This window comes from Perognathus longimembris, chromosome 4, assembly GCF_023159225.1.
Source record: "Perognathus longimembris pacificus isolate PPM17 chromosome 4, ASM2315922v1, whole genome shotgun sequence".
Classification (NCBI taxonomy): Eukaryota; Metazoa; Chordata; class Mammalia; order Rodentia; family Heteromyidae; genus Perognathus; species Perognathus longimembris.
Genome location: NC_063164.1, coordinates 40,337,518 through 40,409,606, shown reverse-complemented (window position 1 = coordinate 40,409,606; position 72,089 = coordinate 40,337,518). Strand labels below are relative to the sequence as shown.

The 72,089-nt window shown below is 37.4% G+C and overlaps 1 protein-coding gene and 1 non-coding gene across 2 annotated transcripts; one reads left to right on the top strand and one right to left on the bottom strand.

Moving 5' to 3' along the window:
* Nucleotides 1-26,789: 26,789 nt before the first annotated feature.
* LOC125350997 lies at nt 26,790-26,896 on the bottom strand. The gene has a single exon (XR_007210895.1). It is a non-coding gene; the product is annotated as a U6 spliceosomal RNA (small nuclear RNA).
* Nucleotides 26,897-47,129: 20,233 nt separating this feature from the next.
* Nucleotides 47,130-71,435, top strand: Zc3h15 (zinc finger CCCH-type containing 15). The gene is made up of 10 exons (XM_048345130.1): nt 47,130-47,357; nt 55,418-55,519; nt 58,902-59,013; nt 59,481-59,633; nt 60,042-60,133; nt 63,269-63,451; nt 67,591-67,737; nt 67,872-67,973; nt 68,478-68,601; nt 70,624-71,435. Exons 1-10 carry the CDS (start codon nt 47,283-47,285, stop codon nt 70,812-70,814), a joined length of 1,281 nt encoding a protein of 426 aa, XP_048201087.1. The 5' UTR covers nt 47,130-47,282; the 3' UTR covers nt 70,815-71,435.
* The last annotated feature ends 654 nt before the right edge of the window (nt 71,436-72,089 follow it).

Below are 72,089 nucleotides of genomic sequence, written 5' to 3'. Positions count from 1 at the left end.
ACCAGAGGTAGAGTGTTAAAGTATAATGTATTACATTGTGTTATAGTTAATTGAATGTGTTTTTACCTCCTCTATCAGACTGTGACCTTCCTATGGAAAGGAATCTGGTCTTAGTCATCTTTTATTCTGAAAGTGTTGGCAAGCTAAATGAGATATAGTGGGAACTCAATGTTTTCTAAACCAATTGATTAAAATTTTAATAGCCCATCTCTTCTCTTTCTTATTCCTTTTCTCAACACCAAATAGAGGGAATTTATAGGTCTCAAGGTCCTGTTTATTTTGGTACCAAGGACCTATTTATTTTACTGTCAAGTTGCCTCTTAAAACCATTCTTCCTCTCACCCTCAACTTTTGTTTTTTTGCTTAAGTGCTGGGTACAAAGAACACAAAACAGAACACGAATGCATTGTGAACAGGACCTTCAAGATTGCTTAATATTACATGAGAGGAAAATTCTTGATGCCTTAACACTGCTACTCAGGTAGATTTTTCTGATTTGTCAAGACTATATGAAGATCATAAAATAACCATTAGAATCTAAGTATATTTTCCATATAATAATCACACATATACATGTGGTATAGTATGATAATTCAACAAATGTACACAAGGTATAAATATCAAATCAGGGTGGATTGTTTCTTTTGTTGGGAAACTTTGAACTCCTCTAGCTCTTCATAAAATGCACAGTAATGAATTACATGCAACATGCTACTGGGTCACAGGATTTATTCCTCTCCATAACTCTATGTTAGTACTTTTTATCCAGTTTCCTCATTTCTCTATACTTCCTAACCTTTCCTAACCATAATTCTGCTATGTAGTTCTACGAAATCAACTATCTTGTCTTAGCCCTCTACCTATGACCAAAGGGAGTAATTTATGGCCCAAGAAAAGTTCCAGATTATCTAAGAACTTGAAAAACAAGTATAGCTTATGTTTCTTTATCATTCTAGTACATTGAAACTTTATCACTTACTTTAAAAACTTAGGATCTTTGAAGTGCTTAACCTTCAAATCAATCTGTTGTCTATTTTAGCAAACACATACTTGCACATGTTTATATATCTATATTCCTAAAATCATCAAATGCATTATGCACTGATAAAAAATGAAGTCATAAATAAGTAGGAGTAAATCCCAATGTACTCTAGATACTATTGTTTAAAATTACAAAAATTTAATTGATACATAGGAATGTCTAGTTTCATGCCTTCAAGTGATTGGATTATTCCTGTTCTAAGTAAGGGTTTTCCCAAGTACAAATTGTCTTATAAATATCGAAATTGATAAATTTCTTAAGTAATGGCTTAAATTCATCAATGATAAACACAAGACAAAGAAAAACATCTATGAAAAACAGATTTATAATAGACTTTTAGTCAAAATATTGTGCTCATATCCAACAATATCAAAACAAGAAATTACCTGATGTTAGTTAATCAGCTATGAATATTAACAAGAAATTATTCAATTGACTTAGCTTATCCAAATTATCAGCAAAATAAAACAAATCCCTCACTGTGCAAAACAGTATTCATTTACCTTACCAAAAATTCTTTTTTTGTGTGCCAGTCCTGGGGCTTGAACTGAGGGCCCAGGAGTTGTCTCTGAGGTCTTTTATATCTTTACTACTTGACCCACAGCTCCACTTCTGATTTGTTAGTAGTTTACTGGAGATAAAAGTTTCACATTCCGGGCTGGGGATATAGCCTAGTGGCAAGAGTGCCTGCCTCGGATACACGAGGCCCTAGGTTCGATAACCCAGCACCACATATACAGAAAACGGCCAGAAGCGGCGCTGTGGCTCAAGTGGCAGAGTGCTAGCCTTGAGCGGGAAGAAGCCAGGGACAGTGCTCAGGCCCTGAGTCCAAGGCCCAGGACTGGCCAAAAAAAAAAAAAGTTTCACATTCCTTGCTTGTTTTTCTCTGTCTCTCTTGTTTTAGGAGAAACTATAGTAAGCCTTGACTACTTAAAATATTCATATTTTCCACAGGAATATAACATTATGGACAGATTTTAAAGGATAAATTATTTTTCCATTTATTTGAATCTACTTTAATGACAAAAACAATGCTTTAACTTTTTCATATGGTTTATATAGTTTATTCCTAGATACTTATTGTTTTATTTTTTAGGTATTTATGTTGCCGTTGTAATTGTAAATGTGATGTCTTTGCTCATGGAATTTAAAAATATGCATATATACAAGATACATATGCTTTCTATATTTTAAATTTTCCTTAGTTGGTATTACTTATTCTACTATTTTCAATTAAAGTTTATATAGTCTTGCATAAATAAACTATAATTTTCAATACATTTTGGAGATTATCAATCTAAAAAAAAAAAAGTTTCACAGACTTTCCTGCCCAGGCTAGCTTCAGACTATGACCCACAGATCTCAGCGCCCTGAGTAGCTAGGAGTATTACCAGCACTCAGTTCATTTAATTTTTTAAAAATATAAATTCTGTTCTGTTCTGTCTAGAATAACATCTCCTGTTTATGCAACGTTATATTCTCATTATTCTAAACTCCATTTCTATACATCATAAACTATGAGGGCATTCACAGTTCCCATATTATATTCTAAATTTGGAGTATAAGTCTAAGTTAAATTTTTATGTAGGATTTCATTGCACTGATTTTTTTATGGCATTGGATGAACAAAACTGCTCTAAACAACTTTTAAACTAGACAAAATACAACCTGGCACAGCAGGCTCACACCTGTAATCCTAGCTACTGAGGAGCCTTAAATTCAAGCATCATGGTTCTAAGCCAGCCTAGGCAAGAAAGCCCCAAAGACTCTCCAATTAACCAACCAAAAGCTAGAAGTAGAACTGTGACTCACCTGATAAAGCATGAGCCTGAGCTAAAAAGTTCAGAGACAGTGCCCAGGCCCTCAGTTCAAGCCCCAGGACTGGCACACACACACACGCACACACACACACGCGCACACACACAAATAGATGAAGTATCAAATGTTACATATTTGAAAAGTAATAGAGAACTGAAATCGATAAAGGAATGGAAGCCCATGAGTGAGTGTCATATCACATGTATGCTAATATAGAGACACCTGTCAAACCACTGCAGAAAGATATGAGGCCCAAGCAGAGCACAGATGTCTCCTTTTTATAGAAGTGATAAAGCACTTTGTAAAGTCTACAAGAGAATGACAAGGACTCAGAACATTAAAAATCATGTAAAATAAGGACAAAATTGGAGCACACATTATTTAATTTCAAAATTTACTATAAACGTTACAATAATATGTGCACACCAGTGGCTTATGCCTATAGCTAGTTACTCAGGAGGCTGAGATCTGAGGATTGCAGTTTGAAGCCAACCCAGGCAGAAAAGTCACTGAGAGTCTTATCTCCAACTAACCACCAGAAAAATCAGAAGTGGCACTATGGCTTAAAGTAGTGTACTAGCCTTGAGCGAAAAAAGCTCAGGGACAATGCCCAGGCCCAGAGTTCAAATCCCACTACTGACAAAAAAAAAGTTTACAAGACACTGCAGTTCTCTTAAAGAGAGTGAGACAGCTCAATGGAATAGAATCGAAAATATAGAAATAGATACAGTTGTGTGGCCAATTTTGACAGACACTTAAGTAATTTAATAGAGAAAAAAAAGCAATTCAACAAAGTTATTGGAACAGCTGGACTTCCATGTGGGAACAAAGCCCAACTTGAAATGTGTCCATAACAATACTCAAAAATCAATTTGAAAAGTATTATACTCCTATGCAGAAAATTGCTATTATCGTTTTAGTTTTCTTTCTTTCTTCTTCCTCCTTCTTTAGTCTTTTCCCTTCTTCTTCCTTCCTGCTTCTTCCTTCTTCAACCTCCTTCCTTCTTTTCCTCCTTCTGTGTTAGCACCAGCAAATATACTGAATGCAGGGCCCATCATTGTGATTTCACTTGGCTATCTTGCTCGTGCTGGTGCTCGAAGATGTAGTCCACTTAAGTCCAGAATTTTGGTGTTAACAAGCTTGTCCTGACTTTGAACCTCAGTCATTAGATTTCAACCTCCTGTGTAGACAAAATTACTCAAATCTAGAAATTCGCATGTAAGTTGTCTTTTGCAGTAAGTCATTTTTACAGTAAGAATTTATCACAGGCTACTAAGAATATTCAGTCCATTTTAGGCCACAGTATACAATGGAGGAGAACAAATGGTCACTATAAAAATTTAAATATTTAAATTTACAAACAATGTCCATTTTTGTGTTTTAAATACTAACCCTTAAGATTGATCCAGAGGGCAAAATAATCCATGCTATATCTTGTTCTGTTTTCTTACATATCATGAAAATAAGCAATACAGAATAAAATAGCCTCTTTCATACCTTCATTTTTGTACTTTTAGTTACCCATGATCAACACTGGTTCAAAAGTACTAAGTTCACAATTTTTTTAATTCATAAATTTTAAATTATACACCATTCTGAGTAACATGATGAAATTTCACACCATCCTGCAAGGAACATGAATCACCATTTTCTTCTTGCTAAATACACTACCCACCCATTAGTCAGTCACCACATTGACCATCCTGATATAACGGGCTTTATGGCTAAGTTACTTTCATTTAATAATGGCCCCAAAGTGTAAAAGTGGTGATGTTAACAGTTCAGCTATATCAGAGAAAAGATGTAAAGAGCTTTCTTTAAGTTGGTTTTATTTAATTTAGTTTTATTGTCAAGGAAATATACAGAGGTGTCAGAGTTACATACATAAGGTAGTGAGTACATTTCTTGTCAAACTTGTTGCCCTCTCCCTCATTTTTTCCTCCCACTTTCCCTCCCCCATCCCTCCCCTCCAAGTTGTACAGTTCATTTCCAACATATTGTTTTGTGACCATCACTGGTGCATTGGTTAGCTCTTTATCCTTTGTCTCACCATTTTGTTGTTCCCCAACTCAGATAAATGTATATACAATACACAGGGTAACAAAATGAAATACAGTGACAACAGAGGATAAACCACAGGAGGAAAAAAGGTATAGCTTCATATAGCACATTAAAAACAACTTATTTTTTTAAGAAGAAACTATCAACTTAAGGAAAACACCATCAAGGTTGCTAAGATCTAGAATAAGATATTTTGAGAGACCACAATCACCTAACTTTTATTACAACGCATTGTTGTGTTCTATTTTTATTAATATTTTTATTATTAATTTTTATTTTAATTGTCTAGTTTTTATTAATTGCTATTGTTGCTAATCTTTTATTGTGCCTACTTTATGATTTTGATTTTATCGTACATCAGAAAAAATACAGTATATATATGTGTATATATATATATACATTCAAATATTTAGAATTGTATGGGATTCTAGGAACACATAGACATTCATTATTATACTTAGGAAGCAGTTATTTAGGCAAATGACAGAGGTTTAAAAGTGATCTGAGTTGGAGTAATAGTTAAAACAGTTGAGATTGCTCTGGAAAACTATTTAAATGGAAGTAATTATGAAATTGAAAGTGCAAAAAGAAAGAACCTATTGAAAAATATGAGAAATTGCCAGTAAAGTATAGAAATTAAACTAAGAAAGAATAGTATTGAAGAAGCTATGAAACTTACCACAACATTTTCAAATAAAACAGATTTGTCAAGAAATAGGAAGCCTGAATCGTTGTTGGAGATAAACAATACTAAAGTTTTCTCAGTGGTATAATTTGTATGAAGCATGGCTGAAGCAGATTGGAATTTAGAAATTTAGCCATCAAAGTGAAAAGAAAGCAAAGAAAGTGATAGGAAAATACTTACATAAATGTAAATATCTGTGGTATGAATTCCATGACAAATTGTCATACCATTCATTAACCTATCTGTATACTTAAATTCTTAGAGTCACTGTAAATGCTAATATTAATTATCCTATTTTTATTCAACACTTTTAAGACTTATTTATTAAAAAGAACTGTTTTTTCTTGATTTATTATTTTCTATCTGGCTGCTCATTCCAAACAAATTACTTTTCCCCATAGGAAATATCAAATAGAAGTTTGTGCTTCCTTAAATACTTTAGTCATTTAGTCTCTATGCTACTCCCATGCTGAAAATGAGAAAGCTTTTAATACAACAAGATCTTCCTTCTGGAAGCTGAGAAATACTTTTATTAATTGAGAATTTGTCAGGGTGTTACTGGTGGCTGCATGTGGATAAGTCACACTGGTATTAGTAGGATTACAATAATACAACAAAATACGGTTTTATAGCCTTTTATTTTTAACCTAGTTCATAGCTCAAAGCACACACTACTGAAAATGGGAATTTGGAGAACCGTGTGCTAAAAGCAGCAGAAACAGCACTTTCCCCACCCTGTATTAGCATTTACATCATCAGGGCTAAGCATTCCAGAGCTCTATCCTCAACTACCATGCGTGGTCCTATGCTAAACTTCACAGACCCAACCATCAGAAAAAAATGTTCTGGTATGATTTTTTTCACACCACACATTGAGAACTACAAAATTTTGGGGTTTTTTAAGTCAATATCTTCTAGAAACAACAATGTCTCTAAAGAAATGGAGTAGGAAAAGAGTGGGCAGAAGGAGAGTATTCAAGGGAAGACACAGATCAAGATGTGTTATATAAATAAATTGCTTTATTAAATGGCAAAAAAAATCAATGCATACCCTAAATTAAGAAAAGTGAGGGGCTGGGGATATGGCCTAGTGGCAAGAGTGCCTGCCTCATATACATGAGGCCCTGGATTCGATTCCCCAGCACCACATATACAGAAAATGGCCAGAAGTGGTGCTGTGGCTCAAGTGGCAGAGTGCTAGCCTTGAGCAAAAAGAAGCCAGGGACAGTGCTCAGGCCCTGAGTCCAAGGCCCAGGACTGGCAAAAAAAAAAAAAAAAAGAAAAGAAAAGTGAGCAAAGGGGTGGGTGGCATAGGAGGGGTGGATGAGGATGTTAAAAGGAGTGATATTGATCAAGAGGCACTGTATTCATAAACTGTTCTGTTGAATGGTCACTCCTTTGTACAACTACCTAAAGAAAACAAAATTTAAAATAATAATAATCATAAAGAGAAAGCAAGAAAAAAGAAAAAAGGAATGACATGAAGTAAAATAGAATATAATACATAACCTATAATAAATAAAATATTGCTTGGTGAAATTTATTTTTTATGTATAACTCAAATGGAATTATGTAGCACATGTTATACTCTATGCTGAGTTTAAAAATTTTAAAGTTATATACCACAATATTTCAGTCTGAAGTGGAAGTTGGTGAAGGTCAAGTGGAAGTGTTCAGTGATGCATGGAGAACATTTCAAACTAATATCTCAACTAACGTGGAAAAAAAGGATCTGAGTTGCATAAAAGCTAAAGAAAAACCATTTAACCAAGCATGAAGAGATATAGGAAACTTGAAAAAAATGCAGCTATTGATCTGTTATATCATATCATGTTACACAATAAATAAATTTCAAAAGTACTATGTAGAAATAATTTGAAGTAGTGTTCTTGGGAATATTTTTCCGCTTTTTGTTATTTAATTTTATTATCAAGATGATGTACAGAGGGGCTGGGGATATAGCCTAGTGGCAAGAGTGCCTGCCTCGGATACACGAGGCCCTAGGCTCGATTCCCCAGCACCACATACACAGAAAACGGCCAGAAGCGGCGCTGTGGCTCAAGTGGCAGAGTGCTAGCCTTGAGCGGGAAGAAGCCAGGGACAGTGCTCAGGCCCTGAGTCCAAGGCCCAGGACTGGCCAAAAAAAAAAAAAAAGATGATGTACAGAGGGGTTACAGTTACATACATAGGTAGTGAGTACATTTCTTGTCAAATTTGTTACTTCTTCCCTCATTTTTCTCCCATCTTGCCTCCTCTCCAACTCTCCCCCACCCCAAGGTGTACAGTTAGCTTACAACATATTTCTTGTAAGTATCACTTTTACATTGGTTTGCTTTTATCCTTTGTCTCACCATTTTGATGTTCCCTTCCCTTCCCTAATTCAAATAAACCTATATATGATACCCAGCATAAAAAAATCAAATATAATGACAACAGTGCCTAAACCATAGGGAAGAAAAACACAAGAAAAAGAAATAATTTCACAGAGTACATTAAAAATAACAACAATAAAAAAAACACTTAATTCCATACCTTGAAGTTAATTTAGCTTAGCATCATCTCATATGATCAGATATACATAGCCTTTAAGCTACTGTGATCCTTTGCTAAGACTATCCTAGGCATATACTAATTATTACCAATGAGGGAAACCATAGAGTCTATGTTTCTTTGGGTCTGGCTCACTTCACTTAGTATGATTTTTTTCCAAATCCTTCCATGGGCCAAATGGAGCAAATGTAATTTTTTCTGATGGAAGCATAAAATTCCATTGTATTTATGTAGATATATATATACATATATATGTATATATATATATCACATTTTCTTGACCCTTTCATCACTGAGGGGCTCTTGGTTGGTTCCATATTTTAGGTATGGTAAATAATGATAAGATAGCTTTAGCCTTGTTTGTAATCCTTTGGGTAAATGCTCAGAAGTGGGGTTGCTGAGTCATAGGGGAGGTCTATGTTTAGCCTTTTGAGGGACCTCCATATTGCTTTCCAAAGTGGTTGAACAAGTTTACACTCCCACCAACAGTGTAGTAGGGTTCCCTTTTGGCCATATCCCCTCCAGCATCTGTTGTTATGTTTTATCGATAACGGTCATTCTTACTGGCGTGAGAAGGACTCTCAATGTTATTTTGATTTACATTTCTTTTATGACCAGAGATGTTGAGCACTTCTTCATGTGTCTATTGGTCATTCTCATTTCCTCTCCAGAGAAGTCTCTTTTTAAGTATTTTACGCCATTTGTTAATGGGGCAGTTGTTTCTTTGAGGATTTGTTTAGGAGGAACTTAATTTTCTGAGTTCTAAGTATATTTTAGATATGAGGCCCTTGTCCATTGTATAACTAGTGAAGATCTTCTCCCAATCTGTGGGCTTTTATTTATCTTGCAAGCTATGTCATTTGCCATGCAGAAGCTCTACAGTTTGATTTAGTCCCATTTGTCCAATCTTTCTTTGATTTCTTGTACTTCTGCATCTCTATTGAGAAAGTTTCAAACTATGCTAAGGAGTCCCAGTGTTTCTCCTATTTCTCCCTGTTAGGTTTTCAAGGTATCTACTTTTACCTCATTGTCTTTCATCTGTTTGGGATTGATTCTGGTGCGGGGTGATATATAAGTATTTTACTTTAGGTTTCTACAGGTGTGTAACCAATTTTTCCAGCATTCTTTGTTGAAGAAGCTGTCTTTCTTCCATCTTATTTTTTTGGCTCCCTTATCAAAGATTAGGTGGCCATAGGTGTGTGGATTCCATTCTGGGTCTTCAGTTCTATTCCATTGATCTTCAGGCCTGTTCTTTTGCCAGTAAGTACCAAGCTGTTTTTATTACTATAGCATTGTAATAGAGTTTGAAGTTTGGTATTGTTATTCCTCCAGCACTGTTCTTCCTGCTAAGGATTGTTTTTGCTATTCAGGGTCGTTTATTGTTTCATATGAATTTTTGGATTGTTTCTTCTATTTCATTAAAGAATGGTGTTGGGATATTGATGGGTACTGCATTGCATTTGTAGATAGCCCTTGGTAGTATTGCCATTTTCGCGATGTTAGTCCTCCCTATCCAGGAGCATGGGAGGTTTTTTCCTCTTCCTTAGTTCTTCTTTAATTACCATTTTCAGTTTTTTTCAAGTTTTCATCACAGAGGGCTTTTACTTCCTTGGTTAAGTTTATACCTAGGTATTTTTTGAAGCTATTGCAAAAGGAGTTGATTTCAGCCTCAGTCTCCTCATTGTTGGCATAAAGAAAAGCCACTGATTTTTGAGGATTAATTTTATACCCTGCTACTTTGCCAAAGTTTTGCATCAGCTCAAGTAACTTGGTTGTAGAGTCTATGGGGTTTTTTAAATACAGGATCATCTTATCTGCAAAGAGAGAGTTTTACTTCATCTTTCCCTACTTGGATCCCCTTTATATTTGCCTCTTGCTTTATTGCTCTGCCTAGGAATTCTAGTACTTTGTTCAAGAAGAGTGAAGAGAGTGGACATCCTTGCCTCTCTCCTGATTTTAAAGAAAATGGCTTTAACTTTTCACCATTAAGTATAATGGTAGCTGTAGGTTTGTCATACATAGCCTTTAGTATATTCAAGAATGTTCCATGGATTCCTAGTTTCTCCAGAGCTTTCATCATAAAGGGGTGTTGGATCTTGCCAAATGCTTTTTCTGTATCTATGGAAATGATCATGTGGTTCTTGTCCTTGATCCTATTGATGTGATATATTACATTAATTGACTTGCATATATGGAACCAGTTTTGCATCCCTGGTTTGAATCCTGTTTGATTTTATTGTATATTTTTGGAAGTGTTGTTGAAGTCAATTGGCCAGAATTTAGTTAAGAAGTTTTGTATCAATGTTCATCAAAGAAATGGGTCTATAATTCTTTCTTTGATGAGTCCCTGTTTGGTTTTGGGATGAGGGTTATGCTAGCTTCATATAATGAGTTTAGTAGTGAACTTTTGCTTTCAATTTCATTGAAGAGTTTAAGAAGTATTGCTTTGAGTTGAAGAGTTTAAGGAGTACTGATGTGAATTCTGCTTTGAAGGCCTTATAGAATTCAGCTGTGAATACATCTGGTCCTGGGCTTTTCTTGGATAGGAGGTCTCATTGCCATTTCTATTTCACTACTTGATATGAATCTATTTATTTGGTTTGAATCATCCTGGTTTAGCTTGGGCATATGAATATTTGCAAGAAATTCGGCCATTTCTTCCAGATTCTCAAATTTGTTAGCATAAAGGTTTGAGAAGTATTATCTTATAATATTCTGAATCTTGGCTGTTTCAATCAGGTTGTTTCCATTCCCACCTCTAATTTTGTTAACTTGGGTGTGCTCTCTTCTTTTTTGGTAGGATTTGCTAAGGATCTGTCAATTTTGTTAATTTTTTGAAGAACCAACTCTGTTTTATTAATTCTTTCTATGGTTTTGGGGGGGGAACTCTAATTTATTTCATTCTGATTGGATTTTAATTATTTGTTTCCACCTACTGGCTTGGGATTTGGTTTGCTGCTCTTTTTCAAGGAGCTTAAGGTGCATCATTGAGTTGTTGAATTGAGATTTCTCAAATTTGTTGATGTAGGCACTCAGAGCTATAAATTTTCCTCTGACACTGCCTTTGCTGTGTCCCAAAGGAGCTGGTATTTTGTGTGTTCATTTTGGTTAAATGCTATAAACGTTTGAATTTCCGTTCTCATTTCTTCAATGACGCACTGCTGATTTAACAATATGTTGTTCAGTCTCGTTGAGTTATGGGCTTCTCTATGCTGGCTTTTGGTGTTGAGCTCTATTGTAAATATTTATAAACCTTATAAAATTCTATGAAATAGTACTTACATATTAAGACTACATTGGCTACAGTGACATGCCATTAAATCTCATAAAGGAAAAACTTACATAAATTTACCCACAAGTATTTTGTTCAAGAAGTCAGTTTGGGTTACAAAATACAACTTGAAGAGGAAGATATATTACTCACACTTGGATGTTTTCTAATTGGCTACTCTACTATTTGAAATAGGCAGATTCCCCACTAACAAAGGAGAGGTGTAAATTCAAACTGCAACATACAGATTTGAAACATTTTGATTAAGCTTTAGAAGATTGTAACCAAACACATGAACACACCTCAATTCTTTGATCTTTTCATAGCATTCCACAAGCCTTTAGGACATAGAGTATTTCAGGCTTTACTAATCACTTACATAATGATGATTTCCAAGCCCATATTCAACTACAGACTGGTATTTTCCAATTTTGAGTAGCTCATTTGGGACCTAGCACAATATTTTACATTCAATATTTTCTAAATAAATTTATTTTTTATTTTTATTTTTTGCCAGTCCTGGGGCTTGTACTCAGGGCCTGAGCACTTTCCCTGGCTTCTTTTTTTGCTCAAGACTAGCTAGCACTCTACTACTTGAGCCACAGCCCCACTTCTGGCTTTTTTCTACATATGTGGTGCTGAGGAATCAAACCCAGGGCTTCATGTATACAGGGAAAGCACTCTACCACTAATATTTCTAGCCCATAAATTTATAATTTTATTTAAAATAAGATTCTCAACTGGAAGCTGGTGACTCCCATTGGTAATTCTATCTACTCAGAAGACTAAGATCTGAGGATCTCAGTTTAAAACAGCCTGGATAGAAAAGACTTCAATAATCTATCTCTACTTTATCAGCAAAGAGAAGAACTAGAGGCATGGCTCAAATGGTAGAGTGTCAGATATAAGGGAAAATCTGAGCAAGAGTGAGCAACAGTGAGTTCAATCCCTCCTACCAGCACACACACACACACAAAAATAATGTTCTCACTTTGTGTGTAATAAAATTCATAACCATGTATGTGCTTAGTGACATCATTAACTAATTGCTGAGCATGAAACCAAGAATTTATCATAGATTTCCTTCCTCTGTATCAGAAATCATTTCCAGTTAGTTAATAAGACCAGTGGATTTCCAAATTCATTGTCCCCTCCCTCTTCTTTATTATTATTTTTCACTACTTTAGTCCAGCTCATCTGTGAAAGTGTAAGAAGTGGAGGTGTGGCTCAAGTGGTAGAGTGCCAGCCTTGAGCAAAAAAAGCCAAGTGAGAATGAGAGGCCCAGAATTGAAGCCCCAGTTTCAGCATTCAAATAAAGTTTAGTGGCCTGCCTACTTCCTATCTTGGCCTCTTCTAATCCAAGTTTTGTTCGGCTGTCAAAAGGATGCATTTTTTCCCTTACATGTAGAAGCTAGATTTAGCTTATAAACTCATAAGTACATACATTGGGTGATATGCAAGTATCTACAAATGTATTAACTAAAATACGGTTCATTCAAGAGAGAACTCAAATCATGTAATTCCTTAGAAAGGCAAAATTCAGCAAAACAAAACGCTAGGAAACAAGTACTTGAAAGGCTTGGGGTTGGATCAAGAGGAAAGGGATGGACAAACAAAAAGGAAAAAGTGAAGAGAATGCAGTCAAGAATCCAATATATACTCTACAAAATTCTGATAAGTGAGGAAATTGTTGGGTAGGGGAAGGATGGGTGAGAATGTTGAAAGGTGTGACATTGATCACAATATAACTCCTTTTTAATGTTTTATTTTGTTGTAAAGGTGATATCCAGGGTTGTTACAGTTACATAAATAAGATAATTAGTACATTTCTTGTCAAACAGTGTTACCTTCCCCCCTCATTTTCTCCCACTTTCACTCTTCCTCTGCTTCCCTCCCCAACAAGTTATAAAGTTCATTTCCAACATAGTATCTTATGAGTATCGCTGTTGCATTGGTTCACCCTTTGTCTTTTGTCTCACCATTTTGTTATTCCCCTTTCCTTCCCCTAATCAGACAAACATACATACAAGACACAGGGTACCAAAATCAGAAACAGTGACAACATGAGATAAACTAAGGAGGGAAAATGGGGGAAAAAAGAAATAACTTCACATAGTACATTAAAAAAAATAAAACCTCGTTTCGATATCTTGGATGCCATTTTGATTAGCATCATTTCATATGGTCATATATACATAGCTATTGAGCTATTGTTATCTTTGCTAGGACTATACTAGACATATACTAAATATTTCAAATGAAGGAAACTATGGAGCATGTGTTTCTTTGTGTCAGACTTAGCCCTTTATTACAAAACTGAAAAGATTCTTTGTGTCAGACTTACCCCTTCATACAAAGTTTGAATAAAAATGGTGTTCCTGCCCAAAAAAATTAAATATTTCATCTCACCTCTACTTAGAATTATTCATCAGCTCTTTGACTCCAAGACAATAAGATCTTTACTGTATAAAGCCCCTCAATTAGCTTTTGTGCCAGAAAACACAAATCCTATCCTATCATTATTTCTCTAGACAAGTATCACTTTGGCTTTCATATTGTCAGATATATGTGGAGGTTTATATCTCCTTTCTAGCCATAGCCCTCAACACTTTCCGTCTCACATGTGCATCACTCTCTAGCAATACTGACAACACAGTCCTGAAGAACACAGTTCCATCTCAAGCTATCACTTTTCAATGCCTAGTCTTTCTCCTGCAGTTACAGTTGCCTTTTTACTATTTATGCTTTAACACTCAGTGGCTTTGTACTTGTATTTTTTTGAATGTTTTGAAATTTTCTTTCTTAAATCCCCAACTTGTCAAGGAAAAATTAGTGGCTGCTTCTTCTAAATTTCCACTGCCCTCAACAGACCTACTATAATACCTATTATTGTATTTTATTATAATACAATATCATTGTGTTTATCACTATCACTGCAAGATTTTGGCCTCCATTCTTCCTTATATCTGAAATCTACAACAATCTGGCACCTAGAAAATGGATTTAATAGAAACCTGTAGAAGAAATGTGAGACAAAAACAAAAATATCATTAAGTTTCTACTTTAAATGGTGGTTATCCTTTATAAAGACACACAACTAGGATGTGTAATCATTAGGTTACATCCAAATTAAACTTGAAGGTAACTATGTGTTGCCATGTGCTTATATACAATCAAAACCTTACAATTGTTATCGCTATTTTGCTTTAAGAATTTGAGACCAGTTCAATAATGTCAAGATCCATTTGTACATCAGACCATGTACTTCAATCACTGAATGTGTTGTTTCAATATGGAAAAGTAAGGGCTTGAGAGTAGACAAAACAAAGGCTAATTTAACATGAACTCTTTTGACCCAGTTAAGCTGATCTCTCTTTTCATGCCTTAGCTAACAGGACACTCAACATTCTGCTCAAATTTGCCAAACTGTAATTTCTAGTATTTTCTTTGTCTCCTCTGACAACTAGCTGCTTATGTCAGGTGCATCTCCTAAAAGCAAAAGTTTTTTAAGTTGTTAGTACCAGTAGTCTTTGCTAATCCCAGTACTTGGAGCCTGAGAAGGCAGATCTTGGATTTGAAGCCAACCTGGGCTGCACAACACGTTCAAGGTAAGTCCTGAATATAAGCATTCATAGAAAGATTTTATCTCAAAAAATAAAAAGCCAGACACCAGTGGCTAATGGATATAATCCCGCCTGCTCAGAAGCTGAGATCTGAGAATCTTGACTTGAAGCCAGCCTGGGCAAACAAATCCTCAAGAATCTTATCTCCAGTGAAGGTATGGCTCACATGGTAGAGCACCAGCTGTGAGCCAAACAGCTTGAGCTAGAGTCCTGAGTTCAAACCCCATTAATGGCACACAAACACACACACACACACACACACACACACACACACACACACACACACACACACGCAAATATATAAATTAATCAAATGAGAAATGTAAATAAATATAAAATGTGCTCCCCATTAGTTAGGTGCTGTTACTTCTCATTTTTCTTTTCTTTTTTTTTTAACTTAAGGCCTGGGTGCTGTCCCTGAGCTTCTTTTGCTCAAGCCACAATTCCACTTCCAACTTTCTGGTGGTTAAATGGAGAAAATAGTCTCACAGGCTTTCCTTCTCAGGCTGGCTTCAAACTACAATCCTCAGATCTCAGCCTCCTGAGTATCAAGGATTACAGACATAAACCACTGGTTCCTGGCAGTTCTCATTTTTCAATGGTTCTCAAAAGTTTCCTCCAGCTCTTTAATCACTTATTCAAAGAACATTTTACATTTTAAATATGATTCAGCCAGCCCAACGAGATGAATTCTTTTTTTTACAGGTGATATACAGCAGGGTTATCTATTATATATATATATATCAGATGATATGTACATTTCTTTCCTTTGTTTAGTATCAGCTGTTCCCTCTTTCTCTCTCATTCCATCCCTTCCATCACTGCCCTTGTGTTGCTTAGTTCACTTTCATCAATGTTCACTGCAGTTGATAGGTCCCTCTGCTGTATTTTTTCACCCTATTCCCACTGATTCTGTGCCCTCCTCCCACCTTCCCTCAGATGTGCATGTGCATGCACCATCTATGAGGTAAAGAATATAGAGTCATCTAAAAATAAGACAAATTAAGAAGAGGTCTTTTGTTTCCATAGCTTTGGGGTTCTTTTCAGTATGTATATTTTTTGTATACTGAAAGTCAATTCTCTGTTATGTTAGCTTCATAAAATGAAGAACAGTGTCTTTTATTTGGTAAAATAGAAACAAATACACATTAGATACTTGGGTTTTTTTTCCCCTAATGCATATTAACACACTATACCTCCTGCTCTGAACAATAAAACTGTTTTGTTTTGTTTTTCATTTTTCCCTGTTCTTCTTACATTTACAGGCCTATACTACTGTTTTTCTCTGTTTTCTCCTATGTCTCTGTGCTAGTGTGTGTGTGTGTGTGTTCGTGTGTGTGTTCATGTGTGTGTGTCTGTCTGTTTCTGTATCTGAGTCTGTGTAAGACTGTGTGTGTGCACATGCTCCAATTCTGAAGTGTGGACTAAGCACTTGAACGCTGTCCCTGAGCTTCTTTTTGCTCAAGACTAGCACTCTATCCGTTAATCCACAGCTTCACCTCTGGCTTTTTTGTTGTTTAATTGGAGATAAGAGTGCCACGGATTTTCCTACCTAAGCTGGCTTTGAACCACAATCCTCAGATCTCAGCCTCCTGAAGAGCTAGGATTATAGGCAAGAGCCACAAGTGCCAAGACACATTTTTTTTCTGCCAGTCCTGGGGCTTGAACTCAGGGCCGGCCTAGGCATTGTCTCTGAGCCTTTCTATACTCAAGGCTAGCACTCTACTTGAGCCACAGCCCCACTTCCAGCTTTTTCTGTTTATGTGGTACTGAAGAACCCAGGGCTTCATGCATGCTAAGCAACCACTCTACCACTAAGCCACATTCCCAGCCCTATATCTTATTTTCTTATACATAGACTTAGATGGCCCCATTCAGTGTTTTATTCACACTGGTTTCTTTCTTCACAGCTCTCTCTATTCATTAACAGTATCACACATTGTCCTCTGCATTTAGTTTCAAACTTCCTAGCCTTCCTGCGCCACATTACTATGCACATCTGCAGCCACTGTTTCTTGTCTCTTTTGTGCTGGAGTTTTTACATTTTTCTAAAGTCTACAGTATAAATCTGACTATGCTCAACATCCAATTGACGTTTCAAGCTTCACATTATTTCTACATCATCAATCAATTCTTTCTTTCTTACCTAGAATTAAACACAAAATAGCAATCCTCCTTAAGTCTTTCAAGAAGTTTGGAAAAATGAAGTTGTGAGCAAAATGTGGTAAGAATTGATCAGAAATCTGATAAATCAAAAATTTTATTTCTTCTAACTGTACAATTGGCTGTGAGTAGTAGATCAAAAATAATTGTGAGGGCTGGGAATATGGCTTAGTGCTAGAGTGCTTGCCTAGCATGTATGAAGCAATGGGTTCGAGTCTCAGTACCACATAAACAGAAAAAGCTGGAAGTGGCACTGTGAATCAAGTGGTAGAGTGCTAGCCTTGTGCAAAAGTAGCTCAGGGACAGTGCCCAGGCCCTGAGATCAAACCCCAGGACTGGCAAAAACAACAACAAAAACAAAACAATTGTGGGATTTGATTCAGGGTCTTTAGCTAGTGCTATAACGTACTAATTGCATGATTTTAAGAAGTTCATTTAGCACACTGATCTTGTTTCCTCTGCTTTAACATTAAGCTAAAATATTTCCAAGAATTTTCATAAGGATCAAATGAAATTATTATATTAATTTAATTGATATATTCTAGGTAACACAATAGTGATAATACAGGAGGCTGAGATCTGGGGATCATGCCTCAAAGACAGCCTAAGATAGTCCTTAGACTAATCTTCAATTAAGCATCCATAAACCCACAAGTGGAGCTGTAGCTCAAGTAATAGAACAGAGAACAGTAGCTCAGGAATAGTCCTTAGACCTTGAGTTCAAGCCCCAGGATTGGCACAGAAACACACACAAACAAAACAAACAAACAGAAAACTAGGGTTGATAAATGGAGAAATAATAAGATTAACATTATTTAGAGATGAAACAAAAACTATTTTAAAAACAAGAAATATAGGGGGCTGAGGATATAGCCTAGTGGCAAGAGCGCTTGCCTCGTATACATGAAGCCCTGGGTTCGATTCCCCAGCACCACATATACAGAAAATGGCCAGAAGTGGCGCTGTGGCTCAAGTGGCAGAGTGCTAGCCTTGAGCAAAAAGAAGCCAGGGACAGACAGTGCTCAGGCCCTGAGTCCAAGGCCCAGGACTGGCAAAAAAAAAAAAAAAAGAAAAGAAAGAAATATAAAGTACTAAAATTTAATTGCTTCAAGTAAACAAAACTGACAATAGGAAAGATAAATACTCTTTGTTTAGTCATTCTTTTTTTTCTTTTCTTCTTTTTTATTATATATGTATAACTAATTTTTAGGTGTAAATTTAAATTTTTAGTTTTTAAACACTACATTCAATGTTTATGTTTACCAAAAGTTAACAAATAAAGCAGAAATGAAAACTATGACCATTTTGCAGAAAGTCAACCATCAAAAAGGCAGTCAGAATAGGTTATGACATTTGTGGTAGGTATAACATGCACATCCACATGCACACATGCACAGACACACACACACACACACACACACACACACACACACATACACACAAATGACTTAAATTGCCCAAATCTCCCTGGATCCTATATCCTTTCGTTTTGCAATATAACGTAACAGCAGTTCCCACCAAGTCAGTTTCCCTTCAACCTGCAAAGCTTTGGCATATGGCAGAGATGGGCAATGTTAATGTACCAGTTCCAAGCCTGCAATTCTGGAGTTCTTTTGTACTCCCATTCTCCTTTGGAAGCCTGTCAGATATGAAAACAAGTCAGGACTAGGCTGCTACAAGCAAACGGATCATGAGAAAGAAAACTTGAGTCATCCCAGATGAGGTCAAACAAGATGAACTAAACCCTAGAATATCCACCACAGATCCATGTGTGAACACAACTGATCTTAAATAGACCACCATATACTTATAAGCAAAAAGAAATGCATTTTTTTATGTCACAGAGGCTTTGTGGCTGCTTTTTCACAACTACTATGGTGACAGGTAATAGAGAATAGTAGTTCAAAAACAAAGAAAGAAAGAAGAAACCTCTGATTAGAGCCAGGTATTCTGTCTCATGACTGTTATTCCAGCCCTTTGGAGGATTATGAGTTCATGACCAGCCTGGGCTACATAGCCAAGTTGAAAGTCAGCTTAAGCTACATAGTGAGACCCTGACTCTCAAAATCAGGGAACTGGAATGTAACTCAGTTTTAGAGTGTTTGCCTGGCATGCAAATCCCTAGCTTCGATCCCCAGCACTAATTAAGTAAGTAAATAAATAGATGTCTCCAAGAAAAATGCATTCATGACTGAGGTCTTTGTCAATTTATCAGCCATCTGTACTGATACACAGCAATCTTTGGAAAGATGTAGATTGGCATTTTCCTTATCCTGCTTTATTTATTGGAGAGAAGACACAGAAAAGCAAGTGAAAAGAATTAGATATGAATGTCTAGAAAGAAAAATTTTGGCTGTGCATTGGTCTCCAAGAGACTGGAGTCTGGGAAAAAGTTACTTTTCTTGGTCAGGTTTCCTCAGATCTAGCTATTCCATAAAGGTCCTAGAGAAGTTTTCTGCTCTTCCTGCTTTTGTTTTTGAGACAGATCCCAGAACTGTGAATACAGGTGATTTCAAGCCATGAAGTTTGCTTTCCTTTGTTGTATAGCATCATAAAACTAACCTTTTGATGTAATAAGTCATGTGTTTAACTTTTAGAATTCAATGTAGCCAAGTTTCCTAGGTCCATTAAATTTGTAAGATAGATTGTTAGTCAGATGTTTGTCCTTGTAGGGAAGTATTTGAGATTAATAACTTCAGTTAGATTTGTTTGGCCCATCCTTTCATAGGGTTCAGTATATAGTTACTTGGCCCCATTGCTTTGGGCCTGTGGTAATGAAGTAAGCAGAGATGGAACAAAGAAGCTCAGTTCATGATGGCCAACAAAGAGAGAGATGACAGGGTGGGGAGGGGAGGGGAGAAGGAAGAGATGAAGGAGGAAGAAAAGGGAAAGAAGGAGAAAGGAAAAGAGGGGAAAGAAGGGGAAAGGGGAGAGGAAGCAGTCAGGAACCTTAGATCCCTGTTAAATATATTCCTAATGAACTAACTTTCTCCCATAGGACCAATCCATTCATGGTTCTGCCTCTTTCCAGCATTCTTTCTATTCAAACTATAGCAACAGCTTAAAATAAGAAAGTAGTTCCTCTTAATGACTTTCATTACCCTGAAACATTCCATATAATGCAAATAAATATTATACAAAGTAATATATTCAGAGGTTGATCATTCTCACCCTAGAGATGATCTGCTTTCTGTCTATTGAAAGTGTATTCCTTTCTTAATAAACTTCCTTGTCACCATTTATTACTGCAAAAATAATATACTCAGAGGTTAAGATGTACCCTTAAGACAAACTCATTAATAAGATCTTTACTCTGCTTAATGTTCTTTACTTCCACTGTGAAGAATCTCTTCCTGTCACAAAAGTGATTAATTTTGATTGAGTCTAACAAACAATAACGATGAGTATTTAAAAATTCTCACCTTTCAGTGTTTGCATACATTCTTAGTGATATGTTCAATTTTTAATTCCTCTAAAATATTCATTAATGCACAATTTATTCTTTAGCCCTACTGCTTCATAGGTAACTCTATGTTAATATTCTAGCAGAAGCCACTGCTCCCAAGGTGAGAACAAAAAAGCAGAGAAACTTACTCAGTTTACTTGTAAAATACTCTGAACAACATCTTTAAGATACTTATACAAAAACAGCCACATTTAGAATTTCACCAAGTTTCATTCTTTTAATGATTGCTTCTGTCCTGATGTTATTGAAATAAAGAAAGCATGCACAAGCATTATCAGAATATGGTAGTGATGAAAGTTATGTGTTTTACCAAAGGTATTGGCTGCCATCTCTTGGACTGTTTGAGCATTGTGATTTTTAAGAAGAACAAACAAATCAGACCTTCAAGCTATTCATTACTAAACCTTCTTCACAAGAAATAATAAGAAGGGGCTGGGGATATGGCCTAGTGGCTAAAGTGCTTGCCTCCTGTACATGAAGCCCTGGGTTCAATTCCCCAGCACCACATATACAGATAAACGGCCAGAAGTGGCACTGTGGCTCAAGTGGCAGAGTACTAGCCTTGAGCAAAAAGAAGCCAGGGACAGTGCTCAGGCCCTGAGTCCAAGCACCAGGACTGGCCAAAAAAAAAAAAAAAAAAAAAAAAAAGAAATAATAAGAAAAGCAGGAAACATTTGAGAATTAAGAGATACTATTTGTCTGCATTTCATTGCTTCATTAGATACTTAGCTTATAAAAAATTATATATTGTGTCTACATTTTTTTGAATGCATTGGGGGAAAAAGGTTTAGGAAAGTGGAAGACAAAGAAAGTGCATGTTACCCTAATTTGAAACATCATACTTTTACTTAAAATATTTGCATGACTCTGCATAGTGAATCTTCTATCTTCCTGTGTAATTATAACTATGACTCTGATCATTTCTTGCCTTAACATACATTAGGATATTAACAATGTTTCAGCACTACTGAAATTGATTTATCAACTCATATGAATTTTTGAGAAATATTTATGATTTCTATTAAAATCAAGTTTGGTTTTATCTTATGGACATCATGTATTAAAACTAGTAGAACGAGCTAGGAGCTGCGAGCTTGAACCTGCAGCCCTAGCTACTCAGGAGGCTGAGGATCATTGTTCAAAATCTGTCGAGGCAGGAAAGTCTGAGTGAGACTCTTATCTCCAATTAACCAGCAGAGTGGGAGTGGAACTGTGGCTCAAAGTAGCAGAGCACTACTAACCTTGAGAAGAAAAGCTCAGGGACAGTACCCAGGTCCTGAGTTCAAGCCCTACAACTGACAAAAATAAAACAAAAAGAAGGCTTACCTCAAAGGACTACACATAGAACTCCCCTATAATCCAGCAATCCCACTCCTGGGCATTTACCCAAATGACCACAAACAAGGCCATAATAAAGCTACCAGCACAATCATGTTCATTACAGCATTATTTACCACAGCTAAGATAAGAGCCAACCCACATATCCCTCAGTAGATGAATGGATCAAGAAGATGTGGTATATATATATATACCCAATGGAGTTCTATGCTTCCATTAGAAATAATGGCATTGCCCTACTCGTAAGGAAATGGAAAGACTTGGAAAAAAAATTATATTAAGTGAAGTAAGCCAGACCCAAAGAAAAGCAGGTTGCATGATTTCCCGCGTTTGTAAGAACTAGAATATGTCTATGATATTCTCAACAGGGAATTTAAATAACCAATTGCTTAGTGCATAGGACTATATATAATAACACCTATCAATCTGAATGCCAATATATGAAAATAAGAGGTTCTGATTATGTCCTATATGTAGCATTTTTTATAATTTCCCTTAGTTTTCTATACCTAGTGTCTTGTATATAAGATTATTCAATCTTTGAAAGGGAAAGGGAATCACAGAAACAGCAAGACAAAAAGTGAACCAATGCAACATTGATATTCACTTGAGACTATGTTGGATATGAAACTTACAACTTAGAGGGAGGAGAATAGGAAGGGATAAATGGGAGATAATGAGGGATGAGGTAGCAATGATTAAAAACAAATGTACTCATTACCTTACTTATGTAACTGTAAACCCCCTGCTCATCATCTTTTCAATAAAAATTAAATTTAAAAAAGGAATTTATTGTATATATCACAAAACTAAGAAATAAGGACAAGAGTGGGTCAAAGTGGGTGAGAATGTTGAAGGAGGACAGTCATCACAATGCATTGTATTCATAAATTGCTTTGTTATACCTCATCTCCCCTGTACAACTACATAAAGATAATTTGAAAATTAAAAATAAATAAAAATATGGGGCTGGGGATATAGCCTCGCGGCAAGAGTGCCTGCCTCGGATACACGAGGCCCTAGGTTCGATAACCCAGCACCACATATACAAAAAATGGCAAGAAGCGGCGCTGTGGCTCAAGTGGCAGAGTGCTAGCCTTGAGCGGGAAGAAGCCAGGGACAGTGCTCAGGCCCTGAGTCCAAGGCCCAGGACTGGCAAAAAGTAAAAAAATAAAATAAAAAATAAATAAATAAATAAAAATAAGTCAAAAAAAGAAGGCTTACTTGCTGGTGTGAAACTATGCTCATACAAAATACATTCATTTATTGAAGTTAATGAAAACATTTCTATCTTCTCATTCATAATTGTTTTTACATGTCATCTGTACATATTTTCTTAAGATTTAGAAATTAATGAAAGAATGTGAGAAAACCCAATCTAAATATGAACATTTAGTTTTACTAGGAGATATTTAAGGCAAAAGTTAAATATATACAAAAGCAGTTCCTTTCTTGTTTAAAAAAGGAATCTTATAACAACCTGCAAATATCATAATGAACATTCTTACATAATTCTGCTTTTCAAAGTAACAATAAGTGTGAACAAGCTCAAACATCATAATCCCATTGGGACTCACTGTGTATGTAAGTAGAAAGCTCTCTATTGCCAATTAGTAACTACAGTAATGTTATGCAATCCTAGAAAAAAAACATTTTGTCACTTTGAAGAACTTTGGCTTCTATTTTTAATGTGTTCCATTGAACTATTTGAGAAAGTAAAAAGAACACCATTTAATTGCTTCTGGTTGTGAATATCCCTTGGGTATTTAAAATGGAAACTTTAAAATAATTGTCATGTTGTTAAGTGTTGAGTATGCCAGTAATTTACAATTATTTGGTGTCTCACCAGGCAGATCATCTAGGATGAAATTAAAGAAAATGTAAGGAATGGTAGGTGAGACACACAAGTAATTTTGCATTTTAACTTAGTTAAGCGGTAAAAACCCACATTGCTGTGTTAAGTAGGCAGGCTGCAAGTCAAATTCCAAATTCATGAAAAGTAAAAATTATGTAATTTGCAAAGTAAGTCATTCTTGTTGCCAAGAGAAAATTTTGCTGGTACTGCGGGCTTAGAGCTGTAACCCCATTGTGACACCTGGTGGGGAGTATGGGAAAATACATACTGGCATTGTACTGTCAAAAACCTGTGGCTAAGGAGCAGAAGTGAAAATGTAGTATCCAAAAACCAGGCTTGAAAAACATGCATAATACCTCACCAGTTATATTCTATACTGTATTACCTACTGACATAATGATACTGTAGATTGGGCAAATAAAATAAGTTAATTTTGCCTGTTTCTGTTTTTCCTACCCATCAGAAGTTTCATCTGTGGTCCATATTCATGGTTTGAGTTATATTTCGATAGGATAATTCTTTAATAGCATCCAAAGCTTAAATATTACAAAAGTGTTACAAAAGCTCTCAGCTCATTTGTGAACATAAGGAACATAGGCCATTGAAGACTAACACATAATGGAAAGATTTTCCTAAATGATCCTTGTGTGGATCCTTATAAGTGTGGCAGGACCTGTGAATGTAGTAGGATGGGATATCATTTCCCTCCTTAAGGTTAAATTCTATGGTAAAAAGAATTTACAGATGTGGTATGGGAATGTGGCCTAGTGGCAAAGTGCTTGCCTAGCATGCATGAAGCCCTGGGTTCAAATCCTCAGTACCACATAAACAGAAATAGCCAGAAGTGGTGCTGTGGCTCAAGAGATAGAGTGCTAGCCTTGAACAAAAAGAAAACAGGGACAGTGCTCAGGCCCTGAGTCCAAGCCCCAGGACTGGCAAAATAAAAAACAAAATAAACAAACAAAAAAAGGAAAACAAAAATTTACAGATGTAATTAAGCTCTCTGATTAGTTGAATTTGATTTCATGAAGAAGAATAACCTGGATGGAACTGAGCTGAGACCCCAAGAAATAACATAAACTCTTCTGTTGGCCTAGATCAAGCAAACTACCATGTTTTAGAGAGAAAGAGAGAGAGAGCGCGCTATGTGACAAGGAATGGCAGACTGTCCCCAGAAACTGAGGACCTCAATCATTGAGCTATGAAACTAAAATTTGGCCAATAAGCACATTGCAGCTTTATTCAACAGCTTCTCTAATGCCTATGTGACCTTGAGCAGGGATTCAGGTTAGCTGTGCCTATACCTGAGGAAAGGTAATTTGTAATAATTTGCTATATGTCAAAAGAAAGCTAATATATAGTATGCATTTCAGCAAATTTTAACTTTCCCTTTCTATGTTATAATATCATTCATGTTCACTGGGTCTTTTGTCTTTGTTCATTAAAGATATATACATTCTAAGAAGTCAAAATCAGCAATGAAAACTGTAATATGGAGGTCAGATCTGGCCAGTGCCAACATGGGCTGTTGAGGGCTGTCAGATTAACTCCATCTCAAATTAGTTAAAGAGAGCAGAAGCCAACTCCAACTTCACTAAGCTCTCCCCTGCCCTATCCAGGGAAGTTCCCCTTCTCTGTGATAAGACTGTGTAAACTGCGTGACCACTTGAGTAGTGGAATGCTCAAGGTTAAACCTGTGCCCTCCCATAGAGCAGGCTTATCCGACTGCATCATGTGAGCCCCGCCAAATCTGTGCACTAAGTCTAACTAAAATGATAGGTTGGTTCAAACAGTTGCTATGATGCAGATTGCCACTCCATTGGCCACCTGCGTGTGACCTGGCATGCTCTGTAAGTGTTGTGACCTCATTGGCCACCTGTGTGTGGCAGGCTTGACTATGTAGTGCTTGCCTTTATAACCTGACCCTGAGTCCCGGGCACATGGTCCCAGCTCCTTCAAGTCTGGGCTGCAGTCCTGGCCTGCCAGTATACTTTTTACTTCCACAATAAATCCATCTTTTTACTTGAGACTGTCTTTGAGTGGTGGACTCTTGGAGGCACGGGGAATCCCCCCCTCGGACCCTATTACATTGTGGTCCCCTTCCTTAGGGGGACCCCATTACAAAAACCATTTATGATAGCTATACATTCATATCCTTTTATTGTAGAATGCACTTTATCCTAAGATCCGCAACATAAATAGATTAAGTTAAAGTTTAACATCAACTTATCAATATAGCTACTGTATTTAATAATGAGCTTCAACCCATAGCTTTTTTGTAGTTGTTCTTTTTAAAAATTGTTTCTTTTATTGTCAAGGTATTGTACAGAGAGGGGTTACAGTTACATACGAAAGATAGTGAGTACATCATGTCAAACTTTTTACCTCCTCCCTCATTTATCTCCTACCTTCCCTCCTCCCCAATTCCGCTCCCCCTCAGTTGTGCAGCTAGTTTATAACATATTGTTTTACAATTATTGCTGTTGCATTGTTTTGCCTTTTATCCTTTGTCTCACCATTTTGATGTTCCCCTTCCCTTCCCTATATCAGACAAATATATATACAACACTGAGGGTACCAAAATCAAATACAGTGACAATAGGAGCTAAACCATAGAGAAGATAAACAAAAGAATAAATAATTTCACACAGTATGGTAAGAATAATAACAACAATGATAATCTACTTATTTCCATAACTTGGAGTTCATTTCATTTAGTATCATCTTATGTGATCATATGTGCATAGCTATTGTGATCATCTGCTAGGACTATCCTAGACATATACTAATTATTAACAATGAGGGAAACCAAAGAGTCTACATTTCCTTGGGTCTGGCTCACTTCACTTAGTATGAATTTTTTTCCAAGTCTTTCCATTTCCTTATGAATGGGTCAATGTCATTCTTTCTGATAAAAAAAAATATGGAACCCTTCACATATTTGGGTATCATCCTTGCACAGAGTCCATGCTAATCTTCTCTTTATTGTTCCAATTTTAGTATATGTGCTGACAAAGCAAGCACCCCATAGATCTTTTAAATGTAAACAGTGCTGTACCTTTATTTTAAATTCTACCTTAAAATATTGACCTTAGATGCAAAAATAGCACTGAATTAGAAGTGAATACAATCCCTATTACACACACAAATATAAGTACACATCTATGTATATATTTATGTTTATGTGTATGTCAAGGGGATTGAACCTAGGGCCTCATGCACTATGACTCCCAGCTATAAGCTCAGCAGACTTTTGATGGTGAAGACATGGTGTTATGCCTAGATTTCGGGTCCCCAAAGACGACCAAGGAGCCAATTCCGATGCAAACGCACAGAGTCTTTATTGCAAGCTCAAGCCTGGACTCTCAACCATCACCAACGTAGCGGATCTGGATTGAGAGCCCTGACCCTCAGATAGGCAGGGTTTTTATTGTGATTACAACAGGGGCAGGGTATTTCCAACTTGGCAGATACTTGATTGGATGGCATTTAGCAAGCAAGTCTTGCCCTATTTCTATTAGCTATCTACCCTTTCAGTTATCTATTTTGGCTTTGATAACAGGAACTGGCCTCGATACCAGGAACTGACAACAGGTGTTCATGTAGCACTGATGCAGGGGGTTAATGCAGGGGATGGAGCAAGTCACAAATGGGTTAAGCAAGCCATTTACAGAAGCAGAATTTTGTAGTCAGACTGACCTAGCACCAAATTTATTTTAACAATTGCTACCATGTTTGCCCATTACCACTAAGCAAGCTTGAGTGGGCTAAGACAATCCAGTACTCAATCATAAGTAAACCAACCCAACAGTTACCATGGCATTTCTACTACTATTATGGTTATTTATTTATTTATTTATTTATGCCAGTCCTGAGGCTTGGACTCAGGGCCTGAGCACTGTCCCTGGCTTCTTTTTGCTCAAGGCTAGTACTCTGCCACTTGAGCCACAGTGCTACTTCTGGCCTTTTCTATATATGTGGTGCTGAGGAATCAAACCCAGGCCTTCATGTATACAAGGCAAGCACTTTTTCCCACTAGGCCATATTCCCAGCCCACTATTATGGTTATTTCTATAGTCTTATGACTATGATCATTTTTTTTTGCTGTCCATTACCATGTTTGCTACCCAGGTACACAGGAGTACAATGGCTCCCTATATTTTTAAATGTCAAACTACAAGAAACTAGTCTCATGGGTTGGGGTGCAGCCCTATAGCATGGAGTTATCACCAGGGTATAGAAGCTGTTATAATTTTAACACTAAAACTTATATTTAGTTACTCAGGTTCTCAGGTCAGCCCTTACAATGGGATATATTTGTGTGAGGAAAACAGGGCAAGAACATAGGTGAAATAAATCACTATTGCCTTGTAAAGTGAATCTTAGCCCTACAAATAAAACTGCTAATGAATTCATTTAGTATCAGAAATTTTTTAATCAGGTCTCCTGAATTTCCAAAGTTATGAAGTCTTGATCTGTTGTTCCTCAAGTTGAAGATTACTTCAAAGAATAATGGTATACAATGTGCTTTGCCAATGATTCTGAAAGTTGCTGCTCTATGTCTCTTCTAATGGACTTTTGATCAAATTCCTGATAATCTTGCTATGTTGTTGAGCCCTTATAGACTGTTCCTTTGGAAATTTCCCTTTACCAAAGTTTAACTTCTGTGCATTTATTCTCCTCTGTTGACTTCTGGTGTTATCTGTTGAGTTTTCCAGTGAAAGAATTTTATTCAGTGGTGCTGACTAGAAGAAAAAGTATGGTGATGTGGTTCAGCAATTTCATCATTTATCTATGTTGGTTTCCCCTGAGTCATTAGAAGAAGCTGTGATATTGTGGTGACCAAAATTCTCTCAAGTACACAGGATTAGATACACGCTTTATACAACAAGAAACAAAAACAAAACTCCTCATTTCTTCTTTTGACCACTTGTCCTGGGATTGCATTTGACTTACTCCTAGGTTCCTCTCATCTGCCTATAATTATAGCCAAGGGAATTGTGGTCTCTTATTATACCTCTCTGCTTGTGTTAGGCTAGTGGGAATGATTTTTCACAATACTTGCATTTTGGTTCTGATTTTTAAGGCCTCTTTTTCTTAATTTCCTATTATTAAGTCTATATTCAAACTACAGTAAGGCCTATATCATATTCTCTTACAACTTGTCAAAGGCATTTTTACTTGTTCCTGAACTCCATTTTGAACACTTGGCAGACTTGTATTTCAAGATTTAGAGTAATTGTTTCATGTTTATCTGCCATTAAACTGAGAAGAGCAATCACACCTTATTCACTTTGCATCCTTAATCTCTAGATGATAATAAAAATAAAAACAAACTGTACTATTTAACTTGCCTTTTTTAAAACCACACTGGGGTTTATCAAAACTTTTAAATAATGTTTACACTACCACCAAGAGTAAACTTCCTTCCCTTTCCAATAAGCTTGTTGTTGAGTAGCTGAACTATTGTATGTCTGGAGGTAAGTGGATAAGAGAGGAAGGAGAGGAAAGAAGAGTAGACATGTTTTCCTAAACACTCAGATAAGTGCTTAAGAAATGTAGAAGCTTCTGAAAATAGGAGCTTCATATGGGTAAATTTGATGTTGTAGATTGTTAAAGTAAAAGGAAGAATAGATAAAAATAACAATACAACTCCTGGGGCAGAAAGAAAGAAAACCATGCTTCTATTTTCTACACTGAAGGTCATGATTGTCCTTGAGGTGTTTTGAATAGCTTTACCTCTTACTGTTGATATTTATTTTGATAATTAAGTATAAGAAGTTTTCATAAGTGAATGTTTTGTGACTGCTATATTTATTTGAGTCATTATCTCTGTATGAGCTAAGATGTGCTCTGAGGCTATCTAAGCCAAGTTCTTTGGGCTTCAAGTCTATTTGTCAACAACTTAAGAAGCACTCATTTTAAACTAAAGTACACCCTGGGCCTCAAACACAATCTGGCCTCTGGATCATAAAACCAAATCAAATCCAAGGTTAACACTTATCTTGGAACCAAGCTCATTCTTAAAGATTGAACTATATTTTTGCCTTATTATGAAGAACAAAAGGACCTTGGGAGTGCTGTAGGAAGAGAGGCACCATAAATCATCCATTTATGTGTCTTGGAAATGTCAATTAATTCAGATCATTTTTATTTCCCATTTTCTTCCAAGTGTAATACAGTATCCGTTTGTACATAAAAATTATCTTTACTAATGATAGAAGGCCTGCCAAATATCAGTAATTGTGTATATTCAAAATATTGGGAAAAGAAGAGAAATGGAAATGAATTAGGTATATTGCACATGAAGTTATAGCAGATTTCTGTAAGATCAGAAACAAAATAAAATGTATTTGGGTATTGATGGCTCATGCCTGTAGTATTATCTACTTAGGATACTGATATTTGAGGATCTGTTGAAAGTCAACCCAAGCGAAAAACTCTATGAAACTCTTATCTCCATTTTTAGCTGGCTAAAAGCTAAAAATAAAAATGTGGCTCTGGGCGGGGAATATGGCCTAGTGGTAAAGAACTTACCTCGCATACATGAAGCCCTTGGTTCAATTCCTCAGCACCACATATATAGAAAAAGCCAGAAATGGTGCTGTGGCTCAAGTGGTAGAGTGCTAGCCTTGAGCAAAAAGAAGCCAGGGACAGTGCTCAGGTCCTGAGTTCAAGTCCCAGGACTGGCAAAAAAAATGTGACTCACCTGTTAAGAATGCCAGCTATGAGTGAAAAAGCCAAGAACATAAGGCCCAGAGTTCAGGCCCCGGAACCTGTACACAAATAAATAAGTAAATAAATAAATAAATAATAAAAGTTGTGTGAGTGCTTATTTCTTAGAACTAATCTGTTTTAAGTGTAATGGGGTCCCCCCAAGGGAGGGGACCACAATGTAATGGGGTCTGAAGGGGGGATCTCCCATCCCCCCAAGAGTCTACCACTCAGAGATAGTCTCAAGTAAAAAGATGGATTTATTGGGGAAGTAAAAAGTATACTGACCAGCCAGGGTCACAGCCCAGACTCAGGAGCTGGGACTGCAAAAAGCAAGCTGGCCTGCCAGGGCCGCAGCCCACACTTGCGGGAGCTGGGACCACGTGCCCCAGGCCATGCTCAGGGTCAAGCTGTAAAGGCAAATACCACATGGTCAAGCCTGCCAGACAGGTGGCCAATGAGGTTACAACACTTACAGAGCATGCCAGGTCACATACAGGTGGCCAAAGGAGTTACAGGCTGCCTCATAGCAACGGATCATTCCAGTTAGAATTGGCACACAGATTTGGCAGGGCTCACATGATGCAGGTGGATATGCCTATTCATGGGAGGTCACAGGTTTAACCTTGAATGTTTCTTGAACCTTCCACAACTCAGGTGGTCAACCAGTTTACACAACCTTATCATATTGAAGGGGAACTTCCCTGGATTCTGAGCAGACAGGGCACACTCCCAACCCTGAGGCTCAGGGGCAGGGGAGAATTTAGTGAAGATGGAGTCGGCTTCTGTACTCTTTAACTAATCTGAGATGGAGTCAATCTGACACCACTCAACAGCCAATGATGGCGCTGGCCAGATCTGACCGCCATATTGCATTTAGAAATTTTAATTTATAAAAATTACTAGAAACTAGTCAATATTTTATTCTTAAAATATTTATATCCTTCATATTTTATGATCACAAAAGCAGATATCTCCCTGCAATCTTGACATTTTAGTTCACATTATTGGTGCTGGAACTCAGGTCTTGCACTCACAGGGAAAGCATTTTACTACTTGGGCCTTGCCACCAATCTTGATAATTTTATTTTTTTTATTTCTTTATTGTCAGAGTGATGTACAGAGGGGTTACAGTTTCATACGTAGGGCAGTGCATACATTTCTTATCCAACTTGTTACCTCCTTTATTTTGCCCCACCTTCCACCCTCTCCATTTCCCTACCCCACTGGAATTGTGCAGTTGGTTTACACCACGTAGTTTTGTACGTATTGTTTTTGCCTTGCTTTGTCTTTTTATCCTTTGTCTCTCGATTTTGGTATTCCCTTTCCCTTCCCTAGTTCCAATACAGATATATACAATATCCAGGGTACCAAAATCAGTAACAGTGACAGCAGAGGTAAAACCACGGGAAAGAAAGACAAAAGAAAAAAGGGCACAATTTCACATGGTATGTTGAAAATAACAATAGTGATAACTACTTGTTTCTGTTGTAGGGAGTACAGCTGACGCCATCTTGATTAGGGAAACATGGTAGCAACCTGACCGCAAACTTCTGTAAATGGTTTGCTTAACTTGTTTGTTGTTTGCTCTACCCCTTGCATCAACCCCCTACATCAGTGCTATGCTTTTACCTATATAAACCCCAGTGTGAAGACTGTTAGGGGTCACAGTTTCAGCTCCTGAGTCTGCACTGTGTCCCTGGCCGGTCAGCTGGATTTTTACTTCCCCAATAAATCCATATTTGCTTGAGACTGTCTCTGCATGGTGGATTCTGGAGAGACCTGGGTTTGAGTCCCACTTGGGATACCTCCCCCGGACCCCGTAGCAGTTTCCATAATTCAGAGTTCATTTCATTTAGTCATCTTATGTATTCATATGTGAATAGCTATTGAGCTATTGTGATCTGCTAGGATAACCCTAGACGTGTACTAATTCTTCCCGATGAGGGAAACCATAGACAATTTTAAGAATAAAAGGTTACAGAGGAAAAATAACCATTTTTCTTGTCACTATTCTCTAAAGAAGGATGTGCATTGGTTGTATATAAATGCTGTGCTATTTTACATAAAAGACAACTTCTGCAGATTTTGGTATTCAAGCCGGTTCTTAAAGACAGTCCTCATGGATACCAAGAAACAAGTTGTTTGTTTTCAGCTATGAACAGTAGACAAGAAATGTCAAATTCTTTTATTTCTTGTAAACCAAATTAATTCCAACTCTAAATTCCCATCACAGGCACCAGCAGGAAATTCCTCTTAGGTCCTTGAGATGTCAGGCATCCTCCTCATCTTTGACATGATTTCCTTTGATAGCTTATCAAAAGTCACTTGGTCCCATAAGGAAGACAATTCTGCTTGTTCCAGGCCACACCTAAACACAAGAATTTTGGTCCAAAGGTGGGAGTCTCACTGCCCTGGGACTGTCTCTCTAGAGAAACACAGAACAAATTCACTCAAATGGCTCGTCAATTCTAAGGGTAGTGCCTGGAAGCAAGTTATTGGATGATAGTTTGGGCAGTTCATGAACCTCTCTCAGTCTTGGAGAAATTCTCTTCCCTCACTCATTCCCATTGAAGGAATTCAGTTCTTGTCTACCTGGAATATTGTTCAAAATTTTAAATCCTTCTAATTTTATGCAAATTTCTCTTAGGAAAAAAAACAAATGTCATACTTTCTGATAGTACTACACAAAAGAAAATAAATTAAGTGTAAACCTCAAAGTGTCAAAAAAATCATACTCTGGCTACACATGTGGTTCAAGTGGTAGAGCAACAGCCAAATGAGTAAGGCAAGGGAGCAAGACCCTGAGTTTAAGTTCTAGTACAGAGAGGGAGGAGAAAAATCAAAGTTGTGTTGGTAAATGTTATACAGTAGGCAGCAGAGGGAGAAAGAAGCCAATTTGTATAATTTGTTGATTTCCATCTGGGAAATTTTCCATTGTATATCATTTCAAGCTCACCAAATAACATCACTGAACATACTGTTGGAAAGAGATGTTCCAAAGCCTGTAATTATCCAGTATTGCTACTATGTGAATACAATAGTCACAATCTCACAAGCATAGATAATACTGAATATTTACTATTTTTGTACAATACATGTTATTGCATTAAAACTTGAATAATTTTTTTTACAGCACTAGGGCTTGAACTCATGGACTTACATTTGCTACATAGGCATTCAACCCTTGAGCCACAGCAGAAGCATCTTTCTCTTTGTTTTATTTTTCTGTCCAGAGCCAGACTTGGACTGCATTCCTACTCATATCCAGGCCTGCTAAGATTGTAGATATGTATTACTGTGCCCAGATTATTTGCTAAGAATGGATCTTGCTAATTTTTCCCCAGGCTGATTGAATCTCTGTCTCCCAAGTAACAGAAATTACAGATGTGTGCCACCATGCCTGGCCCACAATTTAGTTTTTAATAATAGTACGTTTAATAACTGGCACACAAAATTTCTGCAAGTTTGACAGTCTACATTTTGAACCAATACTAATGGGATGAATGTGCAAGTCTAGTTGCTGGCTGTACTGCATCACTCTCCTACAGTGTGTTCAAGGACTCAAGGCCCAACTCAGGTGGGTATCATTTTAATATAGTCAGAATGTTTGTGTTTTTCCGAACTTTGGGAAAGTGTTTAAGTCAGGAGAGCTTTATGATCATGAACAGGGTATAAAAGAGACTTCAGAAATCTATATTTGTTAATATCACCATCTAGGCAGTAGAAAAGCATTTAATTGTCATGAAGCTATGGGTGACAAGCACAAATTTTTCTTTTGGGGGGGAGGCCATTCCTGGGGCTTGGACTCAGGCCTGAGCACTGTTTCTGGCTTCTTTTTGCTCAAGGCTTGCACTCTATCACTTGAGCTACAGCTCCACTTCTGAATTTTTCTACATATGTGGTGCTGAGGAATTGAACTCAGGGCTTCATGTATGCAAAGTAAGTACTCTGCCAGTAGGCCATATTCCCTGCCCAGAGCCACATTTTTATTTTTGGCTTTTAGTCAAAAATGGAGATAAAAGTTTCATTAAGTTTTTCACTTGAGTTGACTTTCAACGGATCCTCAAATCTCAGTATCCTATGTAGATAGGACTATAGGCATGAGCCACCAATACCCAAATACACCCCCTCATTTGAGCCTTTCGATAAGATCTTGGCACTGGCAATTCCTTGAAGCCACCAGAAGCTCCAGAAAACCAAGCCCAGGTCTCTAACAGAAATGACTTATAAGATGATAAACATTTATTATCTCAAGTCACTTGTTAATTCATTGCATTGCCATTGGGAACTAATACAAAAGGAGAAGTTGCTCAACCTTCAATTATTCATTCAATGAATATTATCAAGTGTCTTCATGCCAGTCAGTCTAACAAGGGAGAAGCAGATGGGATAAGGTCTTAAGCCCCCTCAAGTCAGAAGAAATCAGATAAGGAAGATATATAGGCAAATGGAAGTCTGTATTATATATAATGGAGAGATAAGCAAATACATTGTGGATCTTTAAAAACAGAACTGAATCTAGGAGGATTTTACTGAGTGTCACTTGTGCTAGATCATAAAATCTGAGCACATTAAAACCTGGCAGGTGGAAGTGATTTAGTTAGTGCTGCCACTTCCATGAATAAAACCAAAGATTCTGCATATCATTATATAACTTCCAACATGGAGCTACTTGGTAAAACCATAAGAAAAAATAAGATCTCTTCAGGGGAAAAAAGAATATGAAGAAACCATACTCAAGACTAGGAAAACTATGAGAAGATAAGTGTTTGGTTGATATGATAAATAAATATGGAATCATAATGTGTTTATCAGAAATAAGTTTAGGAAAAAATCAGATAATTGGAAAAAGGTTGTGAAAGAGGATAATAATGCTGGAATTGTTTAAATGATGTAAAAAAGACATTTGATCATCTGATTAAGAATGAAAAATCTTGACTAGTATATTTGTACACACCTGTAATCATAACATTTCGGAGTAGAAGCTGGAGTATTGCTGTTTTAAGTCCAGCCTGGAAAATACAGTTAGTTTGAGACCAGCCCAGATTTCCAAAAAGGAAGGAATAAAGAAACAGAGGGAGGCAGGGAGAGAAGAAGGGCGGCAGGAGTGAAAGGAGGGATATGGAGGAAAGATCTCCCTCAATCTGTTTGCTAAACAGTAAATCACAGTCTCTACATGGTGATTTTTTCACTATTTAATATCTAAAATGAAAAAAACAGGCTACTAAGTGAATATGGCATATGAAATGGCTTTCATAAAAGTAAGCTTCGGGAAAAGACAAATATATAATTTGCTAAATTAATTTGAAATTATAAAAAGAAAAATTGACTACTAAGTCACTAAAAACTCACTAAGGTAATAAAAGCATACTAAAGCATACTATCAAGGAAACCTTTAATACTTGTGATTGAAGTAAAAACCAAATACCAGTAAAATCTCCACTGCTGAATAACTTAAGATTGGTCCTGCCTGGACATGTCTAATAGGTGACTGCACAACAAATGCAAACTTCATTTTTTTCATTTCAATAGTAGGCATAATCTTAACTCTACCTTCAAAAGCAGATATCAGCTAAGGTTATATTAGGTAAGATAAGCAATGACAGCTGAGACACTGTATAATTCTTATACCTATCCAAGAGAGCAGTTCCAACATGATCACTGAAACTCTCATTTGGATTACAGCAATTTCAAAACTTGCTTTCAATTTAACTGAAAGAAAAATGCATGTGCCAATTTTCAGGCCTGATCTATGGCAGTAGAACATAAATAACAAATTGTATTTTCACACATTAGAAAAACATTCATGATTTTCTAAATCATGAGTTTGGCTTATTCCATTGGAGGACCTGTCTCATTTCAGTAAGAAATCCATAACTTAATTGAAGACATAAGATTTTCTCACTTTACCTTCTGTGGCACCATGTTTTGCACTGCAGCCTTTCACACCATGGGGTGTTACCTCTGCCTCGCAGTATGAAAACAACATTTAATGAGGATACCATTTGCTGTGTGTAGGTATAGGTCTTATTTACCCTTGACATGTGAATTAATATGTCCAAACTCTCTGTCCAATTTACTTGTAAATTTATTTTAAAAAGCTTCAATAAAACCTTGCAGGGAAATCAAATAATAAACTAATTTAGTAGGCCATTTATCTTCTGTAATAAATAGGAGTCAGGAAGTTACATAGACAATTGGGCTGTAACACTCAGAGCATTCAACAGGGAAACAACCTGCCATTTCCTCCCCTACCCTGTGTGCCTCTGTGAAGCATTGACTACTTTCTTTCTCTAATGGAAATTAGGCAGCATATTCTCTAAAAGGAAAATCTCTCTCCCAAAGAACACATACAAATATAATTAAGTACACTGAAACAATAATTGTCTATCAGTACTCAGTACTATATGATTAAGAAAACAAAACGGGTTGATGTGAATAAAGGCAGATCCATGAGGGAAAGACTGATCTGAAATGGGTGCAGAATGCTTTCTAATGAGGCTCTAAATGGTTTGCCTATCCATTCAGTTACTTTATTTTTTTTTTTTTTTTTTTTTTTTTTTTGGCCAGTCCTGGGCCTTGGACTCAGGGCCTGAGCACTGTCCCTGGCTTCTTCCCGCTCAAGGCTAGCACTCTGCCACTTGAGCCACAGCGCCGCTTCTGGCCGTTTTCTGTATATGTGGTGCTGGGGTAATCGAACCTAGGGCCTCATGTATCCGAGGCAGGCACTCTTGCCACTAGGCTATATCCCCAGCCCCAGTTACTTTATTTTTAGAAAATTGCCATTTAAAAGAGGCTGAGCACAGTGGCTTGGAACCATAGTCACTACTCAGGAGGTGAATTTTGGAGGACAGAAATTGGAGACCAGCCCATGTAAAAAGTTAGCAAGACTCCCCATCAACAAATAATGCTGGGTGGTAATACATACCTGCAATCCCAGTTACACAAGAAACATAGGTAGGAGAATTTCAGTCTAGACCAGGCGACGTGCAAAACCTAACACTGCATGTGAAAAAATAATAACTAAAGCAAAAGTCCTGGGGACATGACTCAAGTGCTAAAATGTCTGCTTAGCAAGAGTAAGGCCCTTTGTTCAAATGCCAGTACTTCCAAAAGAGAAAGAAAAAGTTCATCTATGCTTCCCTCTCCTTCCAAATACTTATATTTGTGTCCATTCATACTCCATTTCTCTTTATCTCATAGTGACTCCGATTTGTTTCTGCTTTGCAGAATAAAGGACCCCTCTTTGTGTTGTCTGTCAAATCCTCACTTCAATAACTCTCTTTACATCAACAAGCTGGTTTTTCACCTCTCTAAATATATTCAATTTTCTCTATCTTCCTGACCATATCTTTCCTTATTTCAGTCATTCCCTCAATCTATTTATGGTTACAAAAATCCTTGAGTGTTACTGGTTCTTTCTCTTTTTAATTTTTTAAATTTTGATTGAAAAGGTGATTACAGAGAGGTTATACTTACATAAGTCAGGTAATGAGGACATTTCTTTTTGAACAATGTCACCCCTCCCTCATTCTCTCCCAGTTTTTCCCTTCCTGACTCCCCTCCCTCTAAAGTTGTGTAGATCATTTCCTACATAGTGTCTAGTGGGTGTCAGTGCTGAATTGATTCACCCTTTCTCTTGACTATTCTACCACTGTAAGTGTCCATTGCTTCCAACTTGAATCAAATTGATCTTACTGTGCCAAGGGGTTTTTGCCTATTTTGCATTCCTCCCCAAACTCTTCTCTCTTCTTTTGTCTTTAACATAACTCCTTATATTTCTTCTAATTCTTTGTCCTTTGTTCCTTAACAGCTTTATATTAGGTATGCATTACTCTTTAACAAATCACCTTAAGGCGTAGAGAATTGAAACAGCAACTATTCATTATCTCTAAGTTTCTGTTGTGAATTTCAAGAGCATCAGGGTGATCTGGCTCAGGTTCATGAGGTTGCAGTGAGGTATTGTTTGGGTTTAGTCATCGGAATGGGAATGGGAATGGGAATGGGAATACAGGATCCATTTCCACATTGGCTCACACTCATACTGTTGCCAGAAAGATGCTTTTAGTTCCTTCTAGCTATGCTTTTTTAAATTGGCATATATTCTTTGTAAAAAAGGGAGGTTTCAGTTTGATATTTGCATGCGTGCATACAATGTCCACTGATCAAATTCACCCCCCTCTGGGCTTCATCTATCTTCATAATATGAAAGGGCCTATATCTAAAATATACTTCACACTCAAAAAATGAACCCTCCCAAAGAAATAAACCCTTAAAGAAACAACAATCCCATTAATAAATGGTCTAAAGACAAAGAGAGGCTTCTCAAAACAAGTAATAATAGCCAGTAGACACATGAGGAAATGTTCACCATCTCTGGACATAAAAGAAGTGTGCATCAAAAGAACACTGAGATTCCAACTTACCCTAGCTAGAATGGCCATTATCAAGAAAACTAACAATAACAGATACTGGTAGGGATGTAGCGAACTCTATTACACTGTTGGTTGGAATGTAAATTTGTTCAACCACTCTGGAAAGCCATTCCTTCAAAGACTAAACATTGCTTCCCTATCATCCAGAAATTCCATTCCTGGGCATTTATCCAGTAGACTACAAACAAGGCCACACTAAAGGTACCAGCACAACCATGTTCATTGCAGCATTGTTTAACATAGCCAAGATATGGAATCAACCCAAATGCCCCTTACTAGATGAATGGATCAAAAAATATGGTATATATACAATGGAATTCTACTCATCCATCAGAAAGAATGATATTATACAAGTCATTAAGAAATAGAAAGACTGGCTACTCACTCCAGAGCTGAGTTAGCATGGGCTGGTCATTTTGCTCAATAAATGAACCTTGGTTTGAGACCAAAAAAAAGACAAACAAACAAACCAAAAAAAAAAAAAAAACAAGAAATAGAAAGACTAAGAAAAAAGGATATTAAGCAAAGTAAGCCAGACCCAAAGAAATATAGGTTGCATAGTTTCCTTCATTTGTGGCAAGTAGAATGTGCTTATAAATATACAAGTAAACACTGGATGTTTTTTTTAAAAATACTGGAATAAAATGAATTATACAGGTCTCTAGGCATTCACACAATATGAGAACAAAAGAGGATATTCTTAAGTGAGGATCACAAAGGCACAATAATTAGGTGCATACAATCATATAAAATAATATTTATTGAAATGAACTACAGGAAATGGAAACAATAGGCTTTTTATTTTTTCTTTTTGGTTTTTCTTTTTGTCTTGCTTGTTTGTATATCTACCTTTGGGAGGGTAGGGGGGGCAGAGAAATGGAGGGACAAAGGATAAACAAATGAACCAATAGTACTCATAGATACTATGTTGAAAATGAATTATACAACTTGTAGGTGGAGACGGATGGTAAAAACTGGGAAAGAGGGAAGGGATGGCACTGTTCAAAAAGTATGTACTCAATACTTGATTTAAGTAACTGTATATATGTACATAAATAAATAAATACAAATAAACTACTTGGATCATACTCATCTTTATTGACCTCCTCTATTAGTCCTCCCACTGGTACCACTACAACCCCAAGATATTTTACTTTTAAAAATGTCTGTGGGGCTGGGAATTTGGCTTAGCAGTAGAGGGCTTGTCTAGCATGCATGAAGCCCTAGGTTCAACAAAAGGAAGCAGGGCTGGGGATATGGCCTAGTGGCAAGAGTGCCTGCCTCGGATACATGAGGCCCTGGGTTCGATTCCCCAGCACCACATATACAGAAAACGGCCAGAAGTGACGCTGTGGCTTAAGTGGCAGAGTGCTAGCCTTGAGCGGGAAGAAGCCAGGGACAGTGCTCAGGCCCTGAGTTCAAGGCCCAGGACTGGCAAAAAAAAAAAAAAAGGAAGCCACAGAGAGTGCTCAGGCCATGAGTCCAAGCCCCAGGACTGGCAAAAAAAAAAAAGATATCTGAGTTTCTCACTAGCAATTAGCAAGCAATTTTAATTGATCATCATATGGGTCTCCTTGTAGGCTGCCTAAGTGTCTTCAAAACATAGCAGATAGGGAAGTACAGTACATTCCATGCCCTTCTTCCAAGCAGAAGTCTTGATTTGAATTCATTTGTTGGAAGTAAACCACCAACCCAATGTTCAAGTATGAGGGAATTTATATACCACCGCTTGAAGAGAATAAATTAATTTAGGATCATATTTTACAGTACCACAGACTTCCACTTCCTCTCTCACATGTTACTGTTAACTTATGGGTGATCATGGGATCTCTTATCTTGCTTTATTCACTCTCCCAGGATGATCTCACCTATTCTGTGTTTTTAATTGCAACAATACTGCAGATGAATCTAAAATCATTATTTTTAGCCTCTCACCTGCTTACCCTATATCTCTACCTAGAAAGAGCATGCTGTATATCCTGTTCCAAACTAAATTCTTATTTTCCATTCCCCTTGCTATTACCCAAGCATAAAAATCAGCCACAATCCCTACATGCTATTCTCATTCCTCAAGTCCTTTGATACAGATTTATCCAGAGTATTTACAACTCAGTAACCCTCCATTTTTAATTTATCTCTATCATTATTAATATATACAGGCTTTCATCATTCCTCTCCAAGTTGACTGCAGAAGCATAATTGATTTCACTATGCCTAGCCACTCTTGCTCCTAATTTATCTTTTGTCAGATTTATCTTGGCTAAAATACAGATCCGAGATAATATATCTCTATAAAAACTTTGAATGGCTCAGTAATAACTTTACTTTAAAGCCCAAGTTCTTAAAAAATTTATGTAAGGCTCTTTTAAAAGTCTACTCCTAATATATGTTCTGCTTCATCTTTTGTCACTGTCTCAACGTTTCTTTACCACCTCATCATCATCGCCTGAAATGTCATGTACTTTCATACATTTATATATCTGCAAATGTGATTTCCTCTGCGCGGAGTACCCACAATTCTCTGCTCTCATTAGTAAACTCCTATTTCCACAATTCAAATGTCACCTCTTCTGAGAAGCTCTAACTTTCCTACATAATAAGTAATTTCCTGGGCTGGGGATATAGCCTAGTGGCAAGAGTGCCTGCCTCGGATACACGAGGCCCTAGGTTCGATTCCCCAGCACCACATATACAGAAAATGGCCAGAAGTGGCGCTGTGGCTCAAGTGGCAGAGTGGTAGCCTTGAGCAGGAAGAAGCCAGGGACAGTGCTCAGGCCCTGAGTCCAAGGCCCAGGACTGGCAAAAAAAAAAAAAGAAGTAATTTCCTTTAGTTTGGTTTCATAGCATCTTGCATATACTGTGAAATATGTGTAAATATATTTGTTTTTTGAGTTCTAAACTTTATTTATATTAGCATACGTTCACTAAACAAGGTGGGGGTTTTCATTGTGACATTTCTAGTTATAGTTCTTAGATGGAAGGTAGTGTTTTTTCCTAGATCCTATTAAAAAAAAAAAAAAACCAAACACCTCTAACACATGAGAGAGGAGTACTTTGTGTGTGGAGATGAGGAATAGGAAACACTGGCCTAAAATGAGTAGTATCAATTGAAATAATGTAAGATAAAAACCAGAGCCTGTGGTTGAGCAAAGTGCAGAAGAATTATTTGTACTGAATCCAAAGGAACATAGGAAACCAACAGAAAGCAATTGCACTAGGGAAATGACATGATGGGAATCATGAAAATGGTTTTAGCTTCACTGAAGCAAAAAAATATTTGGAAATTGTACATCATGATTTCTTGACAAATGCCATAGTAGCTATTATCATAATGGGACCAAGAAATATTTGAAATAGAAACAGATAAGTCACTCACTTGGGAAAATCTGATCTCTATGTAGGTTGAAGTAAAAGTTTATAGCATCAAAATTGAAACTGACAAGTTAAAAGAGATTTTACTTGCTCTATGGGAACACTGCCAAGTCTTTTCTAATAGATTGTTTTGGAGGAAAAAGTGTCCTAAAGGAGATGACATGTCAGAAGTATTTTTGAAGCACTCACTACTTAAACCAAAAGACTTTCTAATACGTACCACATCCATTCACAAAATTGATTTTTTATGTGGCCAGTTAAATCAGCCTTTCTTAATATAGTAACTTAATTTAGATAAACTAACAAGTCTTCCCTCTGCAAACCATAACAGCAACCACTACAGGACATGATTTTGTGTCAGTCTTTGTGAGACTGCCAGGCCTGTCATAAAAAATGACTACAGGTCTTGTGGCTTAAACAATACAAATTATTTTTCTCATAGTTGTAGAGGATATAGGCTCAAGATGAAGGTATCTGCAGGTTTAATTTCTTATGAGGCTTCTCTCAACAGCTCGTAAATCACCACCTTCTGTCCGTCTGCAGGGAGGGTTCTTTCTCTGCATATAAATTCCCAGTGACACTGTGTGTCCACATATGCTTTTCTATACACCACCATTTACACAAAATTAGTCCTTCCCTATTTTTACTTAATTGCCTATTGGGAAGCTTTATCTCTAAATATAGTCACATTCTGAGATAATAAATGCCATAACTTCAACATATGAATCTGGAAGATGACATAATTTAGACTATATAACAGATTTCTAACTTGCAAACAACTACAATCAAAATCAAATCTAATTCACAAAGAATCATAATCCACAGTAAATGTTGCTTACAGAATCTATAAAAAGCCTAGGAAACCAGGTTTAGTAAACAAACAAAGCCATATATATAATAGTAAAAAAAAAAGTAGAAACCAAGGTTTGGTATGAATCCTATTACTGGCTAATGATTTGAAATGTATGTATTCGTCCAGTGCTTTGACAAACTAACTCCTAAATTCTATTTGAGTCCTTCTCTCATTATTTTGAAATTAAAAACCATAGGTAGAATAGAGGGAAAGCTTCAGGCAGAATCCCTTCTCAATCTTAATTATATACCTAGCATTATGAAGAGGAAGAGGAAGAAATTTCCATGTTTATGCTCAAAATGGAAATGTGAACATAACAGATAATTCCCATACACACACAAAACACCAAAATACACATATATACACAAACACACCAAGGAAGGGAGGTGTTAACATTTAAGTTACTGGGTAGCAAACAATAATTTCTATTTCAGCACCAAATTTTCTGCTTAGTAACTTAATTCCAAAATATATGTTCTCAGATATTCTAGTAGATATAAAGTTATCAGAATAGCTATAGATAAGGTAGTAAATTCACAGCTTATTTAACAAAATTAAGCAGATCAGGTGTGGCACTATTTGCCTTTGAGTTCTTTTAGAATGAGGATTTACTCTCTCCCCACTGTTCATGTTTTTCACTCATCTTAACACTCAAGTTTATGGCCTTGCTTTCTTCAATATCTGAATTTGTAACCATTGCACTTTGTCTACAGTGTATATTGATGAATTAAGTTTTGATTAAAAACTCAATGAAGGGCTGGGAATATGGCCTAGTGGCAAGACTGCTTGCCTCATATACACAAACCCTGGGTTCGATTCCCCAGCACCACATATATAGAAAACAGCCAGACGTGGCACTGTGGCTCAAGTGACAGAATGCTAGCCTGGAGCAAAAAGAAGCCATGGACATTGCTCAGACCCTGAGTCCAAGGCTCAGGACTGGCAAAAAAAAAAAAAAAAAAAAAGTCAAAAAAAATAGAGTATAAAATTCCCAATTCTGCTTCCCTTTTTTACTGAAGACCACAAAAAAATGATTTCCTTATTTCAAAAAAACGATGAATTCCATAGCAAGACTTTATTGTTTTTAGTGTAGGAAAGAAATACATAAAGATGAGAATGGTGACATATTCCTGTAATGCCAGTGCTTAGGAAGATTATGACTTTGAGAGAGTCTGGGCTACATCGAGAATTTGTGTGGGTAAAGGGAGAAAATAAATATAAGAAAAGGGCTAATAATCAACTCACAGTATTTAGAAATGTATGCTTTCTCCTTGAGTCAAGGAAACATCTTTTTCTCACTATCCAGATTACAATCTCATTGAAGGAAATAAAAGTAAAGCTCAAAAGGAGCCAATGGAAGCAGAAATCTATGATTCATGAGTCACCATTATAATCTGAGGTTCTAGATTCTTGTAATTTCTTAATTATTATAGTTCATTCATTTCACAATGATTACCAATAATATTCTTCAAAAACTAAAGGTTAACATCTGGTGCCGGTGTCTCATGCCTGTAATCCTAGCTAGTCAGGAGGCTGAGGTTTGAGAATCACAGTTTGAAGCCAGCATAGGCAGAAACCATTTTTTTGAGATTAGGGAAAGTGGTGTGGTTCCAGTGGTAGAGTGCCAGCCTCCTATGAAAAAGCAAAGAAACAACAGCATAAGACTCTCAGTTCAAGCTCCAGTACTGGCATAAAAATAAAAAACTAAAGACTTAAAAGTGTACTGTTAGAGACAAGAGAAAGAGAGTGTTAAAGCAATTACATACTACGTCCACAAGAAATCTTAAAGGGGAGGATTTACAAAGAAACAAACATTACAATTGTGCTATGTGGTAGATATAAAATGCTCCACAGAGGCCCCATGTGTTAAAGCCTTCCGTGTGGAGGCCTGAAGCCTACAAGTGGTGGTGGAACCTGCAAAAGGTGAGGCCTAGTGGAGGGATGTCAGGTAATGGAGGAAAGAGGTTGAAAGAGATATTAGGGTACGTTTTACTCCCCACTTCCATGAAGTGAACAGGCCTACTCCACAATGCACTCCCATCAGTGACAGTACTGTGCCATCATAGGCACAAAAAAAACAAGGCCAAAAGATCTTGTATTGAAACCTCTGAAAAATAACTCAAAATGAACCTTTCTTCCTTTTAATTTGTTTCCTTCAGATCTTTGTCAAAGTAATGGAAAGTTCACGTACCAAGTAAACAAAGAAGCAGGATTCAATCCTCTCGTCTACAACTACACTACAAATTGTTATCATTTCCCAAGCCTCAGGTCCTCAGGTCCTCAGCTCCTCCCATTAGCCCCAGATCCACCCATACCTAATGATCGAGCCACTGTACTCACTACCAACCTACTTCCCTTTTACCCCCAGAGACAGAAGCTGCCACCTGGATAAGGTGCATGTGCTATGTAGCTCCCTCTCCCGTCAGAACTATGGCCCCACTAATAAACCTCCTTAAGAACCTTCTCCTGTCTGTGATTATCGCTGCATGGTCCTCTGGGATGGCGGGGACATATCCTTTCAAAAATAAAGCAAAAAATAAAACAAAGAGTAAGTAAAAAGAGGAGTGTCTATGGATTCGGGATAAGAGCCCAAGTGGAGTTTTTGCACACACATAGACAGGCATTCATATACTAAACAGGCATTATCTTACTTAGAACATTGTTCCTAAGGAAATCAATAGCATTATTTTCTTTATGTGACTAGTAATTTAAAAATCTTATCTATGAAGATGCCTCTACAATGCAGTTTAAGAAATATCATGGAGGGGCTGGGGATATAGCCTAGTGGCAAGAGTGCCTGCCTCGGATATACGAGGCCCTAGGTTCGATTCCCCAGCACCACATATACAGAAAACGGCCAGAAGCGGCGCTGTGGCTCAAGTGGCAGAGTGCTAGCCTTGAGCGGGAAGAAGCCAGGGACAGTGCTCAGGCCCTGAGTCCAAGGCCCAGGACTGACCAAAAAAAAAAAAGAAATATCATGGAGGTAACAGCCCAGCTTCGTACATTTTCATAAGATCCAACTTGGTTTTGTGCAAATATTAACGGGCCTGCTCATTCATTTCTCAAGGACCCTTTTAAAGAAGACGCTTTTATAACAAAAGGTTTTGAAGACAAACTGCCAAGGTTAGAATCAGTGGCTCAGACCTTAATATAACTTTGGGCATCTTCCTTCTTTTCCGTACCCAATCTATGAGAACCACACCATTCCTATCTGTTAGTGCAACTGTGAAATTAAATGAAAAAAAAATTAAAGTTCTGAACAAGCATTTAAACTGAGCTTAGTCCGTGCTGCTTGGTTACTTTTGCATTCGAAAGGTGGTTTTTTTGGCTTGCGGTGTGGGGGAGGGGAGGGGATCATCTAGGCACTTTCCTAGAGCCTGAACAGAATACACTACTTCAAAAGGAAGTTAAGTGCTCCGGTCATTGGTATGCCCTCCCAGGAGCTCTTCAAATGAAACGAAAACTTCCCGTTTCTTAAGCAGCCTTCGAGGGAATCTCAAGAAGCCTTGCCCCTCCAAGCAGCGAGAGAAAGGAAACCCGGTATCTGAGTTGCTGCAGCCGTCTGATGGATCACTCCGTACGGGATGGTACACTCGGCCATATACCTGAAGTGAGAGCGGACGGATGGCCCAGGCTCCGAGAAGCCCGGAGACACGAGCGGCCAGCCCGCACACACTCCTCCTCCGTCGCGCCGGTACTAGACGCGGCCCCAAGGGGGCGCGCGGCGTCACGGGCGACGCGTAATCATTTTCCCACGTCCCGCCTCCGCCCCCTCCGGGCCGGACATAGCAGCTGCGCACGCTCACACCCACTTCCGGGCACCGTTCGTCGCTTCCCACAATGCTCTGCGACGCCGGCCTGTCGCAAAGGCCGCGTTCCGGCGGCGAATGAGCGACTCGCTCTCCGTGTGCTGCGGCGGCGACAGCGGCCAGATCGTCTTCTCCTCCTTCTCCAGAACGGGTGCTTAATTTCACCCCCGATTCCGACAGTATCCATCCGCGCCTAGGTCTGGCCGGTGCCATCGGTCTCCGCAATGCCCCCCAAGAAACAGGCTCAGGCCGGGGGCAGCAAAAAGGCGGAACAGAAAAAGAAGGAGAAGATTATCGAAGTGAGTGCCCGCCCCTCCCCCACAGCGCCGCGAGCCTCGGGCCGGCGGCCCGCCACCCCGGGCCCCCGCGCGCAACCCCCGACCTCTGACCCCCGCGCGCGACCCCAGGCCCACCGTGCGCGCCTCCCCCGGGGCCATGTGCTCCTCCCTCAGCCTTTGGGGTCCCGGGACTCTGGCCCCGGGCGGCGGGACGCAGCTGTCTCCGCCCCCAGGTATAGTGACGCCGCCCGCGGTCGGCTGACACGCCGCACTGCCCCCCACGCCCGCCTCTGCCCCCCACGCGGGCGGATCCCCGGGGGTTGGTCCCGCGCTAAACTTCCCATACACGCACACGTTCCCAGGGTTGTGTGGTCAAGAAAAACGCGGGACTGGCTTGGGTCAGTCTTTTCTGGAAGGCCTGCTTCATCACAGGCCTTTCGTGTTGCTTTACCCATCATCTGGTGTTAGTACGGCTAACTTTTTCGACCCCCACAGCCATCACCTGATGTCTTTATTTTCTATTTCCTACCTATGAACTATCCCATAAAGAGCCGAGGTTTCCCTCAGGTCAGAGCTCGAATCTCGTACCTGGTCTGAATTAGATTGGAGAATAATACGAGGCTTGTGTCATTAGCCGTGATAAATACTATGCCTTGGTAAATAGTATGTGTGCATACACATACATACTTGGGTACGTTTGTTTAGTGTACTGAATGTCCCCCACCTGAATGACTTTCACAAGTGTTGTCACCTATTTTCCAACGCCTTCATAAATTTCCTTAAGCTAGTGAGCCACGCTTGACTAAATCCCATAAACATCATATAGCCCCTAAGGAGGTACTTATTCTCTCTTTTTCTCCTATGACTCTTCATACAAAAGAGTATCTCATGAAATCTGCGTGTAATTGGAAAAGACTATGACGATTTTACAGCCTAAGGTATATCTGAATAATATAACCTCTTATGAAATAGATACGTTCTCAAAATCATGACCAAAATGTTTGAATGTTTTGAAATAAGACTTAAAAAGTACCAGTGTTTTTCAATGTTTAGTTGTTACATTCCTGAAAGTATCTCCAAGTTTGGCTGTACAAATCTCATAACCTTGTCAAATTCACATAATTTTTTACATTGGCTGGTTGGATTTAAGTGAAATGCTTGTGAGAATTCTAGTATTTTTTGGCCAAGTTTCTTACTATAGTCTTGGTGCTAATCTGCAGCTTGAAACTATCAAGAAGTGCTGCAGCCAGACATTTGAGAAAGCAAATTGATTATCACCTACTTTCGCTGACATATTTTTTAACAACCTGTATTCCTCACAGATAGGTATATCTGATGGCATTCAGTACTATTTCAACCGATAAAGACACAAAGTAAAACATGAAAGCAAATGTTACATGACAACCCAAAATACACTTGATGCATTGTGGAGCATAAAGTTAACATATGTCTATTTGCCTTATTTTTTGAATTGGGAAGGCACATTTTCTGTTTTGAGCAGTAATGGAATTTGAACTCAGGGCTTCATGCTTGCTAAGTAGGCACTCTACAACTTGAGCCACACTTCCCAGCTTAGTGGGAAAGGGAATTTTGTATAAAGCTATTTATAGTAGCCTATCAACGCTTAAATATACATATCGTGTAGCTCTGATCTTGCAACAAAAAAATTGGAGAGTGGGGAAACAGTTGCTGGATATTGAACTCAGGATTCCTTGTGGGGTTTTTTTGGTTTGTTTTTTGAGGAATAAAGTATTTTTATTTTTCATTTAATGATGCAAACACAAATGCTGACTTGATATGTATTCATATGTTACTTCCCTTGTTTTCAAAGCACACATTTTGCCATTGAACTATTTTTAAGCACCCAATAAGCTTATCTTTAAGGTAAATAGAAAGCAGCTCCATTTTCATTAATGAAAGTAACTCCAGAAAAGAATATAAGAAAACTGCAGTTTTTAACGGATTAAAAAAATAAATCTATTGGGTGCTGATGGCTCACTACTGTAATCCTAGCTGCTCAGGAGGCTGAGATCTGAGGATTCTGGTTTGAAGCCAGTCCAGGCAGGAAAGTCCATGGGACTCTTTGTTATCTCCAATTAACCACCAGAAAACTTCAAGTAACATTGTGGCTCAAAGTGGCTGAGTCCTTGGCTTGAGCAAAATTGCTCCAGGAAAAAGCGCAAGCCCTGAGTTCAAGCCCCATAACCAAAAAAAATTTTTTAGAAATCCTAATGGAGAGAATTCAGCCTGAATTTCTTTGTGTTTTTAACTTCCCTAGAGCCCCAGCCATGTTTTGATGACTATAAGGAGATAAGGAGAAGCAGCTTAATCTTAGCTCTCAGCTCCCCAGTCATGCTTGGTCTAGAAACTTCATTAAATTAATTTCTGGAGACTTTTGTTACTAAACCATGTATTATATAATAATCTCATAATGAACATAATTAGTCTCTAGTTCAAACTAGTTATCTTTATTTTAAGTTTCTGGAAAAATATCTCTGGCTGAGTTCACATGCTAAAAACTAACACCTTGAGAGACTTAAAATCTTAAATCAATGAAAATTAATAGTTTGGTAAAATACATACTTTTCAGCAGTTGTGTTTGTGACTCGAACCCAGGGCATTGCTTAAAATACAAGCTATAACTGAGCTATACCCTCAGTCCTTTAAGCATTGCTTTTTAATAAATTTTTAAACAAATGATTGCCTTTCCATCCTCTCTATACCTTTATTGGGAGGTTCTGCTGTGGATACTTTTCACTGTGGAAAAGGAACAGCATCCCACTTTTGAAAACTTCAAGTGAAAAGCAAAAAATGCAGGCAGGAGGGGTAACTGGGGTGGGTTGCTTAGTATCAAACCTAGGTCCTTGCACACACAAGTCAAGTCCTGTTCCATTTGGCTATATTTCCATGGGAGGCAAGTGGTGTAGCAGAATTCAGTAAAGGGAGCATCATCTTCAAAGTGTTGTGGACTTGAGTTCAAGTTCCATTTTTCAGATTCCTGTGTCTAATTTGGACAATATTATACTGCAAAATAGATCCAATTTTTCTATTATTACAGAGCTGAGAGCTAAGTAATTCATAAAGTGTGGCATATATTCAATAGATGACAGCTCTTGTTAATATTAGAAATAAAACTAGTAGCTGGGCACTGGTGACTTATGCCTATCATCTTAGCTACTCAGGAGGCTGAGGTCAGGGGATCAGTTCCAGCCCAGGCAGGAAAATCCTTGAGACTCTTTATCTCCAGTTACCACCAGAAAGCTAGAAGTGACACACTCTAGCCTTGAAGAAAAGAGGTCAGGGCCTTGATTCAAGCCACACAACTGACAAAAACAATAATAATAATAAGAGAACTAGTTAAGGAAATTATTTTTTTTCAAATTTTTATTATCAAACTGATGTACAGAGAGGTGACAGTTTCATACATTAGGCATTGGATACATTTCTTGTACTGTTTGTTACCTTGTCCCTCATACCCCCCTCCCCCCTGGATATTATTTTATAATTCTACTTGCACTGTCTACATATTTCCAGCCTTATTTTCCTTTCGCACTGTCTACATATTTCCAGCCTTTTTTTCCTTTCCTCTTTAACGCTAAAATTTCATGAGTTATTTGTGTAAAAACACTTTTTCTGAAATGAATATATAAAAGATAATTATAGCTATAGTATTAGTCACACATTGGTCTCAAATGGTGTATATAGACCATTTATTTTATGGTATATATATACCAATTATTTAGTTATAAAAGTCAGCATTAAGCAATAAAAAATTGATTATGAAAGAGAGGAAATAATCTTTGGGTTAAGGGCAGTTGAAGAATTTCCTCCTAAGGACTTGTAACAGCAAAGAAGTAGTGATGGGAACCTATAGATTGGGTCCAAGTGTGTTAAAAATGATGGAGAAAATGTATTGATTGCCAGTGAACTTTAAATGATGTCAACTGTTGAATATTTGAAGCTAGAGCTAGATTAACCAGTTGGATCACATAAATAGACAAGAAAAATCCATTAAAAAATTAACGGGGGGGGGGGGGAAGGTGGAAGGTAGGGTGTAGGCAAGTGGAAGGTAGGGTGTACGCAAGGATGCATGAGGTAAAACTATCACTACCTATCCGGGTGTTCAGTTATCTTGGAACACTGTTTACTCACTCTTTTCACCTGATTCCTTAAGAGATGAAGGCTGGTTTGTATAGGAGCAGGGTTTCTTGAGGGTGAGAACAGAAAGAAAGAATTGTAAGTAAATTCTGGATTCGTTGTTCTTTAAAGCTCTTTGCTACTTTAGAGCAGTTTTTTTCTCCTGGCCTGTTTTACTTTTGTATTTTGAGACAGGGTTTCACTCAAGTTGCCTATGCTGGCCTCTAACTTGCAGTCCTCTTGCCTCAGTTTCCCAGCATGCTAGCATTATAGGCGTGACCTACCATTTACAGCTTATAGCATGTTTTCCAAACTTCTTTAATTCAGTTTTTCAAATCTACTGAACACATGCACTGTTCATTCCCTATAGCCTAATTTGGGGGACCTTATTAATCCAATCTGGGCCACTCTCCTCCTAGTTTTATTTTAATCATAATGTAGAGTTCACAGAAATCTACCCAATACTCCCATTCCTAAGTCTAGATCCGTCTTCAAGTAAGGGTCTGTCCTCAGGAAATAACTTACTAGAGGATCCCAAATTATGAGCCATCCTACTACCAAGAGGCACTGTTAAGCCCGGTGCCAGGGACTCATACCTGTAATGCTAGCTACTCAGGAGGCTTAGATCTGAGCATCACCTGGACTGTAAAAGTCCAAGAGGCTCTTATCTCTAATTAACCTCAAGGCAGAAGTGGGACTGTGACTCAAATAGTAAAATGCTTACCTTGAGCAGAAGAGCTCAGGGACAGTGAGTGCCCAGGCCTCCAGTTCAGGCCCCAGGACCTACATAGGGGAGAAAAAGACACTGTTGTTATTCCAGATTCATGCTATGTTTTTTAGAAAGTTTTTAGGGTACCAGACTGCCCTATAACTTGACCAGCCTTCTCTGTAAAGTACATAGTTTTTCATAGTGGAAAGAACTAAGTCTTTCCTTACAGTCAAGTAAGTCATTTAATAATTGACACTGTGCTAATAAATACGGTCAATTCTTAGTGTTTGGGAGGAAGAAAGACCAACTGAATATATAGCTTCTCTCAATTTCCTAGTGTTAGATTTCTTATTCTCCTTTTTACAGTTGAGGAAGTAGGCACAGAGATTAAAATAGCTTGCCCAAGGTTACTAAACTAAGGCACAGCCAGGATTCAGCCATGGAATTTGGTTCCTAAGTTCTTACTGACAGCCACTGTGTTATACTTGCCTCTCTGTTGTAAATCTTTTAACTCTTAGAAGGTTAGAGTGAGACCTATTTTCTAGTAAGTAAACTATAGCTCAGAGGGTAGTTGACACAACTCTACTTAGAATTAGAACATAAGCAGTCTGACTACAGCTTATACTACCAAACATTCACTCTATACAGCTTGGATCTTTTAGCCACATTAACTTCAAGAGAATTGAACATTCCCAAGTTTCAGTACTTTTAGAATAAAAAATGCTCAATTATAGTGTTAAGATTCAAGAGTTTATACTTAAGAGAATATGTTTAGTGAAAGATAAGTCTATTTCTCTGGGATAAAAATTGTGAACTCTGAGATGATCAAAATACAATTTATTCCTGTGATAGAGCAGTATAATTAACCAGATTTTTTTTTTTCCTTTTTGGGTCTGAAGTTTATATACCTTTGGTAGAAACTGCTGTTGTTTGTACTTTATTTTCTATCTGGACATGTTCCCTTAGAGACTTTTTTCCCCTTGTGTCTGTAAATGTCACTATCTACCTTGCTGTTTGGTCTTATTTACTCAGAGCTTGATTTCTTCTCTATAATTACATATGGTCATGAGTTGAACCCCAGTTATACTTCTTTCTGGCAGTACATCTACAGATACTCTTGTACTTTGATCCGGAAGGTATTCTTACGTAGAGTCTCCTCCTATTCTCATGACAACCCATGTTTTCTGGAAAGTTTGCTGTTTCATACTTAGAGGCTGTGATGTGTTCATTTCTCAGTCACCTTACCTTGACCATCTTAGCTTTGAAGTAGATGGAATATTAAAGATATTTCCACTAAAGGAGTGTCACTTATTAAATGCTTGGTGCAGAAAACTTTAGCTCATATGCTTCCTTTTTTCATATACATAAGCTTCAGAAAACACATCACTAATTTGTAGTACTTTATTGGGTTACTAAAACATAAAATAGTCATTTAAATATGGGAAAGCAAAGTGTATGGATAGACAATAGGTGTTGTGAATACAGTGGTACTTTTCAATCTTAAAATCAATGAAGATCTGTTTTACTGGTTCTGAAATAGTCTTGATTGTATTGTGGTTATTTTTATCTAAGTAGTTATAACAAGAGTTTCAATTCAACATGTCATTTTATGCGTACAGTGCATCCTAATCAATGTCACCATATTCTCATCTGTCCCAACCCTTGATCCCCTCAGTTTCCATTTTCATATAAGATCATTGAATATTATGTGTATATTCAACCATCCTCTCTCTCTCCATTCCTCTACTTCCTCCTCTTAAATACTCCTCCCCACACACACATAAACATTCCATCTTCTTAGTAATCAATCATTGTGATAAATCCGAAGTTGGTTGTTCCAAGGAGTAACAACACCATTGGAATCCTCTGCATATACTATATGTTAGTTACTTTGTTAGTGTACACATGCATATGACTGCATGTTTGTTTATATATTTATAATTTAGACTGACTTCCACATATGATAGAAAATATGCATCTTTTGTCTTTCTAGCTTTATTTAGCATTTTTTCCTCAATGTTTCAGATAAATTCTTAGGAGAGGGTTCGAGACAACAGAATGAGAAACAAAAATACAAATTCTAGTTTGGAATCAGTTGACATCTATACCATTGAGCTTCATCATATGAAGATTGTTAATAGTTGGATGAGTTTAGAAAGCAGAAAAACTGGGGCTGGGAATATGGCCCAGTAGCAAGAGTATTTGCCTCATATACATGAAGCCCTGGGTTCGATTCCTCAGCACCACATATAAAAAGAAGCACTAGGGGCTGGGGATATAGCCTAGTGGTAAGAGCACTTGCCTTGTATATATGAAGCCCTGGGTTCGATTCCCCAGCACCACGTATACAGAAAATGGCCAGAAGTGGCTCTGTGACTCAAGTGGCAGAGTGCTAGCCTTGAGCAAAAAGAAGCCAGGGACAGTGCTCAGGCCCTGAGTCCAAGGCCCAGGAATGGCCAAAAAAAAAAAAGAAGCACTAAACTTCAGTTCACTAGATTGAAGTTTTGAAGTAAGATTTTCTTCAAGTTCTCTTTTCTTCAATAAATAGTGTCATGATGTATAAACCTTTAAAAAAAAAAAAAAGAAAGCAGAGAAACTGGAACTGAATGCCCACCGAGGAGTAAGCCATTAAAAATCAAGTACATTTGCTCTACAATATTCTGGGGAAGCTAGATAGTGCAGAAGGCAAGAAGCTGAAAACTGGATTAGAAGCATTAGAAGTAGCTAGTTCTATCCACAATCACTTGTGACTTCCTGACTGCAACAAACAGGAGGTATATTTTCAAGGGAGAAAAATCAGACTTCTCTGTTTTAGGAACAACACTAGGCATAGAGGCCTTAAGTTTGAATCCCCATAGCAAAAGAAAAATGTAGCATACTAACAAATTTTTTATGGTGCTAGTTATTTAGGGGTGTTTATTGTGACATTTCCATACATACATACAGTGGATCCTAATCATACTCCCTACCAACAAAGCCAATATGTTTTCCTTTCATTAATATGTTAGATTTTATATAACAATTAGTGATGATACGTTTTAATCTGCATCATGCTAGTTCTAAGTTGTGAAGATGTGATGTTTTGAGGTCCTATATTGCCTTGGCTTGATTTACTGTTTTAAATGTCTTCCTGTGGTATAGGGAATTATTTTTGAATTAATGAGTAAATGATCTTTAGATATCACTGAAAAAATGGCTATATAAATTGCTAAGATATTTTTATATTCTTATTTAGGACAAAACTTTTGGCCTAAAGAATAAGAAAGGAGCAAAACAACAGAAGTTTATCAAGGCTGTCACTCACCAAGTTAAATTTGGTCAACAAAATCCCCGTCAGGTAAATAAATTTCCATATTTTCTTAGGACATATTATTATACATTGTCACAGATAAAAGTATTTGATTTTGTTATTGTATTTTAAAATAGAATCTTATTCTAAGCTTTTTGAATATTAACCTTTATTAATACAGCGGTACCTCTTGCATATTCCTCCAAGCCACTTTGATTCAGCGCTCATTCTAGAGTAGAATGGCTGGTCTACAGGATGGTTATAGTTAGTTTATCTGTTTAGCTCCTCGGGAATGTTTGATTTGTTTCAACTTTTATGACACGGAATATTTCTACAATCTCATACATGTGTTCTTTAAACATATCCTTTTATTTCTTTGCAGAAATGATCTGTTAGCAGTCTTTCTGTTTCTGGAGGAAGGGAATTTGATTTCTAATTTTAATAAATCCACATGATCAGATTCCATAGGGCTGTAATACTTCAAAGTTTCACAATGCATGAGTAATAGGCATTGAGGTTCTTTAGTATTTACCAGTGTGATGCATATAAAGAGGTATTGCATTTTTGCATTGCCTTCTCTATTAGGGAGTCTCACATGCTGTTAGATGTTTGCATCTGTTCTTCTATGACTTGCCTGTTCAAATCCTTGTGGATTTATTTTTTCTTTGTTTTCTTTATTTTTTCCTTGTTATCTCATTACTTTGAGAGATACCTTTTGTACACATTGTAGATAGTTTTTGATTTTTCAGACTAAAAGCAATGGATTTTTAGTTTTTATTATATCAGATGGGTCTAGGTTTATGAAATACAGTTTAAAAGCTTTACTCTTCAAGGCACTGTGTGTTAGGTGTTTTTCTAGTCACTTTATTTTCATAGATTATGGTTTGTATCAATACACATATACAAATATATTTTCATAGGTAGTAGGATTATTGGCTTTAGCCACCAGGCTATACTGTTGAATTTTTTTATACTTTGTTGTGTAAATGGGCTCTCTATGTACAGAGTACGTAGCTGCTATGTAACTTTGAAGATAAGCAGTAGTTGGCTGGGCCTGCTCTACCCTGCCCCCAGCCCTGTGTAATTGAAGATGTCCCTACTCCTTTGTCTTCCCCAGACATTTTTCTATCCAGCAGAAAGGAGTCAGTGAGGGTGAGAAGATGTGTCTACCCACAGGTTTCTATAATACCTTTGAGCCTTACAGGACCTACAAAGGCTTCTTCCCCATATCTATGGATGAGGGCACATGCTGCATCCACACTATTTCCTCTCCAGGGCCTTCTGCTTGCCCTCCACATAAAAAGATAAGATGAAATAAAGGACAAAGAGAAGAGGAGCCATGGGATGACTATATTAGAGCTGTGTTATTGCTGGCCTTCATAGCATGAATGAGCCTAAGCATTTTAAATTTGAACCTGCTCTTACAGGTCATAAAATATATCAACTAGGTATACAACTCATTTTATTTATTATTTTATTTTTTATTTATTTATTTTTTTTTGGCCAGTCCTGGGCCTTGGACTCAGGGCCTGAGCACTGTCCCTGGCTTCTTCCCGCTCAAGGCTAGCACTCTGCCACTTGAGCCACAGCGCCGCTTCTGGCCGTTTTCTGTATATGTGGTGCTGGGGAATCGAACCTAGGGCCTCGTGTATCCGAGGCAGGCACTCTTGCCACTAGGCTATATCCCCAGCCCCATTATTTTATTTTTTGAGATGAAGTCTGACTACATAGCCTAGAATGACCTCAAACGTGATCCTCCTTCCTCAGCCTCTTGAGTGCTAGAATTACATGCATAGGCTGCCACACTCAGCTTGATTTATAACAGAGTGACTTAAATTATTTCTTCATAAGGAAATGCCTCCACCATCTGGTCAGAGTAAGAATTTGGAAAGTCATTGACCCAATTCTAGCATTGGGCCATTCCTTCCCTAAAATTTCCTCTTGAACATTTTGTTCTGATTTCTCCTAGTAATCTTAATGTTCCTGATTTCTTCAGTAGGTTTTTCAGGTCCTGTTGGTTTATTTAATACAATGATATTCTTCAAGGATTAGTCTTCTGCTGTTGCTACTTTTTATTACCGTCCTTGAGAAATTTCACACATTCTCAAAATTTTTATCTGTAAATGTGTAAACAATTATCTATAAACTGCTGTTTTAAAATTATCTCTCTCAGAACAAATCCTCTCTAGATTCAGTGAAGTGGTTCTATGACCAGTGTAGCAGCCTTCTGAATTGTTCCACATAGATCCTGTGTAAGCATTCTGTACTCAGTATGTCCAAAACAGAGCTGGTCTCTACCTTCTGTACTCTAACCTGTTCCTCCTGTATTTCCTGTCTTGTTTAACAACATTAATCATACATATGATAATCCTAGATTTTTCTTGCTCCTGTACACTGAACACTTCATGTTCAATCACTTGGTTATATTCATTCTTCACTTTGGCTGTCCTTTTTTTCCCCCAATCCTTACTATTAATGCCTGTTCTAAGCTCTTGTGTTTTCTTGCCTATAGCAGTTGCAGTAGGTTTTCTTGGATTCCCAATGTATCCACTGTCATCCTGACCTATATAAAGTAAAACCTAATCTTTGTCACTTGCTTTCTGAATACTTAAGTTGAGCCCTGTTCCCTACTGATATACTCTAGTCCTCCCATTAATGTTGTTGATAGCTTTTTTTCTCTCATCTCTGTCCTGACAGTGGCTCACACTTTCTATGTTCTTTGCTTGTTCATCAGAACAATTTGTTTAGGCATATTGTGATCCTTGTTCTCAAAGTGCCATGGTATTATAGTTGTTGACTTGTCTCTATTCCCACTGGACTCTGAGCTTGGTTAAACATGTTGTCTTCTCTTTGCATTATTACCCGACATAAGACCTGATATATAAATATTTGGATGAAATCTCTAATTGTATTAGATATGTATGTAAATCATAAACCTAGAGCCATGTTACATTTCTGTTTTATTTAATTTCCTACTTTGACTTAAACTCGACATTTTCAACAAGTATCCTCTAGTTTTTGGGTAGTACAGTCATTATTGTGTGACTCTATACTTTGGGACATAGTCCCATCATCAAAATAGGCCATCCATTTCTGAAAGTGGGCCATTTTCATTGGAAAAATGCCTCAATTTAGAGCCATTTGTAAAAATTGCTGTCATGTATTAAATGTTTAATTGGCAACAATCCTTGTTGCCATAAAATTCTGAATGTGCTTTTAACTAGGTATGGTACTGATTATAGACCAAAAGAGAATTCATCACAAGGCTTATCAATTTCATTTAACAGTTTAATTTACAATATTTTATATTACTACAATTGGTAAAGATTAAATATTTAGATGCCTTTGTTGTTATATTAGTGATTACTATGTAATGAAAACACTTCATGAAACAACCAAGTTTATATGTTAAACCTGGAAATATTTGTAGGTAGCACAGAGTGAAGCTGAAAAGAAATTGAAGAAAGATGATAAGAAGAAAGAATTGCAAGAACTAAATGAGTTGTTCAAACCTGTAGTTGCTGCTCAAAAAATAAGTAAAGGTAAAATTTAAATATCAAAGGTGTTATTTTTATCAGATGTAATTATTATTTTATCCTTTTCAGGTTTTCATGTTTACTAGCTATGTCATAGTACAATATAATCCATTAGCCTTACACCAAAGACAAAACTAGAAATTAGTTTTTATTTATAATATCTGATTGTTTGCAATGACCAAAGTTTGAGTTGTGTAAACTCTGGTCTGGTGTAATAATCTGTGTGTTTGGTATCCCACCTTCTGCAGCTTATTTTAGTAAGAGTTATAAAAAGAAACATGGACATATAAACTGCTTAATATAGGAAGAACTTCTTTAAAGATTCTACTAACTTTCTTTAAGTGATATTTTTCTTTCACACCAGTGAATAGAAGATAAGCTAGCTATATCCCAGAATGCAAGCTATACTTAATAGTATGGTTTATATGTGATACAAGCATTGTAATACAAGTTTCACATCTCATCTGATATAGGTGCAGATCCTAAGTCTGTGGTATGTGCCTTCTTCAAACAAGGACAGTGTACTAAAGGAGATAAATGTAAGTTCTCTCATGACTTGACTTTGGAGAGAAAATGTGAAAAACGAAGTGTTTACATTGATGCAAGGGATGAAGAACTTGAAAAAGGTATTTCTTTTTAATCTTAAAAATAAATGCTTATTTTTTATTTATTAGTATGATACTTAGTAACTTGAAAAACACAATAGTCCTACTGATATCGTTCAGAAAGAATAAGTAGCTGACTTTACTATTTTTTATAAAAGTTGAATTTCTCACATTATTGCCTTTTATTCAGTAAATAAGAATGCTTAAAATTTATTTTGAATTTGTCTTTACTCCAGTACGTACTACATTCTTCTTTGCCTAAACCACTTAGAGAGTTTTCGTAAATAATTTCAGTCTATTATTGTTTCAATGGGAACAAAAATAATTTTTTAACTATGTGTCTTAAGAGTATTGCTGTCTTAAGACGTATATGTGGTAGGAACCAAAGATAGAAATAAACATATAGTCTTCATGTCTCTTTTTATTTAGACACAATGGAAAATTGGGATGAGAAAAAGCTGGAAGAAGTAGTGAACAAGAAGCACGGTGAGGCGGAAAAGAAAAAACCAAAAACTCAAATAGTATGTCCTTTTCTTGAATTGAGTTGCTGTGGCATTTATTATTAGGGAGAATTATATGGCAAGGTATCTGTTACTTTCTACTGGATAACTAAGTTGTTAGAAAATTTCATCTCACCCGTGTAAGGTACATCAAGCTTAATTAAACTCAAAAGGATGCTTTGGGATTAAGTGGTGGCTCAAGCCTGTAGTCCAGGGCCCTTGGGTGTCAAATCAGGAAGATCATGGTTTCACACAACTCAGGCAAAAAAAAAAAGTTGCAGTGATTCCATCTCAGCCAGTCAGCTGGGCATGGTGAAGCAGGTACATGAGAGGCTTAATAGAAGGTTAGCCCAGAAAAAACTGAGAGCACCTGTCTAAAAAACTACAGCAGCACCAGGCACTAATTGCAATCCTAGCCACTCAGGAGACTTGAGGTCTGAGATCTGAGAGTTGCTGTTCAAAGCTAACCCCATCAGGAAAGCCCAGGAGACTCTACCAACAATTAACTACCAAAGAGAAAAAGCCCACCAAAAAAATAAATAAATAAACAAACAGAAATTGACTGTGGCTCAAAGTAGCTCAGGGACCGAACCCAGGCCCTGAGCTCAAGACAGACACAGACACACACACACACGCACGCACACACACACACACACACCCCAAAAGACAGACACACACACGCACACACACACCCCAAAAGGGGCTAGTGTCTCAAATGGTAGATGGTCTGCCTAACAAGCACAAGGCCCTAAGTACATCCTAGTAATGTCCCATGTGAATAGTCATTCATTCATTCATTCATTTATTTATTTTTGCTCGAGGTTAGCACCACCCACTTGAGCCACAGAGCCACTTCTGGTCCTTTCTGTTTATGTGGTGCTGAGGAATCAAATCCAGGGATTCATGCATGCTAGGCAAGTGCTCACTAAGCCACATTCCCAGCCCCTAATAAAGTCCTTTAAATTCATCTTCTGTGATGATTTACTTTCTCAATAAGAATTAAATCCAAGCCTGGCACAGTGACTTGTCATTCTAGCTGCTGAGGAAACAGATCAGAGGGTCATAATTTGAAACCAGCCCAAGTACAATTTCAAAAAAAAGTTTGAGACTATCTCAATCCAAGACTGAGTGCAGTGTATATACAACTGTCTCCCAATGGCAAGGGGACTCACAATGTTGCCAGCCACACTAGCCTGGCTATAAAGTGGATTCCTGCCTAGTTTGAAAATAACCAACAATAAGAGGCTGGTAGAGCTCATGCCCAGCTAGACCAAGGTCATGAGGTCAACCAGTACTCATCCCCAAAAAAGTATAGCGACCAAAAAGAAACTTGTAAGTAAATTAACCTATTAAGAATTTATTCTTTGGCAGCTGGCTTACTGGTAGAATGTTTGCCTAGCGTGCCTGAGGCCCTGGGTTCAGTTTCTCAGTGCCACATAAATAAACAAGCAAGAATTTATGGAGAATTTTTAAATTAAATTTACCAATGAATTCCAAAATGAATTTTGGTAGGTAGTAGCTCTGTTGTAGGAAATCTACCTTCAAAAGTAGTTGATTTAGCTGGGCACTGATGACTCACACCTGTAATCCTAGCTACTCAGGAAGCTGAGATCTGAGGATCACGGTTCAAAGCCAGCCCTGGCAGGAAAGTCCATGGGACTCTTCACTCCAGTTAACAACCATGAAACCAGAAGTGGTGCTGTGGCTCAACTGGTAGAGCACTGAGCTGAAGAGCTCAAGGACATTGCCCAGGCCCAGAGTTCAAACCTCACAAGAGAGAGAGAGAGAGGAGAGAGGAGAGAGAGAGATTTATTTCTTAGACCCTGAATTCTGTCTGCATATTAAGTACAGTACAACTGGCAAATCTTGACAATTCTGCAGTGTTTAAAGTGCTGGATTCACACACACATATTGGTTTTGGGAGTTTGGTATCATCAGTTTTTTTGTTTTTTAGAAAAAAATAGTTAATCTTACAATTGGACCCCTACATGTTTGAAAGGGCAAAATCTTTTTTTTTTTTTTAACTTTATTCCCTCATGACTAAAACATAGGAAGTAGCTTATAGAGTAGATCCTTGGTATCCATAAGTATATTTTCAAGAAACCATTGTGAGGAGACACTTTGAATACTCAGTATACGTAGAGTTTATGGCTCTAAAATTACTCAACTAGAGCTGTATTATACATGTGGTACATCTCAGCATCCATAATTTGGAACCACATTGGATAGGTTACATTACTATCATAAAAATTAATTGTATATATTAATTACTGCCCATCAAAACTATCCTATTTTGTGCTCTTTATCCTGAATACCATGGATGCATGATTCAAAGAAATGCCTCTTTAGCAAACCTAAAATTTTCATATTGTCACTGAGAGTACTTTATATGACCTTTCTGTCTTCAGAAGCTTACTATAAGTTTTAATTTGGGGGAGGCAGGTTTTCACAATAATTAAGAGTAGGGAGGGCTGGGGATATAGCCTAGTGGCAAGAGTGCCTGCCTCGGATACACGAGGCCCTAGGTTCGATTCCCCAGCACCACATATACAGAAAACGGCCAGAAGCGGCGCTGTGGCTCAAGTGGCAGAGTGCTAGCCTTGAGTGGGAAGAAGCCAGGGACAGTGCTCAGGCCCTGAGTCCAAGGCCCAGGACTGGCCAAAAAAAAAGAGTAGGGAAAGAGCAGATCACACAGTGCAAACATGACTGAAGATAGGGGACTAGCTTAGAGTATGTTCACAACAAGTAAGCTGTGTAATGCACATGTGAGGATTTAACATGTTGGTTTTTTATTTTGAATGCAGTTGTTCAAACCTTCATGTAAGCAATCTGGAACTAAGGCTTATTGTATAACCTGGTTATTGTATAACCTAAATATTGTCTATATCCTTGTATATGACAAGTTTGGGGAAACAATCAAAACAAAATCATTGTGGGTTTTTTTGGTTGTTTCTTCAGAAATCAGAAAATTTACATAAGGAATTTGCCACTGTACTAAATATTTTAGGATACTTTTTATGTGTATAAGTATCCTTGCATATGTACATAAAGTTAGCATCAATAGCTGAACAAATGTGTTTGTTCCATGTATCTAAGTGTTTACCAATGAAACAGACTACACTGAGCCAGTATTTCTGAATAATATTTTCCCTTTAGGTATGCAAGCATTTCCTTGAAGCTATTGAAAATAACAAGTATGGCTGGTTTTGGGTATGTCCTGGCGGAGGTGATAACTGCATGTATCGTCATGCTCTTCCTCCTGGATTTGTATTGAAAAAGGACAAAAAAAAAGAGGAGAAAGAAGACGAAATTTCATTGGAAGATCTGATTGAAAGAGAGGTAATTACTAACCAATTACTTCCTAATATTAAAAATGTATTATAATTTCCAATATTCACCACTTGAGGGCAATAGCATGTTATGAAAAGCAAAAAAATGCAGTCTTTTCCTAAAATTATCCTATTTTAGTTATTTTCATGTCTAAAATGTAAGCCCTGATAAAACAAACTTTACCCATGTACATGATCCAATGAGGACACTTATTTCAGGATTATATAACATTGCTAAGTGCTAGCTATGATTAGCAAATTGTTTTCCTGAGAATGAATTATTCAAAATGCTTGAGCAACCAAGTGCTGATGGCTTATGCCTGTACTACTAACAATCAGGAGGCTGAGATTTAAAGATTGTGGTTTGAAGCCACCTAGAGCAAATAAGCCACTGAGATTCTTCCCAACTAGCCAGTAAAAAGCAGGAAGTAGAAGCCTGTCTCAAGTGGTATAGCACCAGCCTTAAGGAAAAAGCCAGGCAACAATGCGTGGCCCTGAGTTCAAACCCCAATACTAGCTTTTAAAAAATGCTTAGTTTCCAGTTTGATTGAAATTTTACTTTTAGACCCTTTCATTGGTATCATTTTAGTAATGACTAATACATAATGGAGAGAACTTCCCTCTGGTATTTTGTTGTGTTTTTCTTTACATTTTTATTTTTTATTTATTTTTTTTTTTTTGCCAGTCCTGGGCCTTGGACTCAGGGCCTGAGCACTGTCCCTGGCTTCTTCCTGCTCAAGGCTAGCACTCTGCCACTTGAGCCACAGCGCCGCTTCTGGACGTTTTCTGTATATGTGGTGCTGGGGAATCGAACCTAGGGCCTCGTGTATCCGAGGCAGGCACTCTTGCCACTAGGCCATATCCCCAGCCCCTTTTCTTTACATTTTAATGACATCAATTAGTTGTACAAGGGATTTCATTTATGCATGGTATGTAATTGATCAGGTTCATCCCCTCCATCTTCTCAATCCCACTTTCCAAACCAATCTCACCCAGCTTTATTGTAACATTTTCATACATGTGCATAAAGCATTTTGACCATATTCACTTCTTTCATTCACCTTCCCCTATTGGTATTCCCCCTCCCCCCAGTAACCCCAGAAGGACGTGTACTTGTTTTATACTCTTGTCATTTGTTTTCTAATACTGTATGCTAATTGCCCAAAGTGGTCTCACTTGATATTTTACACATTCACATACAATATTTTAATCATATTGACCACCTCATTTGCTCTTCTACTCCATCTACTACCCCGCATTATTCAGCAGCTTTCAGTGAGTTTCATTTTGCTATCTTCATTCACAAATGGAATTGAATATTAGTATGTACATCTGCTAACGTTCTTTCCTACACTGTGCACCGTCACCCTCAGTCTGTCCCACAGTTACAAGCATGTTCTTCCTCTCACTGTATGTGTGGGTGTGTTTGTGATCCTGTGTGTTACATAATATTTATTGTATCATTGGACTCAAAAATACTGTTACCCTATGAACAGTATGACAAAAGAGGTTTTTAAAATACTCCTTTGTGGCTCACCAAAAAAAAAAAAAAAAGAATTCTGTGAGTTTAAACTACTCTTTTCTGGCTCAGCAAAGAAGTGTTACTCTGAGTTAACTTGTGACTTCAGAGAATAACTATTGTTAGATTACTGAAAATACTAAATTTAGCAGTGTATTTTTAAACTATTCTTCATATTTGATAATCTAATAAAACTGTCTAATTGTTTATCTTCAGTTTTTGTTTCTGGCACTAACTACAAATCTTTGGACGTGGCATAGGATATTTTAACACATGTATACAGTATATAATGATCAGATCATGTTGATTGGCATATCTGTGACTTCAGACATTTGCCATTTCTATATATTGGGGACGTTCAATACAATTTAATATAGACAGAGTCATCACCAAGTGATCTCAGCAGTGTAAAGGAAATCAACTCACTAGAGGGACAGTCTAGTTTGAAATGGCACCCCCAGATAGCTATGGTGAATCTGAGGGAAAGATACTATTCATAGAGCGTGCTGGAGCCCCACCTATTACAGAAAAGACCCAGTGCGCCAGGTATTACCTATTGGCTTGTGGTTCAGGATAGATTTTGAAACCTGTTTTTTGGGTTTTTTTGGCCAGTCCTAGGGCCGTGAACTCAGGGCCTGAGCACTGTCCCTGGCTTCTTTTTTGCTCAAGGCTAGCACTCTGCCACTTGAGCCACAGCGCCACTTCTGGCCATTTTCTGTATATGTGGTGCTGAGGAATCGAACCCAGGGCCTCCATATATACAAGTCAAGCACTCTTGCCACTAGGCCATATTCCCAGCCCCCTGGCTCAGGTTTTAATTTCACCATAGTTCATGTAATAATCAGCAGCTGTACCACTTTCCAGTGACCTCACTCATTAACCCCTCTTATGTCTCAATTTCATTGCACCTACTTAAATGGAAAAGGATAATAATCACAGCCACTTGCCAAATGGCAGTAGATTTCATGAAACAGTTTGGCTGTCAGGCTGCTAGTACATCCTCTTAACATCTAGGCAAGTTGCCCTGCTCTTCTGTTCCAGACACCCCCCTATGTAATTGAATTAATGTTGACTCACAAAACCTCCTTCCCAAGTTGTGTATTTTATTTAATAGGCTTGGAAATACCCAACTGAATAGTCTAAAGGAAGGTCAGGTTTACCAATGCAAGTATTTGGGTGCCAGTACCAAATGAAGTCTTACCGCACACCCTTTCATAGATGCAGATCAGATTCAGAAATTGAAAGGCTCTCCAGCGTGGAGACAACAGAACAGAACAGCATCTCTAAGCATGAGAGGACCCTTTGTATTCAGCATAGATTTAACCAATCAGCAAATTAGAGTGGCTCTCTTTGCTTTGCCCCTCAAGATGAACTACAAAAAAAGTTCAAGTAGAGAAGCAAGGACCAATCCAGAACACAAGTTGTAGAGGCCCTTCCTAGGGGAGGGCTTGTCTCCATCAGAGACCTATGGGAATCCACTTTCAGGAGGATACAGAACTTGATACTTGGTAGTACAGTGGAATAGACAATCATCGATACTACCACCTAGGTTAAGGCAAATAAAGCTAGCCACATTTGGGCATATTTGGTTGGTGGCCCAATGTGCAGTATACTGCAATCAAAAATGTAGACTAATTTAGAGTCAAATGTGTGAGGATTTTTTTTTATTTAGTTTTACCATCAAGTAGCTATTAATATTAGAGAAATTTCCCATTGTCCTTGTTTTTATGTTAACATCTATGTATTCAAGCTTTTAACACCGAATATTTGGCAGGTATTTAGCAGATACTATTTTACTATATATTTATTACCTAATTTTTATCCTGAAGAGCTGGTGTGCTTTTTGTGGCTTTTGCTTTTCTCTTCTGAGGAACACATGGATATTGGTTTGATACATTTTTTGGGGGGCCTTGAGGCTTGATCTCTGGGCCTAGGCACTGTCCCTGAGCTCTTCAGCTCAAGGCTAGCTCTCTGCCACTTGAGCCACAGCACCACTTCCAGTTTTCTCCTGGTTAATTGGAGATAAGAATCTCATGAACCTTCCTGCCCACGGTGGCTTTGAACCTTGATCCTCAGATCTCAGCCTTCTGAGTAGCTAGGATTATAGCATGAGCCATGAGTGCCCAGCTTGTTTTGATACTTTTTATATTTATTGTTTCCAGATTCCCTTGTGTTAAAATAATTTTCTTGATAAGTTTGCTACTCATATTTAACATTAAAAGATTATCCAGTTCTGGGAACGTGGCTTAGTGGTAGAGTACTTGCCTAGCACGCGTGAAGCCCTGGATTTGATTCCTCAGTCCCACATAAAGGGAAAAAGCTGAAAGTGGCACTGTGGCTCAAGTGGTAGAGTGCTAGCCTTAAGCAAAAGAAGCCCAGGGACAGTGCCCAGGCCCTGAGTTTAAGCCCAAGACTGGCAAAAAAGATTATCCAGATCAGAGGAACACATACTACACTGAGCACCATTGTTTCTGGGTGCTCATCTTGCTTTTTGCCGTATAAGGTAAAAGTCCATTAACTTAGTTCAGTTCATATTTTTTCTTAAGTATAATCATAGTCAAGGAGGTAATGACCTTAAAAGAAAACTGCTATTAAATGTTACTCTGGTAACCTTAACTCTGTCTTTGCAGCGTTCTGCCCTAGGTCCAAATGTTACCAAAATCACTCTAGAATCTTTTCTTGCATGGAAGAAAAGGAAAAGACAAGAAAAGATTGATAAACTTGAACAAGATATGGAAAGAAGAAAAGCAGACTTCAAAGCAGGGAAGGCACTGGTGGTATGTCCTGTACTCACACAAACTGATTGATAACAGTGGCAAGATTTCGTCTTTCCTTAATCATGCCAATGTTTAAAATTAGTGATCACATAAATTTGATTTTTCTCTGAGTTGCTATGTTTGTGTCTGAATAGATCAGTGGTCGTGAAGTGTTTGAATTTCGTCCTGAACTTGTCAATGATGATGATGAGGAAGCAGATGATACTCGTTACATTCAGGGAACAGGAGGTGATGAGGTAAGAAGAAATTTTGCATTCTGCTGTGTTCATTGGAAAAACAAAAAGATAATAGAATAGAGTAACATGTTAAAAGCCGTAGTCCTAGTACCAGACTTCCTCCATTTGTTCCTTATTCCATCATTGGGAAATTACTTATTGTGGAACTCCACTCTGTAATAGTAATCTCTGATTTGTAGAGTACAGTCCGTACTGCCCTAAATAGTACTGAATTGGGGGCGTGAGTAGTCATGTAACTGTGAACAATTTTAGTAGTAGCAAATAACATCTTATTCACTTTTTGTATAGTCATTATAAAATTGTAAATTGGATATAATACTCTAAATATATGATGTAGAGGAAAAAGCACCAAACATGAAAGAAGTTTAGAAAATGAAGTGAATGAATTTTGGCAGTAGTTGATCCTTTGTTTTTACTCGACTTCATTGTTGTCATGTTAAGGAGTAAAAGTAGTTCGTGAAAATTGCTGTCATATGTAACAACTTTTCTTTCTCTGTGTTAAAGGTTGATGATTCCATGAGTGTAAATGACATAGATTTAAGTCTGTATGTCCCTAGAGCTGTGGATGAAACTGGTATTACGGTAGCCAGCCTTGAAAGATTCAGCACATATGCTTTGGATAAAGATGGTAAGTAGTTTCCTTTTGTTAGTAAGCTATCCAAAGATCAAGCCAGGTTTGGCAAATTTCATATGTGCAGGTATCAGACCAATAACATAAACACATATTTTGGCCATATATAAAAGTAGTAGTGAATAGTGGAACTGTAGAATTAATTATCTGAGTGGATATTAAAACATTAACGAGCCAGATACTGGTGGCTCATGCCTGTAATCCTAGCTACTCTGGAGGCTGAGATCTGAGGATCAAGGTTCAAAGCCAGCCTGCAGAGGAAAGTCCATGAGACTCTTATCTCCAATTAACCACTAGAAAACCAGAAGTGGCACTGTGGCTCAAGTGGTAGCGCACTAGCCTTGAGTAGAAAGAGTTCAGGGACAGCACCCAGGCGCAGAGTTCAAGCCCTACGACCAACCTAAAGAGAAGGGGGGAAAAAAAAGAAAACTAGAAGAGGAGCAAAAACAAGGTTATAGATGTAGTTAATCGGTTCAATTGGAGACCTTTATGAATTTGGGGTGTTTTTTCCCCCTTTCTTATCAAAAGTGATACTATGTAGGATACCATGCAATCATTTGTAGAAGAAAACAATTTTAAAAGTCATCTCCATTGATATCTGAGTAAATGAGCTCATTTAGGCATAGGCCATAGATACATTTGGTACACACAGACACTGATGCAGTGTTCTACAATAGGCAAAAGAGAAAAGCACTTAAAAACAGAGATTTAAAGAAAAATTAAGACATGAGTTTCAGGGGGGAAAAAAAACTAGTAGGATAGAAATGCAAATAAATTACTAGTTGAAATTAACTCAAAATAGAGATTTGTTAAAATAGGGTCCCAGTGTTCACTACAACAATTGGAGAATGAAAAGGATAAAATGAATATAGACTATCCACACTTACTGTGAAAAGGAGGCATGATCATGGCAGGGGCCGGAGGGGGGGGGATCTTTTTAAGACCTGGAAAACTAAAATGTGTACATAGTCGAATGGAAGAAGAAAGTATACAAATTTAAAGTAAGCAAGACCTGGAAATACAAATAATGTGAAAACGGAGAGAAGGCAGTCTAAAGTGCTTTTGATGATAAAGGTTGTATTATGTCGGTTTATGCTTTGACTTAGGGATAGGTTTGAAAACAGCAGTAAAAGATTGATATGCTTAGCGTGGAAAGGGATACTAAGCAAGGCTAAAGCTGAGATTTTTTTAAAAAGGCAAAACTTTATTTTTACAACAAAAGTACACAAATTAATAACATGAAAAGTGGCACCTGAGAATGCTGACAAACTGTTAACTTCCCCAACATACCAGTTAGGCTTATTTTTTAAGTAGGGCTTTTGGTGACTTAGGTACAGTTGCAAATATTTTAGAAGTTATGATTCCCGAGACTTTTTTATGTGAGCTGAAATGTAAATTAGGCCATTAAAAATTGTTCTGTGGAAGTAGAGATGTGGCTCCAAACGGTAAAGCACCAGCCTTAAGCAAAAACGTCTTCATTTGGCATTGGAGAAGAAAAGTCAGCCTTTTCGTTTTACCAGTCTTTTACACCTATAAGGAAACGGTTCCTGGCACTAGGGTCTGTCTGTGTGTTTAGTGAGGATTGTTTTGCACCAGTTTATCAGGTACACTAGTACTGAGTCTTTTTCATGTTCAGAACATTAGAACTAGTACAATTGAACAATTGAACTATTATTTGCTAAATACATTTTGGTCAATAACCATTTATTCAAACAAAGGATTACTTTGAAGTTGACTATAAAGCTAGGGTTGTAAGAAACAAATGTAGATATTTAATTTTGACATGAAATGTATAAATCATATATCAGACAAATATGTAAAATGAAAATCAAGATTCTTCAGTAAACATAGGTAATTAATAAAAATGAGCTCAGAAAAAGAAAACCCAGTTCTTCTGTAATCCCAGGAAATGCTTTCATAAAAAAGGAAAAAAGTTAGATAATTAGTCTTTGCATTCGATTGTTAATGCACTAGTGTTTTCCATTTCAGTGCCTTAATGCTTTCAATTTTTATTTGTAGAAAACAAATTAAGCGAAGCATCTGGAGGTAGGGCAGAAAATGGTGAAAGAAGTGATTTGGAAGAGGACAACGAAGGGGAGGGCCAGGAAAATGGAGCCATCGATGCTGTGCCTGTTGATGAAAATCTTTTTACTGGTGAAGATTTGGATGAATTAGAAGAAGAATTAAACACGCTCGATTTAGAAGAATGACACCAGACAAGTTGATAAAAAGTTAAGTCAGCTCATCATGAGTTGAAATGGACAGCATTGATTTTTTTTTCCACTTAGATACAACAGGATGTTTATTTCTCATGCTGGTTCTGGAGGGCTTACTCTCCTCCAAAAAAGAAACATTCTCCCTACATCTTTTCTTCTGACTTTGGCTACATCTCATAGTAAGTTCAGAGTAGTTCATGATAAATTAAAAATATAATGGTCGTTGCAGAAAATGATTGGTTGTTGTAACTGTTCCTAGGAAGTGCAATTGCTTGCCCAGCTTTTGATTTTCATTGCATATATGTAATTACCAGGAGCAACATGAATTTATATTTAAAATACTCTACATTTGATGCAGTTTTTAATGAATGATTTCCTTTCCTCTGTATTTATGTGTCTTCAAGACTGCCTAAAATGTGAGCACTGTACTTGATAAAGGAAACTGCATATGCAGATTCAGTATTGTATATCTGTGGACAATTAGATAGTGAGTTGAAACAGATCTTCTTTGATCAGATAGGATCAGCTATAATGTCGTGTGTTAAACTGTCTTAAGAGTTTTCCTCTTCTTTTTGCCAATAAAATTGTAAATAAAGACCATCATACATTAAAATCAAAATAAGAGCCTTTGTTTTAAGTTTTTCTATAAAGAATTGCTTAGCATTTGTAGTGTGAGGATTTTAGCTAAATGTCTGGTAGGTATCTCTTAAGGCAAAAGACACACTGGATTTCCTTAGTGCTTATTACAGAACTGACAGTACTAACAATAAGTTTAATAAATCCTAAATTTCCCAAAGACACACTAAGTACCGTAATATAAAAGGGTAATTACTGAATTGACAGATTATCAACGTAATCAAAGATTGACTACAAGGGAACTAATTTGTACTTCAGAATCAATATTGAGATACATAGTTTACATACTGTAAAGTTTGCTCTGTTTGCAAAAGTAAACACATTTACTAGGAAATTTGGGGCCAAAGATGTCTTCCATTGACATTCCCTTGAGGACATACGGTTCATATCACATTTTATTTTGACATAATTTGTTAATAACATGCTTTAACTGCATAAAGTTTACCATCATTTCATTGTCTAAACGCTACAATACGCTTTAGCGATTTGCAATTACCAATTTTTAATGTAACTATAGCATTAAAATGTCAGGTAACCTGGATTCTGATCTGACTTCAACATAAGATGACTTATACAATTTAAAACTTTAAACAAGATGACTATAAGTCTTGTCAAACTTTATAAACATCTTCC

What these genes read in the sequence shown, in the direction of transcription:
- Zc3h15 (XM_048345130.1), top strand. Translation starts at nt 47,283, where the DNA reads ATGCCCCCCAAGAAACAGGCTCAGGCCGGGGGCAGCAAAAAGGCGGAA. An exon ending in GGATGAAGAACTTGAAAAAG is followed by an intron (nt 59,634 to 60,041) that starts GTATTTCTTTTT and finishes CTTTTTATTTAG; the next exon opens with ACACAATGGAAAATTGGGAT. An exon ending in AAAAACCAAAAACTCAAATA is followed by an intron (nt 60,134 to 63,268) that starts GTATGTCCTTTT and finishes TTTTCCCTTTAG; the next exon opens with GTATGCAAGCATTTCCTTGA.